This window comes from Gymnoscopelus microlampas, assembly GCF_963454915.1.
Source record: "Gymnoscopelus microlampas genome assembly, chromosome: 11".
NCBI lineage: Eukaryota > Metazoa > Chordata > Actinopteri > Myctophiformes > Myctophidae > Gymnoscopelus > Gymnoscopelus microlampas.
In genome coordinates this window covers 1,145,334-1,217,422 of record NC_139948.1, presented here as the reverse complement: position 1 = coordinate 1,217,422, position 72,089 = coordinate 1,145,334, and the positions used below count along the sequence as shown (strand labels likewise).

Below are 72,089 nucleotides of genomic sequence, written 5' to 3'. Positions count from 1 at the left end.
TAAGACATACAAAACGTTTACAAACTAGCTTCCAGAGATGAGCATCAAATGTCTGGTCACTTCTTGAGCTCAGCTGTACAAGGCTGTCGGCCCATTTTGCGAGAAATTGCTACCATGAATTCAGTGTAACTTGTCTCTTTTGCAAGTTAAGAGTGAGCCTTGCGGGGCCATGTGATCCATAGGGCAGGAACCTGATCCCCTGTTTCTGTAGTGTGAGGCCGCTTGATGTACAAGTACATCCCCCTGGACATGACGGTAGTATGCTGCAAGGACTTAGCCCCAATCCAGCCCTTGATGCTGAGTGCAAAGCAGGGAGGCATTGGCCCCCATTTTTTTAATAGTCTTTGGTATGACAATAGATGTGTCATTGGGGCTTTAAATACCTGCTCACCCAAAATTGTGTTTTTAGTTTGTTAAAGGTAGGGTAGGCTAAGTGATTTTCTTTGGTTAAAATAAGTCTTAAACAGCTCTCTATGGTTCCATTTGCACACACTCAGAGTTACAGACCCGTAAGGGTCCATTTGGTTCCATTTTGTACACTCAGAGTTACAGACCTGTAAGGGTCCATTTGGTTCCATTTGTACACTCTCATAGTTACAGATCTGTAAGGACTAGGAATCCCTAGTAATAATAAGGACTAGGACTCTCCGAAATCAGGATCGCATCGGACCCCAAAAATCAGGCATGGGTCGGACTCTAATGTCAATGTGTGTTTCTCTCCACCCTCCCTCCCTCCCTCCCTCCCTCCCTCCTCCAAGGACTTAACTGACTCAGACCCCGAGCCGTCCACGGCTGAGAGGCTGGGGGCCGCGTCCGGCTCGGCCTTCAAATGGGAAGCCAGTGTAGGTGAAACCCCCCCCCCGACCCTCTTCTTGCCCCTCCAGCCTGCTCTGTCCTTCTGCCCTCTCTTAATGCTTCACCGTGCAGCACGCTCCTCGCCACCACACCGCAGCACAGCTGCTGACTCTGACCTTTCCTCCCTGTTTGACCTGTGTGTGTGTGTGTGGTGTTCACGCTGCAGAACCTGTGGCTGATAAAGAACTCACTTGGTGGTCACCAACTCTGTCATGGCTCGCAAAGGCTGCTTGGGGGGGGGGGGGGGGGGTTTACGTATCTTAGCTGAATACATGCTATAGGCTCTATGCACAGCAGCCACATTGGACAGAAATTGGGCCCCTTCCTTGCTTCCTTCACAGGTGTTACCAACAACACTAATGAAGGCTCTGTTCCATTTAGTGTAGCACAGTGGTTCTCAAACTTTTTAATTTCAAGGACCCCCATAACTCTGAGAGTGTACAAATGGAACCAAATGGACCTACCGGGTCCATTTTGTTCCATTTGTACACTCTCAGAGTTACACCCTCTCAAGGAACCATGAGTATCCCTGGACCACACTTTGAGACCCACTAGTATTTCTAGTGAGCCAACATGCACAATATCAGCACCCTGCCTCTGTTTGACCAGAATGGAACAGAGCCTTCATTAGTATCATTGGTAACACCTGTGAAGGAAGTCAGAAGAGACCCAATTTTTCTCCAAAATGGCTGCTGTGCAATAAGCCTATTCATTTCCGTTTTCAGTTTCTGCTGGTGTAGCATTAACCCATTAAGACCGGGAGCACGTCCGTGTCATTTTAAGATTTCTTTGGCTATTAGAAAATAGCAGATATACAAGCTCATAGCGCGGCACAGAGTGCCACTAGATCTGCTATTTTTTTGAAAAATCGTGAGAATTCGTGCAAATCTTTGAATATACATCTTTTTTTAAAGCGAACATTTGTAACTCAAATCTTTGCTTCTGGGGGGGTTCTACAAATGTCTTCTAAATCTCTTAACGTTAAAAAAAAAAAAACGTATGCTGCTATAATATCAGTGGTGCTTAAAACCTTTTTTCATGTCAAGGACCACCCAAAATGATATGTATTTGAAAAAGATGAACACCACTATATGCCACGAATATATTTATTCCGAATTTTCTGAATGTAAAAAAACGTAATATAAAAAAACATTCAAATATCCGTTAGACAGTGTTCTAGAGTGTCATTTTAACTTCCCAGAAACAGGGTTGATGACCATGGAGCATGACTTGCACTGACTGGTGATGGAGTGAACAATGAAGTGTGAAGTGCACTAACGCTAGTTTGTCAAAATGGTGAATGGCGCCGTCAAGTGAATGTCAATGCAAAGCCCAACCACATGCAAATCACCAAGGCAAGGCCGATAGGACGCCGGTTGACCCTCTCCACAGCCACATATTTCTATGTTGCCACTACTGTTGTATTCTACTGGCTCACATGCCTGTGAGGAGCCCCCACCGGTAGGACGCAGCACCTCCGTCCTACTCCTCCTGCTCAACATTCTCCGCTGACAGTCTCCGCCTCCCAGCCTGGGGGGCGGAGGAATGCGGGGAATGTTGAGTGCTGGGGCACCACCTGTCAGCAGGGAGTGTTGGGCGGGAGGAGTAGGACGGAGGCTCTACAGTACGTCCTCCCGGCTGGGGTTCCTCACTGGCAGGTTAGTCAGTAGGATGCAACAGCAGTGACGACGACTACAATGGCTCGAAAAAGGGGTAAAAAGCTAAACAACAAAAACTACTTGAGTAAGCGGGCTAGCTAGCTACATAACGCCAAGTGGCATCACTTCCACACCCGTGATTTGCAAACGACTGGCTCTGCAATGACATGCACGTGGTCGATTACTGTGGGTACCGAGATGATCGCTGGATTTGTACCCATTTAGCCCTTTAAGACCGCGAAATGTTTGTCATTTTAAGTTTCTTTGGCTATTCAAAAATAGCAGATCTACAAGCTCATCGTGCGATGAACTTGTAGATCTGCTATTTTTGAAAAATCGTGATCATTTGAGCAAATCTTTGAATATATTTTTATGAATACATTTTTAACTCAAATCTGTGCTTCTGGGGGGTCCCTGGAACAACATATTTTCAGATGGGGGTCCGCAGCCAAATACCTATAATTTTGGGGGTCCTTGACATGAAAAAGTTTGAGAACCACTGATTAACTCATTGAGTGCCAGGATTGCCAGAATTATTTCAGAATTGATTCTGAAAAGTGCCAGAGTTTTTTTTCACAGAAAACAAAAAGTGCTTAGGAAGCGAGATACAGCCTTTTTCAGTTCTAAGTTAAACAAGGAGTGGATGGAGCTGCACATCTTCAGATGATGATATCTTGGGTTTTGAACATGTTTTTCCAAAAAAAAAAAGAAAAAAACATTTTTTTTGTTTTTTTATGCTAATTTTTCAAAAACACGTGAAACACGTTAATGGCACCCAGCGCCATAGCGCTAAAAACACGTGAAACACGTTAATGGCACTCAGTGAGTTAAAAAGAAAGTTAGGATTTAGAAGACATTGGTAGAATCCCCCAAAAGCAAAGATTTGAGTTACAAATGTTCGCTTTAGAAAAAAAAAAAAATATATATATATATATATATATATATATATTCAAAGATTTGCAAAACATTTCAGGATTTTTCAAATTAGCAGATATGCAAGCTATGAGCTGCTATTTTTGAATAGCCAAATAAATCTTAATATGACACAGATGTGACCAGGTCTGGTGTTTAGGGCATCATGTCGCCCATTGACAAAGACTAGAAAATAGCTTTTAAACTTTTTTTTTTTTTTTTGTGATTTTCGTTTTTTTTCATATTAACACAGTTCGAATGTTGAAGAAGGTTTATAGTCCAAAAGATAGGCGTTTTAGAATCATTAAGTGGTTTAAATTACATTACAAAAACAGGAGTGTTTCTGTGTGTTTCTGTCGGTCTTTTGGGGGCGGAGAGTGGTTTTAACTTGCAGGGACAACATTAGCATGTGAGTGGTTTTGGTTGGTTGTTGGCCCATTGTTCTCCGGTTACAAGCCTAATCCCCGCCCATCAGTATCACTCCTCTCTGTGGTGGTGTAACGTAACTTAAGTACATTTACTCAAGTATTGTACTTAAGTACAATTTTGAGGTATTTTTTACTTTACTGGAGTAATAGCCACTGGGTGAATATTCAACCTGAGGCTGAAACTAACTTCACCACGGTGGGAAGCGCCGAAACGGCCAGTATTGCGTTAGTCTTTTTCGGGACAGAATGTAGTTCTATTATCAATAATAACATTGTGGCGAACACAGCAGCTCTGAGGGCAGCCCCAGCTAAACAACAGGCCGCTCGACGTTCGTATTGAAGTATTTCACTGAAGATGTGGACAAAACAACGGTGGAATAACGAGCTATAGGCTAGGAGCTTAGCATTGTTAGCTCGCGGTCAAGCGTCATGGCTGAACGTACAGTTGGTGTTTGCATTTCTCCATTTACAACTCGTAGATCAACATAAACGTTCAGATTTAAAATATAAAGTGCTTATCTCATGGCCACGGGTGTTATAATTATGTACGGGCCCTCATAAGTACCCGTATCTTCCGTATTGTTTAATAAAAAGCATTTTGATCCAATTGATGGCCATTGTCTCCGTTGTTTTTCAACTACACGGCCGTATTGGTTGGGGGGTGTATTGCACTCCTGATACGTTATAACTCTATGAGAAAATGGCCGCCGATCAGATTAAAATGCTTTTTATTGAGCAATATGGAAGATACGGGTACTTAGACCCACCCGAAGTTAATGGTAACATCCGTGGCCATGAGATAAGCACTTTATATTTGAAATCTGAACGTTTATGTAGATGTACGGGTTGTAAATGAAGAGTGCAAACACCAGGTTGGAGTTAATCCAGGACCTAGCTGGTCGTGTCTTCATTATTAATAGGTAACCCTCGACTGTTAGTCGACTACCAGTGGGTCAAATTTAGTGGTGGAAGAAGCACTCGGTGGTAGCAATACCACAATATAAAAATACTCTGTTACAAGTAAAAGTGCTCAAAATGTTACTTGAGTTCAATCAAAGTAAAAGTACTAAAGTCTTGGTATCAAAATGTACTTAAAGTACCTAAAGTATAAGTACTAAAATGTTTGAAAATAGCTGATCTACAAGCTCACAACGCGTCGCAATGCGCATTGTGAGCTTGTAGATCAGCTATTTTCAAATAGACTATGTATAAAATAGGGCTAAAGTGGTTAATGTATGTTTTATAATGTAATAATTTATATCTGCAAAGTAACTAGTAACTCAAGTTTAAAATGATTGTAGTGGAGTAAAAGTACAATATTTTCCTCTGATCTGTAGTGGAGTAGAAGTTAAAGTATTGGAAATACTCCAGTAACGTAAAAAATACCTTTAAAAAAATGTAATTGTGTTGCATCAAATTTCTATATGGTGGACAGCTGACTGAAAGGTGTCAATGGGGGAGTGATTAGAGGAGTGGCTAGGTTGAATAAATGACCCATTGTTCACGCCCATTACCTGGAGCTGAGAGGTGCTAGAAGTGGAAATTCTTTAGGAGGGATTATCTCAGTTTGGACTATTATAGATAACAAGATTAAAATGGTCACATCTTCTTCAAATGTGTTCCAATTTCAATGAATGATACATCATATGAAAGCTTATATTCTGTACTTCAACAATCTGTAATAAAATGAAAAATGAAAAATGCCTACTTGATGCCTAAAGCACTGGACCCGCTCACAGATGCGTTCTCGGTCTTGATGTGTTTAAATCAGGGACCCATTTAGTTTGGTGACACTTGGTGGATACAATGAACCAGCTGGTAGGATGGAAAAAGAAGAGGTATTCTGGGGCCAAAGGGGAAGTGATTGACTCTTAGATGCCTGCACTAACTAACATGCTTTCTCTTCCTCACTGCGTAAAGCAGTGGTTCTTCAACCTTTTCGTGTTCAGGGCCCCACTTCTGACCACTTAACCCGGTAGCCGTGTTAAGTGTTCAGATTGGGTGCGCCATTTTCAGAGCATGTTTGTTTTAATCATCAATGAACCGATTGTGTTCCCACTTGGATCAATGAAACAAACAAAGTATGCTTTAAGTTCCTATTTTCTTTTTCTACATTCAGTTTCCTAAATATTAATGTTATATCGTCATTCGTCATTACAATCTCAGTGTTTTGCCACATTATTTGGGGGCCCACAAGCAATGCCCTCACGGAGAAACGCTGACGTAAAGAATCGTGTTTCCAAGCTGACCGCTTTATGGCAGCGATTGAAGATGTTGTACAGCTCCTGTCAAAGCTGCTTTACAGGATCATCTCCAAAAATGTGAATATCGTGGAAAATGTCATCTTGTCCATAATATAATAAAACAAATGTAAACCTTCATATATTCTAGAATCATTGCACGTGAAGTGAAATATTTCCAAAAATATTCAAATATTATGTAAAACCAATACAAAAATACAGAAAGACATTATGTTCATTTATGCACTAAATACTTAACTCCTTCTACACAAATGACGATATTCTATTTACATTTTTTGATATGATCCTGTAGTGCTGCTGCCGGCTGCCCCACTATCTTTTATTAGGTCAGTTCATGTCCTGTGAGATTGGCTCACTGAGTTATTTTTTCTTCCATTGTAGCCCGTCAAGAATGACCCACATTTCCACCACTTCCTGCTCAGCCAGTCTGAAAAGGTAGGACTCTTTGCCTTTCATTGTGTCACCAGGTCTTTGTCCCCCTGTACTTTGTCTTGTTGAGTTTCATCCCTGCTAGCCACGGGGAACTACGGATGGTTAAAACATGGATTTAGCCATAAGGGACACAGCATTTTTAGGATGGCATTGAAAATAGCCAAACGATGTGTGACATACATATGACATACATATGTACTATGTTACACAAGTAAGTGTAACATAGGGGAAAGTATAACGTCAACCCCTAAACCTAAACTTCTAAATCAGGGGTCTTCAACAGGGGGTCCGGGACCCCCAGGGGGTCCTCAGAGTTACTACAGGGGGTCCGCCAAAATCTTTGTGTGATATATATTTTTTTTCCCTCAACTCGAACCCTAGCATCCCTATTCTGAAGAGAACTTTAGCCAAAAATAGCAGATCTACAAGCTCCCAACGCCTCGCGCTGCGAGGCGTTGGGAGCTTGTAGATCGGCTATTTTTTGGTAAAGAGGTATAGGTGTAGAGGGAAAAAAGAGCAGACCAAGTACACAAAAAAGTTTCATCTGAAACTCAAGTGTATACAATATAGAGGGGGTCCCTGCTTCATCTCTCTCTCAGCTAGGGGGTCCTTGGCCTGAAAACGTCGAAGACCCCTGTTCTAAATACCTATTTCTAACCCTAAACCCAACCTGAATCTTTTCCTAATTCTAAACCTCGTCTCTAAAAATCTTACACACACACACACACACACACACACACACACACACACACACACACACACACACACGTGCTCGCGGCACGCCCATGTGAAACTTTGGCCTCTAAGGCGTAGCAATCCGTGGCGCAACTAACTTCAATGTTTGCTCTTGATGTTGAAATCTCCCTTTACATACTAGTGGTTAAAAAGTTAATTTTGTCAATAAAGAAGTGATAGAGTTGGAGAATACATTTAAAGTAAAGATAAGCAGACAACAGGCTCATAAGATCACTTTATGGGTGGACAAAATCACACCTTTATTACATCATTTTGCGTTTAAATGGCGTTTTAAAATCTATATATTTTTTAACTGTTCCATTGTTTATGGAGGCAAGTATTATTTTTTTAATAATTTAATAAAGCTGGTTCTGATCTGTTTATGCTCAAGTTGGGCAAGAGTCACAAGGTATTTATAAGTACAATATTTATGTTTTTTCTTATCTAATGAAACATTGGGAAGGTAAAGCAGAAATGTAAACATATCTAGTAGCAGGACAAGTTATTCTGCTTCTTATAATCAACATTATGCAAACTACAGCCCTGTGGGCTTTCATTTAATAGACTTCCACTCCATCAACAGAAATGTTTTTTTTTGTATTAAATTGAAACTTTAGAAGTGTGCAGCCAGATACCCTGTATACACTTATACTGTATGTTGGTTTGTTTACTGTTGAGTGAGAAAACAATGTTGCACATTAAGCTAGACCCCCCAAAATAATTGTGAACCACTGCCATAGTTAAAGCCTGATTTATACACCATAGAACAACAGTGTAGCTCGTTGTCAGGAAGTGACCTTCAGAACTGAAAAGGATCTACAAGCTGACAACGCGTCGCAAAGCTTGTTTGGTTTTTGTCGTATTCCTAAGCCAATAATCCAATATTTTACTAATTGAAGTTAATAGAAGACCAATCTTAACAGCAAAAGTAAGAGGGTGAGTAATTGGAAATTGGAAGTCTTTTTTGGGGTTGTTTAAGAGAGACCCACCCTGATCCATGTGACCCGAAAACATAAGTATTAATCGACCTGAGCCATTCATTTTTTTGTGGATGGAGTTGGTTGACCCACCCGCCAGAACCCACGATAATCGCGTCTGAAGCTTACCAAAACCCGCCCCCACCCATGGATCAAGCGGCTGATATCAATACCGGACAATATGTCATGTCTTCATCAACATGCTGTGTTTTGCGTACAGGATGTAACTAACTGAAGGCTTCTGTTCTCTGCAGCCCGCCTCATCAATGGAACCCATCAGCAAGCGCCTCAAGATCATCGAAGAGGTAAATGATCTCTTTCCTAATTCACACAGCCATCAGTTGCCTTTTTGTATGATACGTTTATTGAATTTCATAAAGGCAACCATAACGTGGAGATGTAACGCAAATCAAGGACAGTTGTACAAAGGACAGAGTAAGAGGAATACTGTTCTCTGTTCATTTGCATAAATAATTGAGAATCTTCAAATCCAAATGAGGACGGGCGAGGTCTCCAGTGGGTTAAACCAGGGGTCTTCAACGTTTTTCAGGCCAAGGACTCCTCCCATAGATAGCTCCATAGACTTATTTGACAGCACTGTCAATGCGTAGTGTTGAGTTGGACTCATGTGTATTTTCAAACAGTTAAGGGGGCGGCCATAGCTGAATGGTTAGTGAGCCCGCCTAGGGAGCCAGAGGCCCTGGTTGCCCCAGGTTCGATTCCAGGCCAGGTCAGCATACTGTATGTATCGATGAAATGAAATTTGTCCCTGAGCAAGACTCTTAACCCCTAATTGCTCACAGGTTCTCATTGGAAACAAGACCGCAAGGACTTTCATGAACGACCTGTTAAAAGGAATTATCCTTATCCTTATCCTTAACAACTTAACCCCTCAATACTTGAGAAAACTTGTACTTGATCTGCTCTTTTTCCCCCCCTACAATAAACTTTTTTGCCGAAAATAGCCGATCTACAAGCTCAGCGAGGCGTTATGAGCTTGTAGATCTGCTATTTTCGGCTTATGTTCCCCTCAGAATAGGGATGCAAGGGTTCAAGTGGTTAATGTAAAAAATAAAAATAAAGATCCTATTGCACAAAGATTTGGCACCGCCCTTGTAGTAACCGACTAGGAGTCCCTGACCCCCTGTTGAAGACCCCTGGGCAGTGGTGGAAAAAGTACTCAAATGTTTTACTTAAGTAAAAGTATCGTAGTAGCGTTGCCAGCTACATTGCTATTGGAACTGTTGTTCAAGCTACATTGCGTAAATGAGAAGGGTTGAATAGCACAGGGAACTGGTTAATGGCAAGTGAGTGTTTTCTTCCTTTTATTAAAACAAGTTGCCGCGCTTCACTGCGTCACTGGAGCTCTGGGATAAAGTTGAGTCCAAACATTATTATTATGTTTTTGTAGCGCGTCACGCCAGCCACACAGTGACGGGTGTCACAGTGACAAATGCAATAGGCTCAATGCACAGCGGCCATATTGGAAAGAAATTGGGCCTCTTCCTTACTTCATTCATAGTTGTTGCCAGCGCAAGCTATTTGAGTGCACGGGAGTTGGGAAAATCCTGAAAAAGACACGCTGTGATTGGCCAGTAGTCAGTGGCAGTTGGGGCAAACTCTCTCCCCAAAACATGATTTACGATTCTGTGCCTATCGGTACATAACTCGGGACAGCGCTGAGTCGGCTCAAGTGAACTTTGCAACGTTCGGCAAGGCAACTTGCTTGCTCGGCGGTACCTCTCATAGCTCAAGTTCGATTGAGAAGGCGCGCCTCCGTCATGGTCAAAAACTATACTTTATAAGCGGAAAAAAACAGTCTGTGGTTGTTGAAAAAATAGTGGCGGTAGCGGAATTTGATTCCAGGAGGTTGGGGTTGGCAGTCTAATGATTAGCGAGGCAAGCCACTGAGGCAGTTGCTGGAATGGGCTTTTCGGACTGTATTAGAACGTGACAACGCCCCCACCGAAGGGCCTTCCCAAGTCCAGTAGTATAGTTCCAAATATAGCGTTGCCAAGTACTGAAGGCTCTGTTCCATTCTGGTCAAACAGAGTCAGGGTTCTGATATTGTGCATGTTGACTCACTGGAACCACTCTGCTACACTAGTGGGTCTCAAAGTGTGGTCCAGGGACCCTCATGGACCTTGCGGGTCCATTTGTACTCTCTCAGAGTTATGGGGGTCCTTGAAATGAAAAAGTTTGAAAACCACTGTGCTACACTAACAGAGCCTTCACTGGTATCATTGGTAACACCTGTGATGGAAGTAAGGAAGAGGCCCCATTTCTAACCATTCTGTCAGAATTGTTTCCATTCATCTTTATAAATTCTATAGCTGTTTTTTTAAAAATAAATCATAACATTATTAAATATGGCCTGTCTTGGCCATTTGCCCAGTGCATTTTTTTTTGTTTAGTTTACAAAGCCAAATTTGGATGTATAAATTCCAACGTTCAAAGCCAAAAAGCACAGTTAAATTGTTAATCGCAATTATTTTTGCAACAATTACTTGTCGACTAAAATGTGACAATGTGATCCTCCTGACGACTTAATTGGTAGCTTCATGTCACTGGCTTCCATTGGAAAAGCCTGTTGCTTTCATGGCTGCTAGAGTGTGAACGCAGCATAACTGTGTCATTTTTAGATTTGAGCTAAAAAGCATAATTTTACACTTTGGGCTATTCAAAAATAGCAGATATACAAGCTCATAGCGCGGCACCGAGTGCCGCGCTACGAGCTTGTAGATCTGCTATTTTTGAAAATTCGTGAAACTGTGTGCAAATCTTTGAATATATATATTTTTAAAGCAAACATTTTTAACTCAAATCTTTGCTTCTGGGGGTCCCTGGAACAAAATATTTTGATGGGGGTCCGCGGCCAAATACATATAATTTTGGGGGTCCTTGACATGAAAAAGATTGAGCACCACTGATATAGAAACATACCTTTTTCAGAAAACTGTTGAGATTTAGGAGACATGTAGAATCGGCTTCAGGTCTCAATGGGTTAACCCATTTAGACCTGAGGCCGATTTGAAAAACGCCTTCTAGATCTAAAAATAGCAGATCTACAAGCTCATACCGCGGCACTCGGTGCCGCGCTATGAGCTTGTAGATCTGCTATTTTTGAATAGTCAAATAAATCCAAAGTGACACAGATGCGTTCCAGGTCTTAATGGGTTAAGCCAGTGGTTCTCAAACATGTTCATGTCAAGGACCCCCAAATGGATATGTATTTGTCCGCAGACCCCCCCATCTGAAAATATTTGGGGGCGGCAGTGGCTCAGGGGTGGAGTGGCCGGGTAGTGTGAGCTGGAAAACCGCAAGGTTCCCAGTTCGATCCCGGGCTGGGGCACTCCCCTAGAGTTAGTGTCGAAGTGTCCTTGAGCAAGACGCTGAACCCCTAATTGCTCCCGATGAGCAGGTTGGTGCCTTGCATGGTTTCCTCCGCCATCGGTGTATGAATGTGTGTGTGAATGGGTTAATGGCACAATCAATGTAAAGCGCTTCGGATAGAAGCGCTATATAAATGCACCATTTACCATTTATTTAGTGCCAAGGACCCACCATAGATTTGTGTTGTTAAAATGTTTCAAAAACATGTCCAAATATTTAACTATTTTTTCCTAAGATTTTTTGAAACTAGCAGATCTACAAGCTCACAACGCTTCGCAATGTGACGCATTGTGAACTTGTAGATCGGCTATTTTCAAATAGCCGATGTATACAGTAGGGTTAAAGTGGTTTGCTGGGTATCGCCCTGTGTGTGCGGCCTAATCGCTTCTTTTGGGCTTGTTTTCATTGACCTAGTTGCTTGTTTCTCTCGCACAATCTGGCAAAACTGGATGACAGTTGAAGTGATGGCTGAAAGACGGGCACAGATGTATTACCAGACAGTGAGCTGTAAGACTAATACATATGAAAGAGATTAGCTGGATTATGAACATTATACAACTCTTGATGTCACACTTACATTTTCACAATAATTTCTGTATTGTCAGGGTTGTTTCCCAACTTTTCAACATTCAAATGCTCTGAAAATGCTTTGAATAATAAGCAAGTTGAACGTTCTCTGTGTGTCTTTCAAACATGACTAGTCCAGTCACAATTATTACATAATCGGCTAATCACAATTATTTGACACTAGACCATACCCGGTCGGTGCAGCGCATCCGTGGGGGGATATGCGCACATGATCTGGCAACCCGGGAGGCAGTTCGTCCCATAGCTGGGCAGCCCCGTAACCATGGCGACAGTGTTTGACACAAAAACGCTAATAAGAAGCTGAGATTTGATGAAATTGAAAAACGGGCTTCACAGTTAAGTTCAGATGGTAATGGTCAATGGCTGTGTGCAAAATCAGAGCAATTGGTCCAGCCAGTGAGGAGAACCGGGTATCTTCACTCACGTACTCACCACCACTACAGAGGTTACTAGAATTATAGTATGATAATGTGACACGGGGCTCGTACATCGGCTATTTTCTTTTACAGTTTGAAATGATAGTCATTAAATATGTCAGTCATTTCTTCGTATTTCTCGGTTATTTGTCATATCTGCAATTTCCTCTACAGAAACATATTTTTTTGTAATGTTCCAATGTTCAAACACACTTAACTCATTAAGACCTGAAGCCGATTCTACATGTCTCCTAAATCTCAACAGTATTCTGAAAAACGTATGTTTCTATATCAGTGGTGCTCAATCTTTTTCATGTCAAGGACCCCCAAAATTACACTTATTTGGCCGCGGACCCACATCAAAATATTTTGTTCCAGGGACCCCCAGAAGCAAAGATTTGAGTTAAAAATGTTCGCTTAAAAAAAATATATACATATTCAAAGATTTGCACACATTTTCAAGATGCTGCGCTATGAGCTTGTATATCTGTTATTTTTGAATAGCCCAAAGTGTAAAATAATGCTTTTTTAGCTCAAATCTAAAAATGACAAAGTTCCAGGTCTTAATGGGTTAAATCGCTAAATCACAATTATTTGTGTGTCAATTAATCAAGTATAATGTCATGATTGTGACGACCCTAAATCTGAGCTGTTCTGTTTGGTTGTTCAGGACACAACGTCGACGTCTATCCAAGCAGCAGACAGTACGGCCATCAACGGTAGCATCACACCCACAGATAAAAGGTATGTTCATGTTCACATTCATGGCTCTGCTATAGTGAGTCGAAGTCTGGAGGGGTCTTTGAGCAAAGTCATAGATCCTTAACATTCTCCAAGCATAATCCATAGTCGGTAACGATACAATATTTGTTCCAGGCTGTTCTCCCCTTCGAATTGACTACTGAGTAAACAAAAAAGTGAGACAAAAAATAAAAAGACAATTATTCAATAGCTTAAAAGCTCGTATACAACATTATTGGAGTAAAAAATAGTAAAACAAAAATGAAATAAATACAAAACAATGCATTGTTGACTGTTTATTTTTCTTACAAAACATATAGTATTGTTTACAGTTTCCTGTCTTTTCAAGTAAGGCCAGTGGGCCCAGTTTCTATAGTGTTCATGTATGGTTCTGAGAGCTGGATAAAATCCTTCCGCTTACCCGAGCTATGCATATTAGTCTTTCCAAACGGATACAGTTCTTAAGCTCACTTTGCCAAATATTTAATGTTAGAGAGTGTTTTGACCTGAAGAAGTCCAAAACCCAGAATCTTAGGCTGGTTTGCTGTCCATATGAAGTCATTTTGTGTATATTCCAATGTCAGTGTTTGGCACTTAGAGGGACTTGAAAGGGTGTTTGTGAAAAAAAAAGTACCTTTGTCAAACAAATGTATTAGAAAGGTTTTTAAAACATGCATCATTCCAATCTTGTCAAAATGTTTTTCAATGTCCAATTTCCAAGCATTTAGTTTATCTATTGTTGAGTCACTCTACAGTGCTATATGTAACCAACATAATATAATATGCAGATATGTGTACTCTCCCCTCTAAATGTGTAATTAGTGTTGATATGTTTGGTGCTAGTGTGCACAGTTCCATATATATAGATACAGTTCCATATATCACTCACTAGAGCTAGTAGCTCAGTAGAGCATGTTTCACATGGTTCCTGTGTTCTTCAGCAACAGACTGAGTTTTGGGTTCATTCTTGTTCTCCAGGATAGGCTTCCTGGGGCTGGGGCTGATGGGAAGTGGCATTGTTTCGAATCTATTAAAGATGGGTCATGTGGTCACCGTGTGGAACCGCACCGCAGAAAAGGTACCTGGACAATGACATGACATCTGTAGCCAATGCTAGGGTCTTCATCACTAGATTATTTCAAACGTTTGCCTCGATTGCAATTAATTAATAATCATGAAAAAGAAAATTGCAGATCTACAAGATCGCACAAAACCTGCTACTAGATTAATCAATTTACATACATGTTATTGGTTGTAAATTTCAATATATTTTTGGTTAATCGCCCAGCCCTTGTCTCTTCAAATAATTCCATTATTAATATTGTTTACTGGTTCATATTTGTGTTAATTTGAAAGTACTGTATACCACAGTGACATAAGAATGAAAAACCAGAAAAGCATTGGTCCACGTGTCACGGGGACATTGTGTACTGCACATTGCACACCCTCATTTCTCATTAATAATATTATTTCATTGACTTCTGTGTCAATAATATGCTGATGCACGTGTTTTTTTTCCCCGCAAGATGCACCCGTTTCTTCAGTCAGTTGACTTGTAACCACTTGAACCCCAGCATCCATATTCTGGGGGGAACTTTTTCCAAAAATAGCAGATCAAGCTTGTAGATTTGATGTAGAGGAGAAAAAGTGGTCCAAGTACAGAGACGATTCACTAAGTCTAGCGGGTTTAACCCTTTAAGACCGGGAACGCATCTGTGTCATTTTAAGATTTCTTTGGCTATTAAGAAATAGCAGATATACAAGCTCATATCGTGGCACGAGTGCCGCGCTATGATCTTGTAGATCTGCTATTTTTGAAAAATCATGAAAATGTGTGTAAATCTTTGAATATATATATATTCTTAAAACATTTTTAACTAAAATCTTTGCTTCTGGGGATTCTACAAATGTCTTCTAAATCCTTAGTTTCTTGAAAAAAACATATGTTGCTATAATATCAGTGGTCCTCAAACTTTTTCATATTAAGGACCCCCAAAATGATATGTATTTGGGTCCGCGGGACCCCCATTTGAAAATCTTTTGTTTCAGGGACCCCCAGAAGCAAAGATTTGAGTTGAAAATGAATATTATATTCAAAAATTTGCAAACATTTTCATGATTTTTCAAAAAGTAGCAGATCTACAAGCTCATAGCGCAGCACCGAGTGCCACGCTATGAGCTTGTATATCTGCTATTTTTGAATAGCGAAAGAAATATAAAAATGACACACAGATGCGTTCCCCGTCTTAATGGGTTAATAATGCAGACATCTCACGCATGCATACATCATTTCCAAAAGCATGAAAACAAACTTACACCTTTTTATTTACATGATCTGTAAATAGTAAAAGTTAAACATTTCGACGTTGCCTTTTGTGTTCCAGTGTGACCTGTTCATCCAGGAAGGGGCCAGGTTAGGACGGACCCCCGCCGAGGTGGTCTCCATGTGTGACATCACCTTCTCCTGTGTCTCTGACCCCAAGGCTGCCAGGGATGTGAGTACAGGAGAACATACTAGCAGACAGTGGAGGAAAGCAAGGTATGCTTTTGTGCAACATGTTTGAAATGTTGGAATACCTACAGACAGACATGGCCTCACGCCCCCCATGGTGCTCCCCAAAGGGGGGCCTGTTACCCTAGGTTGGGAAACACTGTATGAGGGCATGCCTCCAGGTCATTGTTAATTTTGTCGACTAAAACTATGACCTTTTTCACTGACGAAAACCAAATAAAAACTGCTATGATGACTAAAACAAAAGATGCTGACAATTTTGTCAACAAATAAAAACTAGACTAAATGTTAGGGAGGGACAAGTGGAGAATAGATTAGAACAGTAGATCTAAGACAAGTCATTTCATGCATAGTAATACAATCATGCAAGTATAAATCGGGCATTGCGACGCCATCAAGGCCCGCCAAAATACAATTTTGACTATTTAAATCAACTGCACATTTAGTCAACTAAAACTAGACTAAAAAATTTAACTTTTCAGATGACTAAAATGTGACTAAAGCTAAATGGGATTTTATTCAAAGGACTATGACAAAAACTAAATAAACCTTTGCTGTCAAAATGAACCCTGGTGAAGATGGCTCTGTGTCATATAATATAGATTGTCCATGCAGCAAATATCAGCCATTCTGGTTGTGACAGAGACGATGTTTTCCACATGTGTGCAGTTGGTGATGGGGCCCAGTGGAGTGCTGCAAGGCATCAGACCAGGAAAATGCTACGTGGAGATGTCTACCGTAGACCCAGAGACCATCACAGAGCTGTCACAGGTACACACATGCACGTGTGCGCAAGCGCACACACACATACACTTGTGAGGGCATCAACATTTTTTCTGAATGCCATTTGTTTTATGTTGGGGCATTCTAACTGTAAGCCTAAAACCGACTGTAGATCGACAATGTTCCGGTGCACAACACCAGCGTGCGACTAAGCATAAATCAGGCATGACTATCTCTGATCACTAAACCTAACTTCTAAACGCCTAATCCTAACCCCAGCCTGAATCTTTTTTTATATTTGTTTATTTTTTTTTACCATGAAACAACATTTTCTCTTGTGAGGACCTGGAAAATGGTCCTCACAACGTCTATTTATCACATTCTACTATACTTGTGGGGACATTTGGTTAGTTTTACAAACACACACACACACACGCATTTGAACATCCGATGACACTTTCATCAGATGCTTCTTGAATCTAGCCATGGCCCTCTCACGTCTGTACACAAACATAAGGACACACATACACACATTACATTCCACATTTTTGGGGTAAACCTTGGAACATTTCTGCCCATAATGACATGGTTTCAAGCCAGCCAACATTTTACAATCTTCAAATTGTAATTACAGAGTGTGTAATTCTGCCCTGTAAATGTTGAGAACATGAAACCGTTATCTACTCTTCAGACATGAAGGGTATTCGACCAATACAAGCATGACGTGGTGCTCACGGAAATGTATAAAAACATTGGACTCATTTGGTTTCCAGTACGACGGAGGTGGCACTTGGAGTCTGAATTCAGGGAAAAGTAGCCTCCAGGGCTGTCACGATCATGACATTTTACATATAGATTAGCTGTCACGCAAATAATTGAGATTAACGATTTAATTGTGTTTTTGTCGTTGAACACATATGAATACATACAAAAAATACATTTCTGTTTGGCTTTTAGGCTTTGAAGTTGCACAGGGCAGATATGACAAATAACCAAAATATACAAAGAAATTACCAATCATTCATTAATCCTCCAATAAAGCTCTGTGCCTCTGTAGCTCTGTCTGTGCTGTGTGCAAAAAGCGTCCAGTTCTCCTCAGTGCCTGGAGCAATTGATCGGCATTTGCACACAGCCATTGACCATTACCATTTGCACGGAACACCGAAGCCTGTTTTTCCGCTTTCCCCAAATGTCAGCTGTTTGTTTTTCGTCATAGTCGACAAATTAACACTGATCCCAGTCTAGGAATTCGAAGAACCACTGCTTTCTGCTGATGATTCTGCTCTTGTGTGTGTGTGTGTGTGTGTGTCTAGGTGATCACGTCGCGGGGCGGTCGTTTCCTGGAGGCTCCGGTAGCAGGCAGCCAGCAGCTGTCCAACGACGGCATGCTGGTCATCCTGGCAGCCGGAGACCGCACCGTCTACGAGGACTGTAGCAGCTGTTTCCAGGCCATGGGCAAGACCTCCTTCTTCCTAGGTATGCTCCTCAGCATGCAGCCAAGTGCTGACCAGATTTTTGCAAGAGAAACAAGAGGCCAGTCTATGAAAGCAAGTCCAAAAGCAGCAACTAGGGCCGCATGATCTCTCACACACACACACACACACACACACACACACACACACACACACACACACACACACACACACACACACACACGGGGACCCCAGCAAAATGACTTAACCCATGAAGACCTGAGGCCGATTCTACAAATGGCTTCTAAATCTGTAGTTCTCACACTTTTTCGTGCCATGGACCCCCAAATGATATGTAGTTGGCAGCTGACCCCCCCATCTGACATTTTGTTGTGCCAGGGACCCCCAGAAGAGAAGATTTGTGTTAAAAAAATCTAAAAAGATTTTTTTTAAATGTTCAAAAATAGCAGATGTTCTTGTGACGTGCTGCAAGATTGTAGATCTGCTGTTTTTGATGGATGATGCTTTCCTAATTTTAATGGGTTAATATAGCATCAAAATCCGTTTTACGATTTAGGCATTTAGCAGACACTTGTAATCCAGAGCGATTTACAGTAAGCAAAGGTAAACACGAGGTAATACATCAAATGCATAGAGATTAGTGTAGTGCCTCAGTATCTAGTATCATAGGTAACCCAAGAACAAAGTCAGTCTAAACATTATATTATCAAAAAATAAATATGTACATTGAAACTATACAAACTATAGGATGTCAGATCAACAATTGAACCTGGCATCTGTCTAAATAACATGCGACCATGTGACCTAAATCACATTTTACATAAAACTGCATGGTCGTCGAGGCTTGGCCAAGTGCTACGGGCTAAAGTGGAGTCTGAAGAGTTTCTTAAGTTACACTATGAGAACCCTAATACATCAACTAATAGCCGATCGACAGCTATTTTCAAATAATCATATAACTGTGTGAGACATTTTACACAAATCTTGTATGGCGGTCCCGGGCATTAAATCTTTTCAGATGGGGGTCTGCGGAGAAACGCATATTAATTCGGGGATCCTTGACATGAAAATGTTTGAGAACCACTGGTTTAAACAACATCAGGAGGGAAGCCCAAAATAAGCAACGACACTTTGGAAACAAGCCCCAAAGAAACGCAATCCGCAACTACACTTTACAGTTGGTGCTCTACAAGCTCAAAACGCGTCGCTTCGAGCTTGCAGATCTTCTACTTTTGATGCTTTTGTGTGACCTGTGTCCCAACAGCGACGATATCAAACTGGGAGTCCATCCGCTTATCTGGAGTCGGGTCACAGGGGCAACTGTTCCAGCTCCAGATTTCCCGGCCAACATTGATTTAAGGGGCTTTCTTTCACACTGTTTCACTAATCTCACATTAGGACTTGGCCATACAACATATTTCAGTCGTGAGATTTTATTTTGCTTTAGTCCATGAGTTGGATTTAGAGCAGGGGTTTCAACAGTAACTGAGGGGTCCTCAGTTACTACAGGGAGGCCCCAAATCTTTTTAGCGACGGGGAACCTTTTTTTGTTGGCTTATATATTGTCTATTTTCTGCGAGGTTTTGTCTATGTGGAAAAAAGAGCAGACCAAGGGCAGCGCCAAAGGTTGACTTAGTATTGAGGGTTTAAGTGGTTAAATGTCTGAAAATACACATTAACATGAATCCAAAAGATTAAAGGTAGGGTAAGTGATATGTTTTTGTTAAAACAAAATGTTTGTTTTTTAAAAGGTTAAAGTTCTATATTGTGATAGTAATCATTGCCATATAGTGTTTGTACAGTAACGGGAGTCTCTGCGTCTCTCCAGCGCTTTAACACATTCCATGCCAGCGTTTAATGTCATAATGTACTCACCAGTGCCAGCGTTTTTTTGTTGTTTTTTTGTTTTTTTCACGTCGCCATAGACCTCGTTAAAATCCTTAAGATTGAGCTCTAAACTGTTTGTAAACACAGCGGACATCCGACTGCTTCGACCAGTGAAAATCCCATGCAAAACGGAGCCGCCATCTTGTAGTTAAAACGGTTTATGTTAAACAGTGATCAGCGACGAGAAAAACTACAAAGAGAAAATGGCGTTTCAGTGTCCGCTTTAGAATGGCCGATGGGATCGGCAAAACCGGATCCCGGATAATTCCGTTTCCGGTGGTGCTACCGGAAACGGAAGTGGATCGAAAATTGAAAAAAGTGCAATATGAACGTTTAAAAAAATAAAAATAAAATTAGGTCTGCGCGATTGGCACTCAATGTGTTAATAAACAGAAAATACATTTTCAGGTAGGTGACATTTCATCAGGAGAGGGTAACCATTTATCAGCTTCATTTTTATAGTGTTCCAGTTCTATTTTTTTCCCCAGCTCATTTATTTGTCATACAGTAACTTCCAATTTCACTTTTTTAAATCTGTATCCTGTCTGAGTTCTCTATCCTGATTGGATAAAATCCTCCTGTTACTGAACAAACACTCTATAGCAATGAGTACTATCAGAATATAGAGCTATTCAACACTTATTTTAACCAAAGGAAATCACTTACCCTACCTTTTAGGCTTTAATAGAAAAGCTAATGTGTAAACAAAACAAATTTACAGTGCTGTCAAACAAGTCTATGAAACTATCTATGAAAAAAGTTTAATCTGAAACACAATTTTATACAATATGTAGTGGGGGGTCCCTGCTTCATCTCTCTCGGCTAAGGGGTCCTTGGTCTGAAAAACGTTGGAAGACCCCTGATTTACAGGTTATTGTTTTGTTGTTTGTTGAAGGTGAAGCCGGGAACGCAGCGAGGATGATGCTCATACTCAACATGGTGCAGGGAAGCTTCATGGCAACCATCGCCGAGGGGCTGACCCTGGCCCAGGCCACCGGCCAATCACAGCAGACCTTACTGGACATCCTCTGTCAGGGTCAGATGGCCAGCACCTTTGTGGACCAGAAATGCCAAAGTAAGTCACACACATATACCACAGAATACATCCAGCTGACAGCGCAGTGTTGATTTCGTCGACTAAAACTATGACAAAAAATGTCTGTCGACTACCTTTTTTCACTTGCGAAAACTAAATAAAAACTAAGCTATGATGACTAAAACTATAACTAAATATACTGACAATTTCGTCAAATAAAAACTAGACTAAAATGTTAGGGAGGTACTAGTGGAGAAGAGATCCAGTATCACAAAGACCGAAAATAGCTGATCTACAAGCTCACAACGCGTCGCACTGTGACGTGTTGTGAGCTTGTAGATCTGCTATTTTCGGGCATGCAGCTAAGTGTAAAATCAGCCATTTCGATGGCATCACGGCCCGGCAAAAATACATTTTAGTCGACTAAATCAACTGTAGATTTAGTCGACTAAAATCTTATGATATTTAGTCAACTAAAACTAGACTAAAAGTGAATAAAAAATTGCTGTCAAAATGAACACTGAATGACCCAATAGTCTGCAATACTTGCTCTGTTATGGAAGAAGTAGATTATTGCACTGCCTCTGTGTTGGCCTCTTGCAATTATTACATAATCACCTGGTTGAAATTACAGATGGCATTTAAACAGACGCTCTTTATCCAGAGTTACTTAGAAGTTAATGATTGAAATGGCAGAATAAGCTGACAACACGTCGCGCTGCCACGTGTTGTGAGCTCGGAAAAGAGGTTTGGTGCCGAGGGGAAAAAGAGCAGATCAAGTACAGTGCCAAAGGTCACGTTTACTAAGTACTGACAGTTTGAAAAGTCTGAAAATACTCTTGACAGTGCTGTCAAACAAGTCTTATGAAACTATCTATGCAAAGGTTTAATCTGCAACACAATGTTATACAATATGTAGTGTGTGTGTGTGGGGGGGGGGGGGTCGTTGACCTGGAAAACGTTGAAGGCCCCTGCTCTAAAGTATTAAGTTCCACAGCACACTCAGTCTTGACATGTAACAAAGTGGTCTCAGTGTTGACCAGGCCACCTCTCTGTGTCAGATATCTTACAGGGGAACTTTAAACCAGACTACTATTTGAAACACATCCAGAAGGACCTGAGGCTGGCCATCTCCATGGGCGACGGAGCCAACCACCCCACCCCCATGGCAGCAGCAGCCAATGAGGTGAGACAACACTGTCTACACTTGTCATATCATAGCGAGTGCCGCCCTATGAGCTTGTAGATCTGCTATTTTTGAAAAAATATTGTGAAATTGTATGCGAATCTTTGAATATATATAGATTTTTTATTCAAATCTTTGCTTCTGTATAACATATTTTGAAAGGGTGGTCCGTGGACAAATGCATATCATTTTGGGGGTCCTTGACATGAAAAACGTTTTAGAACCACTGATTATAGCAACATATGTTTTTTTTTCACAAAACATGTTAGGATTTAGGTTTAGCCAGAAGCATAGATTTGAGTTACAAATGTTCGTTTAAAAAATAGATATAGATATTTTTAAAAAAAGAATAGAGTATCTACAAGCTTCTTGCCGCGCTATGAGTTTATACATCTGTTATTTTTGAATAGCCAAAGAAATCTAAAATGACACAGATGCGTTCCCCGATTGAATGATTTGATCATCGCAATGAATCACTGTGACAGGCCTACTTTCTGCCATGCGTTGCTGTGGTAAAGACACTCCTCTTCCCAGTGCTGAGCATCGCACTCTGCATGTATTCTTTTGGCAGAGTGCTCGTCTGAGCGCTTCAAGCTGAAAATAGTTTTGGGGAGGACGCTCGGTAGGTAGGGCAATGGTTTCCAAACTGGGGGCCGCCAAATGATTTTGGGGGGTCCCTAGATGATTATCTAACGTGCAACATTGTTTTCTCACTCAACTGTAAACAAACCAACATACAGTATACGTGTATACAGGGTATCTGCAGATTTCTAAAGTGACAATTTAAGGACCTTTTTAATTTAAAAAAAGACACTAATAAATCCATTACTACGCCTAAAGGTAATCAATAGGGCTGGGACTCCATTAAAAACAATTATCTAATTAATTAGAGGCTTTGTAATTAATTACTCGAAATGTATCGCATATCAATATTTGACCTGAGAAGCAATTTCTTTTCAGTTAAAACAAATAACTGGTATATGAGCGAATCATCATTGGTATCTGAGTGAATCAATGGGTGCATCAATCAAGTTTAAGCAACTAAATATAGTTTTTTTTTTTATAAAGGTGGTACTAAACAGACCAACAGATCAGTGCACGTGTTACCATAAAGTGCAGCAATTTTAGGAATATATTCAGAGATTCAGGTCCACTCTTCTGTCGGAGAGTTTTTTTAATCTAAATTTCCCATCCACTGGGCCAAGCAAAGCAGTCTGATTGACTTCTTCTCCCATTGCGTGCACTGGGGTTTGTTGTCTGTTAGTTGGTGCACTTGTATGATCGGTAGGGGTAAAGTACACGTCCACCACCGTGGAGTCTAGGGGTTCGAATCCACCGTGGTGTATCCGGCTCGGTGGTGCGTCTATGCGAACACAATTGGCCCGTGTTCGGGGGAGGGAAGCCGGGAGGGGAGCCTGGAGGGGAGGGTGATATTTGTCACTGCACGTGTGCCTACAGGCTGGGGTTGAGTGGAAGGAGTAGGGTGGAGGCGCTGTCCTTCCGGTGGGGGCTCCTCACTGGCATGTGAGCTAGTAGGATACAACAGCAGTGGCAAGCAATAGATAGATAAATAGATAATAGATAGATATATAACATGAGAACGAGTGATCAAGATTGCATGGTAGCCATATCTTAGTCATCTCTGTCTCTGTGTCATTTTAAGATTTCTTTGGCTATTTTTGAAAAATCGTGATAATTTGTGCAAATCTTTGAATGTATATTTTTTTAAAGCAAACATTTTTAACTCCCTGGAAGTATTTTGAGATGGGGGGGGGGGGGGGGGGGGTCCACGGCCAAATACATTTTGAGAACTACTGATATTATAGCAACATACGTTTTTCTTTCAAAAAAGATTTACAAGACATTTGTAGAATCCCCAGAAGCAAAGATTTGGGTTGCAAATGTTTGCTTTAAAAATCAAATTCAAAGACCCACATTTTTTTTTTAGAACAGCAGATCTACAAGCTAATAGCGCGGCACTCGCTATTAGCTTGTAGATCTGCTATTTCTGAATAGCCCAAAGAATCTTTGAATAGCCCAAAGATTAGCCTATAGATCTGCTATTTTTGAGCAGCCCAGTCTGCAGCAGGGAAATTGGGAGCTGAGTCTGCAGTTCTAACTGCAATGGGGGGAGTCTGTTCCACAGTTTAGGGAGCCAGGAGGGAGAAGAGTCTGGGACGTGTGGAGCGTTGTGTGTGTGTGTGTGTGTGTGTGTGTGTGTGTGTGTGTGTGTGTGTGTGTGTGTTGACCATTTGTGCATTGTTTTGTCTCCCTGCAGGTGTACAAGAGGGCCAAGGCGTTGGACCAGTCGGACAACGACATGTCTGCAGTCTACAGAGCCTACATTCACTAGAGCCAGATCTGCACCTCTCCTCTGGACCAGCTACACTTTAACTCTCTCCTTTTTACTTTGCTTTTTACTTCCTCCCTCTGTCTAATGATTTTTTTTTGTTTCTCCTTTTGCCTGGCGCCAGTTCTGCCCGATTTATGCTCTTGTTTTTGTTGCGCGTCCGGTTGTCGCGCGCGCCGAAAATAGCCGATCTGCGAGCCTCGGCCGCACGGTATGAAGTTCCCTGCCCATAACCACTTCAACCCTGTATGGTTGAACGGAGTCGCGCACGGCTCTATACTAGCGTCTTTTCGCTCTACATGAAATATCTTAACCCATTAAGACCTGAGGCCGATTAAAACATGTTTTCTAAATCCTAACAGTTTTTTGAAAAAAATATAAAAAATATTTTTTTCACGATTTTTCAAAAATAGCAGATCTACAAGCTCGTAGCGCGGCACTCGGTGCCGCGCTACGAGCTTGTATATCTGCTATTTTTGAATAGCCAAAGAAATCTAAAGTGACACAGATGCGTTCCAGGTCCTAATGGGTTAAAATAGCCGCTGGTCAAGCTCACAACGAGCTTGACCATCGGCTATTTTATGCGAACGTTTTCCCAGAGTACGAATGTTAGGGTTTTGAAGTGGTTAACGCGCAACACGATAAAGACTGGCGTTCCAAGTCACTCGACCGTGGTTCTTGGTGATCCCGTCGTCGCCGAACCTCGGGGTCTTTCCACTCGCCTAACGGAGCTGGCACAGGCGCGGCCAGAGGAAAGGATTCCGTGCGGGGCGTTGGGCGATGGCTCTCGGAACCTCCCCAAGGTGTCTTTCTCTCGCGTTGTTGTTCTTCTTCACAATATGGACTTGTAGGAATGGGATGATGATCGTTATTATCGTTTATCGTGATTAAAAAAAAACGCTGACAACAATGGTATTGCTTAGATTTAAATTGGCATTTTAAGAGTTTTAAGCATATTTTTGATTACCGCGATAATATCGTTAATCACAATTATTTCGGCCTCAATTAATCGTGACATGAAATTTCAATATTGTCTCATCCCTACTAGAATGCTGCTCCTGGGTTCTGGGTAATGCGCTCGCAATAGTTAAGCAGACTGCATAACTGCTTAATGTGATTTTAGTTTTTCGTAAAAGTCGGCAATTGACACCTTATTTGGTCAGCTCTTGGCCCTTTAGAACTTGTCTCCACATCGTCACACAAGGGTTAAAGGCATATAACAATCATTTCCCTCTATGCCAGCAGTTTATCAGCCAACTGTAGTAGTGTGGTGGTGTTTACCTGCAGAAAGGACCGCTGCACGCTGGCTGAGCTTACAGATCGGCTATTCTCGGCTCGCGAAATGTATGTATAAATCAGGTTTGTTTTGTTAACCCATTAAGACCGGGAACGCATCCGTGTGTCATTTTTAGATTTCTTTGGGCTATTGAAAAATAGCAGATATACAAGCTCATAGCGTGGCACCGAGTGCCGCGCTATGAGCTTGTATATCTGCTATTTTTGGAAAAGTCGTTGATTGATATGTGAAAAACAGCGACAAGAGATTGACAAGTCGTTGCAGACAATGGGGGGGAGGGGGGTCCGCGGACAAATATGCTACATATCATTTTGGGGGTCCTAGACATAAAATGTTTGAGAACCACTGATATATAGCAACATAAAATATATATAATAAAACAATGTTCACGATCTCTCTAAAAAGAAAATAGCCAAAGAAAACCCGAAAATGACACACGGATGCGTTCCCGGTCTTAAAGGGTTAAGAGGCAGCCTTGAGCATTGCACTGACGTTGATTTAAATATAATAATGCTATATGAATGCTCCGCGTAGAGGTTGCACTGCTGTGTCTCCTGGTTCTGTCTGTTGCCAGGCGAGACGCCCCTCTTCTTGTGAATTTTGACGGTAAATTAAGTTAAAGGTGCAGTAAGGTGATTATTTCTTGGTTAAAATAAGTGTTGAATAGTTCTATATTCTGATAATTGTTTGTTCAGTAACGGGGGGTCTCCCTGTCTCTTCGGGTCTTGGTAAACAGAAAATGCATGTTTAGGTTGGCAATCGTAGGATCAGGAGAGAGAACTCATGCAGGATAAATAAGTGAAATTGGAGGTGATGACACAAAGAAGTGAGCCGACACAATTGGATCTGAAACGCTATAAAATTGAAGCTCATAAATGGGTACTCTCTCCTGAAATTGGCAACCAACCTCAAAATGTATTTTCTGTTTAATAAAGAGCTGTAGAGACATGGAGACCCCTAGTACTGAACAAACACTCTATAGCAATGATTACAATCACAATATAGAGCACCACTTAAACCCTCTACTTAGTAAAATGGACCCGAGTTGCTACTGTACTTGGTACGCTCTTTTTTTGTGTCCGTCTACACCAAATCTCTCAGAAATAGCCGACGTACAGGTTGTAGATCGGCTCTTTTAGGCGAACGTTCCCCTCCCAGAATATGGGATGCTGGGGTCCAAGTGGTTTAACATTTTATCGACAAAAAAAACTTTGTATAACTTACGCTACCTTGAGCGAGCATCTGCCAACGCCTTGCCATGGTGAAGTTGCGTTGGAGTCACAGCGGATAGATGGCACGGACGTTTGGCTTTGGTAGGAGCACAGGTTAACGAGATGTATCACTCCTGTGCATATTATTGTTATTATTATTAGGTTGTTAATTCTGTGTGGAGGTTGTTTTATTATGTCCTGAATTCCATGAATACAAAAAATAATCTGTGGATTTTTTTCTTTTTTTCCTTTATATATTAACCTGAAGACAAAGGTTAGCAAAGCACCAAGGACAGGTCACTGCATTGCCTTAATGTTGTAACTCTTGAGTGTTTGCGGAATAGATGTATTTATTTATTTCTGTCTAATTTCTAGACCTTTATTTCTTTATTCAGTTTTTTTCCCCTTTTTTTTGCCGTTCGTTCATGGATTGTTTTTGTGTTTTAACGAGATGATTTCTGTTGCTGTCGAGCGGTTTTCTTGAATTAGGTTAAATATATCAACCGATAATGTTGAGGCCTTAAAAATGTAGTCATTTATTTGTCATCGAGACTTGAGCTTGCCACGGTCACGGTCAAGAACACTTTTGTTTGGTTTTGTTTTAAATGCTGGAAGAGTTCTCATTTTTCCATTATTAAACGTTTTTGAACAAGACACATAACCCCTTTTCTCAATTGTATTTTAACCATGTCAGTGCTTGTACTAAAATTATAAATTCCATTGGAAAGTGTTAATGGTTGCAGAATCAGCGACGCTGACAAAAAAAACTATTGGAGAAAGTTGAAACATTTTCCAAAACCTGCAGCCTAAAAAAAGGCGTGTGCATCTTTTAAACGTGAGCTTTTCAAAGGTTTGCCACTTTGCCACAAGAAGCATCATGTTGGATACCTAAAGCCTTGCTGGAAATAGCAGATCTACAAGCTTGCGAATGCGACGCGTTGTGAGCTTGTAGATCTGCTATTTTCAGCTATTTTCAACGAAGTACAAATTAAGCAGATCTTCAAGTTAAGGACACGTTTGCTTGAAGATCCGTTTTCTAGGCAAGCGACACCGTGTTGTGATTTCAGTATAAATTCAACTTTAATTCCTGGATAAGAATGGTAATGAATAGTCCAGTTCTGTTTATTGATTTGAAATCTATTTTATTTTCCCATGTTCACTGGTAATTGTACCACTTAATTTTATACATTTTCGTATTGCCAAAAAGAATGCAATCTTTGTTTCTTTAGTTGAAGATCCTATCACCGTACAGTGTATAGACATGTTTTTAGGAGATAGACATGTAAATATCCTTGCAAGTGTATGGGTTGTACACAAACGGACACACATACTTACATAAGGGGGGGGGGGGATAACGTTTTGTTTTTGACTTTACAGACTGTCATTGTCTCTTAATACTGTAGAAGATTAAGTTGTAGTGTAAATGGTTTATTACTATGTGGCTTATATAATCTGGCTTATAATCACGTTGACCTGACAATGACTTGGATCCAGTTGAAGTGGAAAGTGGTTATGATGGAATAGCTTTTGTTTTGGGGGGGGGGATATTTATGATTTTGTGTACATGTGGAAAGATGTTTTCTTTTTTTTGTGCTCTTTATTAAAATCTTCAAATCGACGTTGCACTCGCACGTTTTCATTTGAATGCACGCTGATTGATTTAAAGCCACACTGCGATATTTGTAAGTCACCTGACAAATATATCGTGGCTGTAGGATGGTAACCTTGTATGTCCAAAACCGTTCATTATCAGGAAACGGGAAAAACAACTGTGTTCCAATGGATTTTAATTTTTTTGAAAATAGAATATTTTAATTCTAGATTTTGATTCTACATTTTGCTGGGGACCCCCCTGGGACCCCCTCAATGACATGGGGGGTCCCCGCACCCTACTTTGAGAACCACTAATCTAAAGGGCTATAGGCCGTGATGGCTAGGGGTGTGTGTGTGTGTGTTAGATTAGTACTGTATGTCAGTAAGTATAAGTATTGACAATACTCACACACTTAAGTAAAAGTATCAATACCACAATGTAGAAAAAAATCACACCCTGTGTGAAGAGAGTGGTGCCTTTGATGAGCCCCGTATTGATGTTGTCATCAATGTTTGTTTATTGGACATACATACATACGGACGGACACACACACGGACAAAGTCAGATATAGGAGTGGTTGGCACCACTCAAAAACTGACAAGTAAAAGTCCTGTATTCAACATGCTTGCTTAGTACAATAAAAAAGTACAAAAGCATTGCGACATCAGAATAGTCTTAATGTACCAAAGTAAAAGTTCTTAAAGGTAGGTTAAGTGATTTTATTTGGTTTAATTAAGTGTTAAATATCTTACTCATTGCTGAGTGTTTGTTCAGTAACAGGAGTCTCTGTGTCTCTCCAGCTCTTTATTAGTCAGAAGTCAGAACATTTATTTTCAGGTCAGGATAGAAATTGTATTTAATCAGGATAGAGAACTCAGACAGGATGCAGATTAAACAAATTAGACACTATGAGCAGACAACATTGGAACTATCAAAATGAAGATGATACATGGGTACTCGGTTTGTTAAAGAGCTGGAGAGACAGGGAGACCCCTGTTACTGAACAAAGCAAAGCAAAAGCAAAGTTTGTTGTTTACCCAGGGTGTCGGACTAAGCACGAAGCTTGTTTCCAGCCGGACCCTGCATGGAAGCCTTGCTCAAGGGCTATTCAGCGGTGATTCATGATTGATGTGATGAATTGGGGAATCGAACTAGGGACCTTCCGGTATCAAGGCCGCCCCTCTAACCACTAGGCCACCGCTGCCACTATACTATAGCAATGATTACTGTCTGAATATAGAGCTTTAATTATCACTTTTCAGAATTTGGCAAACTTGTTTTGAAAATAGCAGACACTGGCTAACCAACAGACATTTTTGAGTTTTGGAAATTACATAATTTAAAAATACATAAATATATCGTCACTGTCATTATTTTATAAATATTATACTATTATATTGTATTATCATTACTTCTATTATAATATCAACCATTCAGATTAGTGTTAAGTTTGACTAACGGACGGAAGCCGGGAAGCTTCTTACCTCTAGCCTCAGGTTTCTATTTACTCTTCAGTGTTCAGATCCGGTCTAGAGCCCGCCTAACTGTATCCGGTCATTTCCACGCACACAACCATGCGTTCGCGCGCGCGCGCACAAATACACGCATACCCACGCAAGCGCGCACACACACACACACAGTCCTTTCTGGACCGGATGTAAACTAGTCTACTTCCCCCGTTTCCCCTAACCTCGGTACGGGTACATCCACACATGAGCGTATGCTGACGGCAAACGCTACGCTAGCCCCGTACACACCCATGTTAAGTTAGAAACCGGAAGTTCCGGTCCGGTTTTTCCTATAACATGGGTGTGTACGGGGCTAGCGTAGCGTTTGCCGTCAGCATACGCTCATGTGTGGATGCACCCTACCAGCCTCACTCATCTGCGAAGAGAAGAGCGTCTCCCCCCAAAAAGTGGGCGGGGCTCAGCACCGAGCCAAACACCCAATGAGGAACGTCGGATCCTCCCACACATGGATTAAGTGGGCGGGGACAACAGGCTTTAACAATAATAATTGTGAGCGTGTGACAGACACACACCAGGGTTGCCAGGTCCGCTTATTATAAGCGACCTTGGGCTTGTTTTTCTGGTAAATTGCTTGTAAATATTTGGTAGTTGCAGTTTTTGGGCCTTGTTTCTAAAGTGTAGTTGCTTGTTTGGGCTTTTGTTTCCTAATGTTGTTTAAACACCGGCTTCGAATCCAGTTTCAAGTCAAGGACCCCCCCCAAATGAATATGTATTTGTCCACCCCCATCTGAAAATATTTGATGCCAGGGACCCCCATACAAGATTATTGTTACATTATTTCATGACACGAATGAACACGAATGATGTTTCTTAAAAATTACAATAAAAACAAAGTGTGTCTACAAATAAATATGTGTGTTGAAAAAATGATTCAAAAAAGATTCCACTTTTTGGGCGGGGGGGGGGGGGGGGGGGGATAGTAGATCTACAAGCTCACGACGTGTCGCGAGCTTAGATCGGCTATTTTCAAATGGCCAACGCACCGGTATAATAAATGTTTAAAGGGCGAAGAAGGAGGGCTCGCTTTCTTCTGGGCTTGTTTTCATAGACCTGGTTGCTTGTTTCTCTCTCAAAACCTGGCAACACTGATGACAGACATTCACACACACACACACACACACACAGACACAGACAGAGGGACAGATTGCTGCAGAAACAACACAAATACTAATATTTGGGATCTGATCGCCATTGGGTGTATATAGATCAGTGATCGGACATCAGGGATGATGCTGAACGCTGGACGGTCCATGTTATCCGAGCTGCCCAAGATGTCAGCGGCCAGCCAAGTGGAGAGAGCCGTGCTGGTAATGATGATCAGCCTTAAAACACTGCACCATTCATACAAAACACACTCTCCGTAATAGATGCTACGATAGACGGGCTTGTAGGTCTAATAAAAAGAACAGATCCATCCACACAAGTTGATAGCTTGTAGATCTGCTAGTGCACTTCTTGGTCCTGTATTGTTTTTGTTTTTAATTGAGCTGCAACCACCTCCATTTGATCATATCATCATAAATGTGTGTTTATGTCTGGGTTATGATCTCACACTGTGTGCACTCTGTGTGTGTGTGTGTGTGTGTGTGTGTGTGTGTGTGTGTGTGTGTGTGTGTGTGTGTGTGTGTGTGCGTGCGTGTGTGTGTGTGTGTGTGTGTGTGCGTGCGTGTGTGTGTGTGTGTTTATTGGTCTGATGTGGTCTGTTATTTAGTCTTGAATGCCTTTACTGTCTACTGTATAGAGATATTATCTATCTATCTTATCTATGGTATCTATCTATCTATCTTATCTATCTATCTATCTATCTATGGAATCTATCTATCTGTCTGTCTGTCTGTCTGTCTATCTATCTATCTATCTATCTATCTATCTATCTATCTATCTATCTATCTATCTATCTATCTATCTATCTATCTATCTATCTATCTATCTATCTATGGCAGGTGTCTTCAACGTTTTCAGGCCAAGGACCCCCTAGCTGAGAGAGAGATGAAGCAGGGACCCCCTCTATATTGTATAAAATTGTGTTTCAGATAAATATTTGCTGCTTTTTCCCTCTACACCTATAACTCTAAGCCAAAAACAGCAGATCTACAAGCTCACAACGCCTCGCGCTGCGAGGCGTTGTGAGCTTGTAGATCGGCTATTTTTGGCTAAAGTTCTCATCAGAAAAGGGATGCTAGGGTCCAAGTGGTTAATGTAAAAAATATATATATATATCACAAAGATTTGGCGGACCCCCTGTAGTAACTCTGAGGACCCGCTAGGGGTCCCGGACCCCCTGTTGAAGACCCCTGATCTATGGTATCTATTTATCTTATCTATGGTATCTATCTTATCTATCTCTAGTGTGAGATTTGCTAAACTGTGAATAATCTCGGATCAAAACAGACATTATTTACTTTATACTGTGACATGACAGATTACAAAACTGAAATAGCATTCAGCTGGAAACCGCTTGGGAAACCCCTCCAAGACTTCAGGACAGGAGTCAGGACTCCAACACATCTTGCTGGCTGCTGTGTTTGCACATTAGTACTTCATCACCCAGCAGATATGGGAGTTTTTATGTTGTCATTGGTCATGTCCAGAGGTCACCCTGCAGTCACCACCATACCAGCTTGTGGTGGATTCTTTTTTATCAAAATTAGATTTTTTTGCCACTGACATACAAAATAGTCTAAAGCGGTCAATAATATTACCAGAAACCTACAGGCAGAGGATGGAGAAGCTATTATAGGCTATTTGTAAGACCACACACATGACTACGGTATGTAAATAACAGCAATTACATGCACTGGCTGAAAACAATTCACAGCTAATAATGCGCTCTCTCTCTCTCTCTCTCTCTCTCTCTCTCTCTCTCTCTCTCTCTCTCTCTCTCTCTCTCTCTCTCTCTCTCTCTCTCTCCATAGTCGACAATGAGCAGTTGGTTCATACACATTCATTCACAAATATTAGGTTGTGAATATTTAGTATTTACATTACAATTAAATATATATATATCGATTTTTTTTTTTCCCTTCATAATTTATTTTTCAAAATCAAAAATGTGCCACGGAAGGACATGGACAATACTTTGTAAACTTGACCTTTGGCTCGGTACTTGGTCTGCTTTTTCCCCCCTGTAACCCAAACCTCTTAGCAGAAAATAGCCGATCTACAAGCTCACAACGTGTCGTGTTCCGCCCCAGAATAGGGATGCGAGGGTTCAAGTGATTAATGTAAAATGAAACAAATAAAGTCCCTATCACACAGATTTGGTGCCCCCCCCCTGAGATACTGTCTATCTCTGAGGACCCCCTAGAGGGCCCGGACCCCCTGTTGAAGACCCCTGCTTTTATTGCCAGACTGGACATAATCAAGGCTTATCTTTGTTTTGGGTCGGTCACAGTGCTCAGATATTCTGCCACTGTGAGTCCAATGGCGTTCCAGTTTACTCTGGTTTGGGGTTGATTCTCTTCAGAGCTTTTTTTTGGTTCACTTTTTAACCATTAAGACCCGAAGCTGCTTCTATTTAAAAAAAAAAATCCTAACAGTTTTTTGAAAAAAAATCGAAAGTTTTTTTTCACGATTTTTGAATAGCCAAAGAAATCTAAAGAGACAAAGATACGTTCCAGGTCTTAATGGGTTAATTTGATTTAGTCCAGGGGGTTTTCTGCCTTGTGGCTCTGCTTGTGTTTCTGTACGGAGTCCCAGAACCAACTGGCTGAGGGGACATCTTTAGAGTTTCTCTGTTAGGGAGCGTGTCTGGGTTAATTTCTTTCCATTAAGACCTGAAGCCGATTCTACATGTCTCCTAAATCCCAACAGTTTTCTGAAAAACGTTTGTTTCTATGTGGTTCTCAAACTTTTTCATGTCAAGGACCCCCAAAATTATATGTATTTGGCCGCGGACCCCCATCAAAATATTTTGTCCCAGGGACCCCCCAGAAGCAAAGATTTGAGTTAAAAATATTCGCTTTAAAAATATATATATTCAAAGATTTGCACATTTTCACGATTTTTCAAAAATAGCAGATCTACAAGCTCATAGCGCGGCACTCGGTGCCGCGCTATGAGTTTGTATATCTGCTATTTTTGAATAGCCAAAGTGTAAAATAAAGCTTTTTAGCTCAAATCTAAAAATGACACAGTTCCAGGTCTTAATGGGTTAAGAATTGATAATGTGTCAATCGAAGTCTGCTCTGCATGCGTTATTTGGCATTTTCCATTGGACGTGGGAGAATGGATTTGCAGAGTTCTGCAATCTGCAGGCAGCCTCAATTTGGTGTTCATCCCATTTTCCAAGTTCTTGTTTGGCAAGTAGACCCCAGACTTCACAACCACAGGGGGGGGGGGGGGAATTCTATAACGGAATAATATATTATATTTTTAAGAGTGACTGCTCCAGAGTGTGTTCCCTAATGTTGACGTTGCACTCCGAATATAATCTCTCTCAAAGTAAATCTCATTCCAAACGCCAGCACGGAGATCATTTTCCAAGCTGGGAACCGATCAAAAATTGACTGAGGAGGACATTGATGCATGAAAACACAGACTGAGCCACACAGTTGTACCGATATAGCATGCCGGAAATAACTGAACTTGTCACGTCGGTTGGTAGCTTGTAGATCAGTTTTCAATAAGTTATCTACTACAAGCAACTTAAAGATTTACAGTATAAACAAAAGCCAGAGAAGATGTCAAAATAACCCCAAAGTGAAATACCCCTTGCGCTTTTGCGATTTCACGCGTGATCTCACAGACACACACGCGTACGTGACTGGCCAAGCCAAGACTCAAAAGACAGTTTAGTGAAAGCCACACGTAGGCATTTATTTAGGAATTATTGCACAGCATTTGGTAGTGGTAGAATAATGCATGGCCAAGGTACGTATTAAAACAACACAAGTTCTTCCCGGTCCGGGGTCCATGCACATTTCCATGGGTCCCCCTGGAACAACATATTTTGATGGGGTCGGCGGCCAAAAACATAATCTTTTCAACTTTTTCATGTCAAGGACCACCAAAAATGTAATTAATTTGGCCGCAGACGCCCCCCATCTCAAAATATGTTGTTCCAGGACCCCCCCCCCCCCCTCCCCCCACCACCACGCAAAGATTTGAATTATAAATGTTCGCTTCAAGAAAATAATATATATATTCAAAGATTTGCACACATGTTCGCAATTTTTCAAAAATAGCAGATCTACAAGCGCATAGCTATGAGCTTGTAGATCTGCTATTTTTGAATAGCCCAAAGAAATCTAAAAGTGACACAGATACTTTCTCGGTACCTATATATATATATATATATATATATATATATAAAAACCCATATATATATATATATATAAAAAAACATTTTGGGCTATTCAAAAATAGCAGATATACAAGCTCATAGCGCGGCACCGAGTGCCGCGCTACGAGCTTGTAGATCTGCTATTTTTTGAAAAAACGTGAAAATGTGTGCAAATCTTTGAATATACAGTATATATTTTTAAAGCGAACCGTTTTTAACTCAAATCTTTGCTTCTGGGGGGTCCCTGGAACAAAATATGTTGATGGGGGTCCGCGGCCAAATACATATCATTTTGAGGGTCCTTGACATGAAAAAGATTGAGCACCACTGATATAGAAACATACGTCTTTCAGAATACTGTTGAGATTTAGGAGACGTGTAGAATCGGCTTCAGGTCACAATGGGATAAGTAAGATTGTGAATGCAGTTCTTCCACCGCTGTGTGTCGTTACAGGAGGAGGAGTTCAACTGGTTGCTGAAGGAAGAGGTCCATGCAGTCTTAAAGCAGCTCCAGGATATCCTCAAGGTAAAATATTGTGGTTGTCGGCCAGAAACCTCTTATCTACGTGTTTTAACTTGTTGCGTTTTTTCCGTAAATAAATGCCCTACTTGATCATACTACAGCGACACACTAAGCATCGTTTTGAGCTTGTAGATCTGCTACTTTTCCAATTTTTTCTCAACAGTTTTGGACATGTGCGGTTTCCACCCGACAGAGACAGTATCTGTCCTCACATTTAAAGGTGCTCTAAGTCAAGGGTTCCGTGACCCCCCCAAAATAATCATATTTGAACTTGGCTGGGACCCCTGAACTGGGGGGAAACCCCCCCCCCCCCAATTGTAGGAGTTGAGGTGTTAATTTAGTTTCACTCGGTTCTACATTTCACAATATTGTGAAAATAGCTGATCTACTGTACAAGCTCACAACGCCTCGCAACGAGCTTGTAGATCGGCTATGTTCACAATCTTTGCCTCTTCGGTAATATTTGACAATTTGGCCAATGTTTGACCATGTTTATAGTACAGTTTGTTGGTTACTTTTGACGTAGTCCCGACCCCAAGTTTGGGAACCACTGCTGTAAGTCAGACGTTCTCAAAACGTTTTCATGTCAAGGTCCCCCAAATATTTTTTTCCTCTTTGGACCGCAATCTGAAAATATTTTGTGCCAGGGACCCCCATACTTAGTCACATTTCTACGAGATGTTTTGAAAACAGCAGATCTACAAGCTCACAAGACAACGTGTCGAGATGTGGCGCGTTGTAAGCTTGTTGATCGGCTATTTTCAATTTAGCCAATGTATAGGTTTAAAGTGGTTAAACTGATTATGATGCTATATCAAAACTAATTTGGCGGGGGACCCCCTGGAACACCCTCAAGGACTTCTGGGGGTCCGCAGATTTTGAATTTACAGCTCTAAATGTTTCAGTTAATTTTCATATTATGGCTTATTATGGCTACATAAGGGACTGCTGTGGCCAAAGCGTATTATATGTGTATTAAACCGCTGGAGAGACAGGGAGACCCACTGTTACTGAACAAACACGGTCTATATCAATGATTACTATCATAATATAGAGCTGTTTAACACTGATTTTAACATGAAATACATGCAAATAATGGACTATAATGATAGTGTGTAAATATCAGAAGCTGTCGCTTATCTGTTGCCCTACCTTTACAAAACAACAGGGAACTGGCTGACAGCAATAATTAGTTTTGCTCAATTAGGGTTGCCAACATCCAGAACTGGGGAAACGGGACACATGCACGCGCGCGTCGTTTTTTTCGGGTTTCCCGCGGATAAAGTTACTTTTTTTGTTACTTTATTTCGGTTTTAGGGTTAGGGTTAGGGTTGGGTTAGGGTTATGTGATTTAATTATTTTGGGGGAGCCGCGCCCACCAGAGAAAATCTCACACACACACACACACACGCACGGGTGCGAGCACTGTGCCTGCCCTGTCAACTGAGCGGTCCTAGCGCCCTTCGCATACAGCACACAAACATGCAGCCAGACACACTGTATTGTGCGCAAACAGAAATATATTTTTTATTTTTCCCTTTACACCGGAGTCCGGGACAAACAAAGTCCCGTACGGGACACGCCCCTTTTGGCTCAAATACGGGGCGTCCCGGCTAATACGGGACTGTTGGCAACCCTATGCTCAATACAGGCAGGAACTGTGTGGAAACGCTTAAACAAAAACATGATTGATTGACAGCTCTCTTCGTCATTAGAGTCTGAAAATAAAGTTGAAGCCAGCTCAACTGTTTTTTGTAGCTTTTGTGTCGGGTGTCAGTTTGTATCTTCATGTCGCTGGCTTCCATTGAAAATTCCATGTAGCCTATAGACTCTATTCACAGCAGCCATTATGAAGACATTCACAGGTGTTACCAATGATACTAATGAAGGCTCTGTTCCATTTAGTGTAGCACAGTGGTTTCCACGACCCCCACAACTCTGAGAGTGTACAAATGGACCCTTACGGGTCCATTTGGTTCCATTTGTACACTCTCAGAGTTACACACCTGTAAGGGGTCATTTGGAAGCCCATGACCCCAACTGTAGACCCACTGGTGTAACAGAGTGTGTTTCTAGTGAGCCAACATGCACAATATCAGCACCCTGACTCTGTTTGACCAGAATGGAACAGAGCCTTCATTAGTATCATTGGTAACACCTGTGAATGTCTTCATAATATGGCTGCTGTGAACAGAGCCTATTGCTCTGTTGCTGCTAATGTGAACACAGCATTAGCATTATCAGTCCATTTGGTTCCATTGGTGTCCTTTTCAAAGTCAAATTAAAGCACAATGTATTGCAAACATAAACGCAAACCAAGCAGATTCTCGTATATCTTTGGAGCTGGACTCCTTACGGTTGCGAGTGCATTGCACTTGTCATAAGCTGTGCTGTGTGTAAGATCTTAACGTCTAAAACGAGGTATCACACATATTGTATAACATTGTGTTGCAGAATAAACTTCTCCATAGATTGCATAGATAGCGTATAGGCTCGTTTGGCAGCGCTGTCATCGGTGTTGTGTAAATTATGTTAGTTTATTTATTTACACATTATCTTTTCTATTAATATGTTGGATTCATGTTGATGTGTATTTTCAGGCATTTAAACCCTCAATAGTTAGTCAACTTGACCTGATTTGGCTCTGTACTTGTTTTTTTTCAGTGAACATTCCCCCCTATGAAACAATACTTGAAGGAGAGGACATTTCACAGAACAGTGAACAGTGTGTGTGCGGTGTTCGTGCTGAGGCACGATGCAGTCACCGTGCACAGGAAATGTGATTAGCACACACTTCCACCCACCCCGCCCGCATAATAACATCAATGCATCTTTAGAAACAATGCATATTGTTGTCACTGTAGGGGGAAAACCTTGTACTGTATGCTGCATGTCCAAAACTGTTACTTTTCAGGAAATGGGGGGGGGGGGAGGGGTGGACCCTGTTTACCTTAAAGTGGCACTATGTAACTTTTTTTTTATGAATAATAATTAAATGTGTCCAATCTGTATGGTCGAGTATGTAACTTATACAATTGAGGTGGTTGTATTTTGTCTCCCTGCTCTTCTATTGAGACATTTAGATAGTGAAAGGTCATGCATGTCTCACCTAGACACTGGATGCTGACACGAATTTTGACCTGATGGTCAAGATTCTATTTATCCCCTGTACAGGCAGGCTCTATTAGCTCATTGGTAAAACTGTCAGCACTTGCGCAAATAATTTATAATAATGTATCCCTATTTTGGTCATTATAGGGAAAAATGTAATTAAATGAAAAACGGGTTATAAGTATCAGATCTACAAACTCACAACACATCGTGATGTGTTGTGAGTTTGTAGATCTATTTTGAACTCTTTCTTTTGCATGACACTGTTGAGTGATGAAGCATAACATAGGTTTTAAGTGATTAATCGATTTGTAGACATAAACAAAATTTGAAATATATATAAAGAAACACGCTTCTCGGTTATTCAATTAATCGAAAAAGCAATCGATAAAGTAATCCCAGAGTAGCGACACCAGTAGGGTTCATGTGGTTCAGCAGTATTCTAGCAGAAGTCAGGCAGTGATGGAGGATTTGAGAGACACTTGCTGGTACATCCCAGACATTACAACCACTACACACATTTTTACTGAGGACTTAAATGCTAGATGCCTAAATTATTGTAAAAATAATTGCAAATCCGGGCAAAAATCTCGTATCTCCATAATAGAATCTTGATAGAGATCTGATTTAAGTTGATTTTGAAGTGGGGTAGGACCAGAAAAGCATAGGCCTCATTCTTACTTCTTTTTTAACAATTACTCCTTTATTGTCCGTTATTGTCATTATGATTATTATGATTGTGCATTATTTTGTTTTCTTTTTGTTTGTTATGTTTTTAATGCATTATTATTGTGCACTATTTTTGTGTTTTATTTAGTTTTTTAATGTTCGAAATAAACATTAATTCAAATATTCATTCATTCAAATTTCAACTTTTTACCTTTTTTGCCTGACCCAGAGGGTCGACCTACATGAGGCTTTGTCTGTCCCTCTTTCGTCCCTCTTTTGTCCCTCTTTTTGCCAGACCCAGGGGGTCGGCCTACATAAGGCTTTGTCTGTCCCTCTTTTCCTCTTTTCTGTCCCTCTTTTCCTCTGCACACACGTCATGCGAAGTCCGGCCATTCAGGTTTCAAACACTAGGGGTCTGGCAGAACCAGGTCTCCTGGTTCTAGTTCACTCCTATATCTGACTTTGTCTGTGTGTCCGGGTGTATGTATGTCCAATAAACAAACATTGATGACAACATCAATACGGGGCTCATCAAAGGCACCACTCTCTTCACACAGGGTGTGATTTTTTAAATTAATGCCCTACTTCATCATACAAGTGTTGCACAAAAGTAGTGAAAATAGCAGTATGTTCAAAAAGGTTTTGAACACACAAGGTTTCCACCCTACAGAGACGACTTGCTTATTTAATGAGTTCCTTTGTGCCGGTGTTCACAGGAGGCGTCTAGACGCTTCTCCATGCCGGCACCAGGGATGGAGAGTCAACTGAAGCAGGAGAACTTCATCCTGGGCAGCTCCACGTAAGACACCACCATTATTTTATTGGTTTTAGAGTTTAGACCAGAGCTTTGGTTCTCAAAGTGGGGTCCGGGGACCCCCAGGGGTCCTTGGGGGGAGGGGGTTCCAGGGTAGTAGTTAACATAGCATCACAATCATTATACGAAATAGCAGATCTACAAGCTCACAGCGCGTCTAGAAAATTTATTTTAGAAAATATTTGAAAAATATTGAAAATGTTGAATAGTTTGGATTTTTATTTTTACATTTTCTCTTCTGGGGGTCCCTGGCACAAAACCTTTTCAAATTGAGGTCCGTGGCCAAATAAATAATTATCAATTTGGGGGTCCTTGACATGCAAATCTTTGAGGACCACTGAAGGAACAATAATACCTGTGTAATCTACGGCTAGGCTATAGGTTCCCAGACTCTAACATGCCAACGGTAGCCTTCCCTCTTACCCTTTTACAAAATGGCTAAAATAAAAATGTAGTAATAGTGGCCTATAAGCTCACAACGTGTTGCAACATGACATAGCCTCTCTTGTGACTGATTATTCAGGGAATATGATCTCATATAATTAGGGATGGGTATCGTTAGGATTTTTACGATTCCGGTTCCGGTTCCGGTTCTGCTTATCGGTTACGGTTCTTAACGGTTCCATATGTCGGTTCCAAAATGGTAAAAAAAAATAAGAGGTCAAATGTCTATTTAATAGGGATGCACCGAATGGAAAATACTTGCCCAAAAACGAATATAGGAATACCAAATGGCCTTAAAGTATTATTTTTTTTTAAATATATATGCATTTTTTAAAACATTTTGTTGTACCATTGCTGTCATGGCTATGCCTCTCTTGTAGAGCTACATGATTATGGCAAAACCCTCATATCATAACTAGAATGGGTCCATATTGAGATCAGTTATTTAAAACGTATTTATTTATTGTGTAGAATTATTTATTTAATATTGTGTAGTAATAAAATACAATGTCTCAAAACATTGAATAGCCTAACAAAAAGGCAATATACTGTATTGTCTGCAGTTGCATTATTGCACACAGCCAAAATGCATTAATAATATTAGGCCATTCCTTCCTTTTGGAGAAGTCACTTTAAGTTTCATTTCAGACAGACAGACAGACAGACAGACAGACAGACAGACAGAGACACACACACACACACACACACACACACACACACACACACACACACACACACACACAATCAAGGAGAAGCGTTTACAGCTGGTGTTATTGTTTTGCTCTGCGCAGGTTGAGGCTCTTAACTAGCGCTGGTTGTTCTGTTAATGTTACACCCTCTGACATGGATTCTAGTTTTCAAGGTGACAACAGCAACGTTTGGTTACAAAGTTTGCAGGGCAGGCCAATTCCTTCCTCACTACTTCAGTTGAGAGACGGACATGGTGGTGTCACTGAGGGGGAGAGGGGAGCGGGGAGTGGAGGGGGGGGGGGGGGGGGGGGCGTGTGCGGGGAGGAATGTGGCTCAGGGAGAAGCAGCAGCTCCGCAACTGATGTATACTTCTCCATACAGCGGTGTTTTACCGGATTTGTGATTTTGTGCTGCCTTTGTTTTAACGGCTTTTAGCGCGTCTAGGAACCGATATGCAGAACCGAAATTACGTATTGTTTATGGGTACCCGGTACCGACAATTTCTTTATCGGTTACTGCTTGGAACCGAATTTCGGTACCCAACCCTACATATAATACAGTATGTATGCATACAGAATGTAACCACCTGGATTTGATTGATTGATCAGAGGAGAAGTGTCAGAGGATTCTACTATCTCAAGGAGTTAAACTATGTTCACTTGTGTTTTGTACTTCTTTTAGTTAAAGAAAAGCGTGTCTATTGGCAATAAAAATAACTGTTAAACCAGGCCTAAGGAGGTTAATAAAAGACCCATTATAGGAGCATTTTTGTTGAGCTTTCTCCCATTTATCAAAAACATGTATAGAAACACAACCTCTTCAATTTAGGCAATCAACCCTTTTCTCCTATGTGTATGTAGTCTCCTTGGAAGAGTTGACACTCTGTCTCAAAGTCACAGCCCTGGAGCAGTTCCCTGTAGTGATCTCTGACATCTTGGTATAGAGGGAGGGACGCCTGGTGCGGATCCATACCGGGGAAAACCACAGCCTTCTCATTGAGCAGTGGCTGCAGCCTCAGGCCATCCTCTCCACAGTCGTACAGCACCAGCAGTAGGTTAGCGGTGTAGGGTAAGAACTGGCTGGTGCGGAACGCGCGCTGGGCTTGCGCAGCGTAGTTGTCGGATGCCAGGCGCTCGCTGTCGTTGAAGAAGCCCAGAAGGGTCAGCAGGGGCAGAAGTGTCTCCGCATGGCCGACCCGGATTGTCACAGCTTCGGACACCGCGTTCCCCAACCCGTTCTCACTGGCCGCTTTGTCCAGTCGACCAAAAACATCATGGAAAAGAATGCAACTTGACTTGCTGTTGATGGGGTAGCCATAGCCTCTTTTCCAGAAGTGCTTCAGGTCAAGGGCATACTCCAAAACCTGTGCATCAGCCGCGTCGAAGAGCTGACACCAGGGGGAGTTCTCATTCTTAATGGAAAACTCATAGGCACAAAGGTGAAATGCCGCTTGAGCCATATCGTCAGTGATGAGACTGTGCGGGACATGGAGACGGTCTGCCATCCTCTCCGTGACCCGCTTCATCTCTGGTCCCGAATTGAACTTGTCGACTTCTTCAGTGGCCGACGGGTTGTCGTCAACATCTTTCAGAAACCTAGCGCACCGGTCAAAGAATCTCATCAGGGCATCGTTCACCTCATAGTCAAACTCTTGGTCATCAATATCCCACAGTTCTGTCAGACCTCTCTGGAAGGACAAGGTGCTGTTGATACACCTGTGCGTTGAGCTGGTGATGAACCTCGTGTGTCCGCCTCGAAGCTTCTCCTCTGAAATCAACCAAGGGAACAACTTGGACATCCTGACAGCCAGATGTTTGAGATCGTTCACACCTTTCTCCACCAGGCGGCCGTCCATGTCTTCAGTGTACCACATTCTCCAGTGGTTTTTGACTTCACGCAGCCAGCTCTCTCTGCCAGAGGCGTTGTGTAAAACCAGGTCGTAGACTCGCTGCATCTTCTCGACGTTTTCGGACGTCGGATACCTTGTGCCATGTCTTATTATGGCGGTCAGATGAAGTGCGCGGCATTCTGCCGATGGGAACTGAGATTTGTTCACAGCAAGGATGTCCTCAATGAGATATGGATTAACTTCCTCATACCTCCCTTTCGTGCTGAAATATTTGGCAATCGTTGGTATACTTGACACACTGCTTGACGTGAAATAATCTGTAAAACAACATGAAATCGCACAGATGAAGAAATGAGCAATTGTGAATTTAAAATATAAGGTAAACCTCATTCCCAAATTGGTATATTCCAAACTCCCAACCCTGTGGCACACAATTATGTCCTGATCGACGAAATGCTCACAAACGTCTTTCAACAGTGAAAAATACCAAGCCTCGGCTAGTTATCTGCGCGTAAGCCAAGACCCACGGCAGTGGTGTCCACAAGCTCACAAGTGAGTATCTGGGTTGTAAAGGGTAAATACCCAGGTTGGCACAGCGAAGATCGAGCCTTGCAGATGGAGCCCCTGCGTATCGCCTTTGGATCTGAATCTATCTCACTGAGGTTTTCTTGCCTTTTTATGTCATTGGCTACGGTGCTTGTGTCATCCAGATGATGTCACTATGGGACAGCTTAGCCCATCGTAGGAGGTGAGCTTCCCTGCCTCCAGGAAACACACAAGAAACAATGCATAGCCAAGGCTGGCTATATGCACAGCAGCCATATTGGAAAGAAATTGGGCCTCTTCCTTACTTCCTTCACAGGTGTTACCAATGATACTAATGAAGGTTCTGTTCCATTTATTGTAGCACAGTGGTTCTCAAACTTTTACATTTCAAGGACCCCCATAACTCTGAGACTGTACAAATGGAACCACATGGACCCTTAATGGTCCATTTGGACCCCCCTCAAGGAACCATGAGGGTCCATGGCCAACACTTTGAGACCCACTGGTGTAGCAGAGCAGTGAGTCAACACCCTGACTCTGTTTGACCAGAATGGAACAGAGCCTTCATTAGTATCATGATAACCGCTGTGAAGGAAGTAAGGACGAGGACCAATTTATTTCCAATATAGCTGCTGTGCATAGAGCCTATTGTCATCAGTGTTAGGACATCCCCCCATCCACAGCCTGTTCACACCAGTGCTGCGTCCTCGACCTGGCCAGCGATACCGGAATATCAAGAGCCATAACAAGAGACTGTGGCAGTCTTCTTTTTCTAGAAACTGTCAGGCTGCTGAACCTAAGCCTGTGCTTAATTGATTTTCACTATACTGATGCACGTATAATGTGTTTTTTTAATTGATTGTTATATCCATATATGTCCTAATCTTGCCCAAACATGGAGTCTATATGTCAGACTTAGATATGTGACGTGGACACATATCTGTGACGTGGTCTAACCATAACGACTAAGACTCACAAATATTTGGGTGTGTCACTATGGCGACCCGTCCAGCAATAGGGTCTATGCACAGCAGCCATATTGAAAAGAAATTGGGCCTCTTCCTACTTCCTTCACAGGTGTTACCAATGATACTAATTAAGGCTCTGTTCCATTCTGGTCAGGGTGCTGATATCTGCATGTTGGCTCACTAGAAACACTCCATTTTGGTTCCCAAATGGCCCCTTATGGTGGTTGTGTAAATGGAACCAAATGGACCCTTACGGGTCCATTTGGTTCCATTTGCACACTCTCAGAGTTATGGGGGTCCTTGAAAATAAGACAACCACTATGCCACACTAAATGGAACAGAGCCTTAATTAGTGTCATTGGTAACACCTGTGAAGGAAGTAAGGAAGGGGCCCAATTCATTCCCAATATGGCTGCTGTGCATAGAGCCTATTGTATGATGGGAAAGCCATTTTTTCTCCTTTCTTTTATAATTGGGGAGAACCCCAATTATGCCAAATGATTCCTCCCCAGACACATCTGTATGTTGTCGCTGCTGTTGTATCGTACTGACTCGCCTGCTAGTGAGGACGTAGAGCCTTCATCCTTCTCCTCCCGCCCAACACTCCCTGCTGACAAGTGGAGTGCCCTTCGGAGTACATGCAGTGACAGATATTACCCTCCCCTCCCGGCTTCCCTCCCCTGAACAAGGGAAAATTGTGTTCGTAGACACTCGATAATGCCGGCTGCATCACGGTGTATTCGAACCTACAACCTCCGCGGTGGTCGGCATGCACTTTACCACTGTACAACCCGAGCACCATGAATGGCCCGTTTACAGTGGAGGGAAACGGGGGCAGGGAGAGTCATATTTGCACATACTCCTACGGGATGGGGTGGAGCTTGTCGGCGGAGGGGTAGGGACTGAGGCGCTGTGTGGCTGAAGAGACAGGCGAGCCAGTGGAGTACAACAACAGTGACAACGCCGAAATTTGCACGAGTAATTAACCCTTTTAGACCAGGAACGCATCTGAGTGTCGTGATAAGATTTCTTTGGACTATTCAAAAATAGCAGATATGCAAGCTCATAGCGCGGTATCGAGTGCCGCACTATGAGCTTGTAGATCTGCTATTTTCTTTGTAAAAAAAAGTGAAAAAATGCATATACATTTTTTTTTATCTCAAATCTTTGCTTCTGGGGGTCCCTGGAACAAAATATTTTCACGTGGGGGTCTGCGGACAAATACATTTGGGGGGTCCTTGACATGAAAAGGTTTAAGAACCACTGATAAGTAGCAACATAAGTAAAAAATAGAAATAGAAATAAAAACTTTTAGGATTTAGAAGACATTTGTAGAATCCCCAGAAGCAATAAGATTTGAGTTACAAATGTTCGCTTAAAATTGTTTTTTTATTCAAAGATTTGCAAAAATGATCACGATTAAAAAAAAAATAGCAGATCTACAAGCTCATAGCACGGCACTCGGTGCCGCGCTATGAGCTTTTAGATCGAACATAATTAGCTGCTCTAAATGGATTAAAACCAGACTGGATCTAACAAGACCAGGAGACCTGGTTCTGCCAGACCCAGAATAAATTCCCTTTTATGCCCATGTATGGACGAAAGGGGGACAGACTTTTATGGCTGGGGCCTAAGGTCAAAGGGGGCATGCCCATGTATGGAGAAAACAGGTACAAAACATGTCCATGTATGGACGGAAGGGGGACAGACTTTTATGGCTGGGGCCTAAGGGCAAAGGGGTCATGCCCATGTATGGAGAAAACAGGTACAAAACATGTCCATGTATGGACGGAAGGGGGACAGACTTTTATGGCTGGGGCCTAAGGGCAAAGGGGGCATGCCCATGTATGCAGAAAACAGGTACAAAGCCTCATGTAGGCCGACCCCTTGGGTCTGGCAATAACAGCGTGGCTTCATGTGGATCTCAGACCTCATGTGGCCAGTCTGTGATGTCATGGCTTATTGTGGGGCCTTCGCAGGGCTTCGCTTGACATTTGTGCAAAGCTTCGTGAGACGTCTATGTCGAGCTAGGATGCCGCCCAACGGGCACCGTCCTAGTATTTCAGATTTAACCCGCTAAAACCGGGAAAGAATGTGTGTAATTTTAGATTCTAGCATTGGCTATTCAAAAATAGCCGATCTACAAGCTTGTTCATCTCCTTTTTGTTTTTAAATGTTTAGAAAAATCTTTAAAAATGTTGAATAATGTTGAATTTATTTTAATACAGACTTCTCTTCTTGGGGTCCCTGGCTCAAAACATTTTCAGATGGGGGGGAGGTCCGTGGCCAAATACATATCAATGTGGGGGGTCCTTAGCACGAGAAACTACTGATTTAGAAAGCATTTGTAGAATCGGCCTCAGGTCTTAAATCCAGGTTCCCCCCCAAAACAATCCAGGGTACTTCCTTGGCCTACTGGCAGTGTGCATATGACATATGGCAGGGGTCTTCAACAGGGGGTCCGGGACCTCAGAGTTACTACAGGGGGTCTGCCAAATCTTTGTGTGATAAGATTTTTTCTATTTTTTTCTAATTTTTTTCTAATGTTTTTCTATTTCTTTTCTATTTTTTTCAAATTTTTTCTATTTTTTTTATTTTTTTACCTAACATTAAGCACTTGAACCCTAACATCCCTTTTCTGAGGAGAACTTTAGCCAAAAAATAGCCGATCTACAAGCTCACAACGCCTCGCAGCGCAAGGCGTTGTGAGCTTGTAGATCGGCTATTTTTTGGCAAAGAGGTGTTTGGTGTAGAGGGAAAAAAGAGCAGACCAAGTAAACAAAAAAAGTTGAATCTGAAACACAATTTTATACAATATAGAGTAGGGGGTCCCTGCTTCATCTCTCTCTCAGCTAGGGGGTCCCTGGCCTGAAAAGGTTGAAGACCCCTGACATATGGCACTGATCTGTCCAGCAGGTCACAAGATTAGGCCCGGAGACACAAACGCACGCACGCTCACACTCACACACAGACTCAGTCATATCCAAATCTTGGCATGGATTCAGCCCAAGTGACTCCCCAGTTTGGGGTCAAAATGTGCAGGATGCCGCCATGCAGGGACAAAACAATTAGTCTGTTTAACTGTGGACATTCCTGTATGGTCTTATGACTGTGGTTCACACTGCTTCACTATGGTTGGTCTGGCTAACTGGCACTGAATGTCTGCAGCTTTTCTACTTTTACTTTATCTTCTTTTCAGCAGTGCTTTGCATGAAGTTCCAAAAATGTGTCTTAAGACAATATATCCGGAACAAAATTCTACATTTTGTCCATCTTTTTGACTACGAAGGGTAATTCAGAAACTTCCATAACCTGAAACAGTGTGACAAGAGTTTTGGTCAGTTAGGTCACCTGAAGACACACCAGCGTGTCCACACTGGAGAAAAACCTTTCTACTGTAAACAGTGTGATAAGAGTTTCAGTGTGTTAGGTAGCCTACGGAGACACCAGCGTATTCACACTGGAGAAAAACCTTTCTATTGTAAACAGTGTGATAAGAGTTTCAGTGTGTTAGGTAGCCTACGGGAACACCAGCGTATTCACACTGGAGAAAAACCTTTCTATTGTAAACAGTGTGACAAGAGTTTTGGTCAGTTAGGTGACCTGAAGAGACACCAGCGTATTCACACTGGAGAAAAACCTTTCTATTGTAAACAGTGTGACAAGAGTTTTGGTCAGTTAGATGACCTGAAGAGACACCAGCGTATTCACACTGGAGAAAAACCTTTCTACTGTAGACAGTGTAACAAGAGTTTCAGTCGGTTAGATCACCTGAAAAGACACAAGTATGTCCACACAGTGGACTTGGGTGTTGGAAGTGCATTATTGCTCCACCATTTTTACGGTTAACCATTAACCGTTAGTATTAACCGGTTACCAATTTCTTAACGATTACCGGTTAACGGTTGGCCATCACTAGGTGCTGAAGATGCATATTTTTCAAGCACACTGTAACAACCAAATAAATGGTTGGTTCTCAACTTATTTAGTTTCAACTTTCAAGAGTGCATTATTTCCTTGTGTGACCCTCAACACAGGATTTAAAGGTTTCATGACATGCTGGTTTTACGAAACGTTAAGTCTTTATCATGGTCCTTCAAACGTGTATTAAAAGGTTTTAACTGAAAGATCCCCTCCAGTGAGCCATGGCAGGTTTTTTCTCTCAGTGTTCTGAAGCCTGTTCAGCTGCAATGAAAATAAAACCTGTTTGCCTGCGGTTGTCGCTGTTGAGGGATTTTGCCTGTCAATCATCACCTCTACTCTGCGGGGAGGGGGTGGGATTAATGGACTTTGACATCAAAGTCCACGGCCCAATCACAGCACTTTTCTGAGCCTAATTATTCCGAAAACCCCAAACCACAGAAAATCCACTCAATGTTCAGCTTTTTGGGGTGTAACTGAGGTCAGAAAACCAAAAAAAAAAAAAAAAAAAAGGAATCCCAGGGCTAAATTATGAGTACCACAACCAATAATAATTACAATCATAATGGTGGTAAGAGCAGCAACAACACTAGTATCTGCACTGTCACTGGAGTAGTGGGTGTTTCACTGCACAATGTAAGTCAATGAGGAGCATATTTAGAATGATCAATTTCTAATCAATGGAGCAATTATTTTTGATATCTCGCCCAGCTTTGAAGTTACATCATGGCAAGGTAACAACACAACCCAAACCTCTACCAAAGGTGTCCTATTGCCTTAACATAATTGTAAAACACAAAACAAAGATGAAGGTGCCAGGTTTATTTTGTCTGATTATTTCACATTAGTCTAAACTGATGTTTGTGTCATGAGTGCATCCACACCGAACGCAAATACTACGCGGCGATAACACAAGTTAATTATTTTTCTTGAATAAAAGCATCAACATGTATGAATGAGGCATCGGAAAATAATAGTTTGATGTGAAATCTTTTTTTTTTTATAGTTTATTCGTCACGCTTCTGGTGTGTAAAGACTTTAACACATTACGAACACATCTGTCATTTTAGATTTCTTTGGCTATTAAAAAATAGCAGATATACAAGCTCATAGCGCGGCACCGAGTGCCACGCTATGAACTTGTAGATCTGCAATTTAAAAAAAAAACAATCGTGAAAATGTGTGCAAATCTTTGAATCATTATATGTACTAGTCCATACCTGTGGGGGGATATGCGCACATGATCTGGCAACCCGGGAGCCGGCGAACACAAAAACGCTAATAAACAGCTGACATTTGGGGAAAGCGGAAAACGGGCTTCGCTGTTCTGTGCACATGGTAATGGTCAATGGCTGTGTGCAAATTCAGATCAATTTCTCCAGCCACTGAGGAGAACCGGGCAGAAGAGATTTGGGTTCACCACCCTCACAGAGCTTTGTAGAATTATAGGAGGATATATGCATTTTTGTAACTCAAATCTTTGCTTCTGGGGGGTCCCTGGAACAACATATTTTGAGATGGGGTACGCGGTCAAATACATAATCATTTCGGGGGTCCTTGACATGAAAAAGTTTGAGAACCACTGATTATAGCAACATCTGTTTAAAAAAACAAAAAAAATGTTAGGATTTAGAAGACATTTTGTAGAATCCACCAGAGGCAAAGATTTGAGTTAAAAATGTTTGCTTAAAAAACATATATATATTCAAAAGTTTGCACAAATGTTCATGATTTTTCAAAACATAGCAGATCTACAAGCTCGTAGCTTGTAGCTACGAGTAGCTACAAGTATATCTGCTATTTTTGAATAGCCAAAAGCATAAAATAATGGTTATAGCTAAAAATCTAGAAATGACACAGATGCGTTCCCGGTCTTAATGGGTTAAGGGAAAATCACGTCTTTTTGGCAAGCAGCGCCGTCTTGCGCAAGTTTACTTTCCAGCTTTCCTCCTGGATACTCTGGTTCCATCCAGCCAGGGACAGTGACTGTCTCAAAATGAAGCCTACAGTATGACATTACCACACCTTTGTAACTTGACTTCTCTGTCGGTGCAATTACCAAGACAGCTACATTTACACTGGCGAGTGAAACTCTAACCGTAGTGAAATAATATAGCCTTATGGAGGCAACATTGTAGATAAAGAAAGTCCTGTGTACTTGTTCAGCTCCTTTTTCCCCCCTCTAAACCAAATCCCTTCGGCGAAAATTGCAGCCTGTAGATTTTCAGGGACAAAATGTTGACAATGTTGAATGTGTTAAATAATTACATATTGTGATCTTTGCTATAGAGCAGTGGTTCTCAAACCTTTTCATGTCAAATTTCACCCCCAAATTGATATGTATTTGGCCACGGACCCCCATCTGAAAATGTTTTGTGCAAGGGACCCCCAGAAGAGCATATTGTGTTAAAAAGTCTTAATTCTTTCAAGATAAAAAATATAATGTTCAAAAATAGTAGGAAAAAATATTGTGCCGCGCTGCAAGCTTGTAGATCTGCTATTTTTGAGTAGCCAACCTATACATGGATCAAGTGGTTAAGATGATTGTGATGCTATATTAACTACTTTAGCTGGGAACCCCCTGGAACCCCCTCAAGGGCCCCTGGGGGTCCCCGGACCCCACTTTGAGAACCACTGCTATAGAGCACTGTTTCTCAATTTCGGGTCTGGGGACCACCATAGGTCCAAATGGACCCTTACAGGTCTGTAAATCTGAGAGCGTACAAACGGAACAAAATGGACCCCTTGCGGTTCTGTAAAATAAACTAAATAAACACTGAGGATTTGACAGTGTAGATTGGTGGTCCCAGAGATAAAAGTTGAATCCATGGTCTAATGCATATCGAACTGGGGGTCCTAAAAATCAAACAAGGTTGAGAATCATTGTTATAGACTCTACAAAACTATAATATAGTGTTTGTTCACCATGCATCGGTTTTTGGTAAACAACCGATGCATCTGTGTGGTAAACATTAAACACATGCATGATGTGGAACTGTGTGTTTTTTTTTTACAGCATGGACCAAGTGAAGGGGGTCCTTACACTGCAGGGAGAGGCCCTGACGCAAGCTGTGAGTGACACACACACACACACACACACACACACACACACACACACACACACACACACACACACACACACACACACACACAGATGTCCTCATCCTATATAAAAATTGCGTGGGTGGGAGAAGGTGGATGTCACAACTGTAAGAAACAGACTTGCGAGGCGCTCTGTTGCTCCGATCCGCTAGCCTGGCTCCAGCCCCTGAATCGCTAGCCTGGGATAGTCCAGTATGAACCAATTGTCATAGAGTCCCACTTTGGCCACGCCCCCATCTCAGAAAACTGGTGCACTGAGAGGGGCCTTCAGACTGAATAATGGAGTGAAAGGAAATGAAGTGTCAGGCTACGGATCCGCACCAAACTTGGCACAAACACTGTTCAGGGGTTTGCCATGAGAATAGCCACACCAGGGGCCACGTCAGGGGGACCCCGACGGCCTTAGCCACACCATTGCTCCAATCCTCACCAAACATGGCACAAATGCTGTTCAGGGGCCTGCCATGACAATAGTCACACCCAAAAACCTAAGTCGCACACATATGGGGCACTACAACAGGGTTACAGCAGTGTCTAACATTTCAAATGGCCATAACTCACTGACCATTTCTCTGATCGGCGCAATTGAAAATCTAGTTTATCAAACTTGCACTGACCGAAAAAATGTCCGCATGGTCATCACAACACAACTGCATTTATCAATCTGTCGTCAATTAGATGTGAACTTAGTTCAAAATGTGCAGTGGGTTGCAAATACTGCAGCTGAAATAATGCAACCTGTAGATACGAATAAATATTTTCTTCTTCAATAGGATATCAACCTGAAAGTTGCCAAAAGTAGTCAAGCACTTCACTTTCAGTTCCGGGAGGACAAGCAATGGAAACTACAGCAGGTACACTATAATAATGATATATTTTATTAACAGGAATGCTGTTTACATGTCTTACTATTACACCATACTTACTAATGATTAATTAGTATTATTATAAGGTATGATGTTTACATTGCACCCTTACTTTGAACTTTTAACTTGTATCTCCAGTATCTCCATATCGTATGTTTTTTCATACTTTAATGCCCTATTTCTTCCGCATAGAAGTTGTGAAAATAGCCCATGTACAACACATTGCATCACAATGTGTTGTGACCTATTATGGATCGGCTATTTTTGCAACTTTTGAAGATTTTTGCCTATGACATGATTTTATGCTTTTGAGGTTTAAAGTGTGTCTGCATTATTCAGGAAAATAAAAGAAGACACACATCACATGTTTTCTGATGGCTTATTTTGTACACTATATAATTTTATTGTGGTGTCTAAAGAGCACAAAATATGAATCTGACTCTATGTCATCCAGAGGCTGTCAATAATTGACAGCCTCTGGATGACAGCCCATACAGCCCAGTCAGAATCTTGCTTTTTAGACACCTCAATAAGATTATATAGGCTACTGTAGTGTGCACATAGAAAAACACATATCAGAAAACAATGTGTGTTATCTGATATGCCATCTTTTATTTTTACTTAACAATTCTTTCATAAAGGTCAGTCATTCAGAAATAGTGTTTATTCATACGCTTGTCCACCCGGCGCTCTTTGACTGCGTGTGTGTGTGTGTGTGTGTGCGTGTGCGTGTGCGTGTGCGTGTGCGTGTGCGTGTGCGTGTGAGAGTGTGTGTGTGTGTGTGTGTGTGTGTGTGTGTGTGTGTGGTGTCAGGGGCGCAGCCATGGGTGGGCCTGGATGGGCCGTGGCCCACCCACATAGAAAGCTGGCCCACCCAATCGATTTAGCAAAAAACAACATTTTTTTTAAATTACATTTGTTTTTTATATATATATATTTTTTTTATAAAAAATCGGTAAGATCAGGCAAAAATAAGAATTAAATAACATAACCCTAACCTAACCCTAAAACCGAAATAAAGTAACATAAAAACACCCAAAAACGGCCAATATCCGCCCAATAACCGCAAATCTCTGCGTGTGCATGCATGCGTGCCCACCCGCTCCTGCCTAGGCCCAGCCTATACTAGCGTTCTGGCTGCGCCACTGTGTGTGTGTGTGTGTGTGTGTGTGTGTGTGAGACAACCCTTTCCCCTGGCCTATATAAACACATTGTGTCTTGAAACAGAAAGACACATTAACAGGTGCAAATAAAACCATTCGGACTGTCACATGAGCGTTAGAATAAATACATACAATACAGCCTTACACAAACATGACCATTATTTGTGTTGGACAATATTAACTCAACAAAACAGGATCAAACCTGTCAAGAACTCACTAGGTTGCTTTGTGGGATAATTCCCCCCCCCCCCCTCAGTGAATGTAGTGGATAGATACGGAACTACAGCACATGTTTCAAATGTGTTCACGTCATGTTTCCGCTCTTAACATGCATGCAGTATACTATACCATTCTTTAAAATATGATATGATATATATGATGATATATCGGCTAATGTAGCTTCTTCTGGAAAGTTTTGGAAACGCTTTTGAAAATATTGGCCTACATTGACATGAGCAAAATAGGGATGCCAGGTTGAAAGTGGTTAAATACAGTAGCATTTAACTTTTTATTTATTCAACTTTCCTTTTGGTATTACTTGAATTATATAGTTTTGTTTTTTAACCCATTGAGACCTGGAACTGTCTCATTTTTAGATTTGAGCTAAAAAGCATTATTTTACACTTTGGGCTATTCAAAAATAGCAGATCTACAAGCTCGTAGCGCGGCACTCGTGCCGCGCTATGAGCTTGTATATCTGCTATTTTTGAAAAATCATGAAAATGTTTGCAAATCTTTGAATATATATATATATTTTTAAAGCGAACATTTTTAACTCAAATCTTTTGAGCACCACTGATATAGAAACAAACTTTTTTCAGAAAACTGTTGAGATTTAGGAGACATGTAGAATCGGCTTCAGGTCTCAATGGGTTAATATTGTGAGACCTTCTTTGTTAACTGCATAAGGAACTGTACCAACAGTCAGTTAAAAGTCTGGTTTTGTTGATGTAGTGTATGAATGGTGCAATGGTGTATGGTGCAAACTTGAAAATGAGATGGGTGTGCAGGCTTAGTGGCTTTATTACATCATCCGGCAAAATACAGAAAAATACAGGGTCATTTGTGTAGTTTGATGGCTTTATGTATTTATTCTAATGGCCTTATATGGTGACAGCCCAGAGTGGTAGTTTTTTATCAGGTGTGTACATATGTGTTTCAAGAAAAATGTTTGTTTATTGAGGAAAGGTTTGCACACAGCCCTGAGCAAAGGCAAACAGGCCACACAGAAACAGCACGGTAAAACACTTGGGCTCAAAGGAAAACACAAGAAGTCCTGGGGACTTGTTGAAATAGCTGGAACAATAAAGTGTCATTAATGCTGTTCTGAGCTATCTTTTTAACTCGAAAATAAGAGTATAGTTCCATACTCCACATGGATCCAATGTAGTTATTATTTAGTCACAAGCTCATGTTAATACTTTACAATTAGTTCAATATTTATAAAACCCACACACACACTTAAAGGGCAAGACCTATTTGGTAGAGGTTTGGGTTGTGTAGTTACCTTGCCATGATGTAATTCCAAAGGTGGACTGGAAATTTAAAAAAATGCTCCATTGTTTAGAACTTGATAATTCAAAATATGGTCCTCATTGACTTACATTGTACGGTAAAACAGCTCTCAAAATCACTCTTTTAACACGTAAACAAACACAAACAAAGCAGATTCAGACAATATAGAGCATCACCAAACCCAGTACTGTTTGTTTTTTTAATAAAAATGTCAACTTCCTGTTGATTTTACTATTTTAAGATCCGGATCCGGATCCGCGGATCCAGTCCGAGTTTTCTTCTTAATAAAAATAGCAAAATCAGCAGGAAGTTGACATTTTTATTAAAAAAACAAACAGTACTGGGTTTGGTGATGCTCTATATTGTCTGAATCAACTTACTTTGTGTTCATTTATGTGCTAAAAGAGTGACTTTGAGAGCTGTTTGACCATACAATGTAAGTCAATGAGGAGCATTACGGGTGTGTAACTCTGAGAGTGGACAAATGGAACCAAATGGACCCGTAAGGGTCCATTTGGTTCCATTTGTACACTCTCAGAGTTATGGGGGTCATGGAAATTGAAACATTTGAGAACCATTGTGCTACACATGGAACAGAGTATCATTGGTAACACCTGTGAATGTCTTCACAATATGGCTGCTGTGCATAGAGCGTTACAGGCAGTGCAGTAAAGTGTGTGCTGCCATTGCAAGACTGTCAATTATTGACTGCCTGTCTACCAGCTGACAGCCCAGACGGTATTGTTGCCGGATTTTCCCACACAGGGGGGGGTCCCATGATGCAACATCACAGTCAGTTTGACCACTTGAAACCCTTGAGTATATACATCGGCTATTTGAAAATAGCAGATCTACAAGCTCACAATGCGTTGTGAAGCTATTTTCCAAGAAATCTTTAAAGAAATGTGTAATATTTGACAATATGTTTGAAACATTTTTAATCTTTAATCATCTATGGGAGTCCCTGGCAGAACATATTTTCAGATGGCGGTCTGTGGTCAAATACATATTAATTTGGGGGGCCCTTGACATGAAAATGTTTGAGAACCACTGATAGGCTCTATTCACAGCAGCCATATTATCATTTCCTTCACAGGTGTTACCAACGATACTAATGAAGGCTCTGTTCCATTTAGTGTAGCACAGTGGTTTCCGCGACCCCCATAACTCTGAGCGTGTACAAATGGAACCAAATGGACCCTTACGGGTCCATTTGGTTCCATTTGTACACTCTCATAGTTACACACCCGTAAGGGGTCATTTGGAAGCCCTTGAGGGTCCCTGGACCCCAACTGTACCCACGGGTGTAACAGAGTGTTTTCAGTGAGCCAATGCACAATATCAGCACCCTGACTCTGTTTGACCAGAATGGAACAGAGCCTTCATTAGTATCATTGGCAACACCTGTGAATGTCTTCACAATATGGCTGCTGTGCATAGAGCCTATTCCAGGAAGGCCAGTGAGAAACGTACTCTGTACTTTTTAGATACCTCAGATACATAAGATTCACACACATACTGTATGCATGTCCAGCTGTTTCTCTTTGACTTCAATGCATTCCATCAGACGCCCTTGCTCCATTCTGCCTGCCAGTGTGTCTGTGGCACATGCCATGGTGTGTAGAATGTGCCCTTTTCCTTCTTTACGTCAGTGGTTCTCAAAGTGAGGCACGGGGACCCCCATGGGGTCCTTGACTGGGTTCCAGGGGGTCCCCGGCAAAAGGAGTCGATATGCTGTAGCATCAAAAATCAGTTTAACCACTTTAACCCACATACATCGGCTCACAACACGTCACAATGCAACAACGCATGGTGAGCTTGTAGATCTGCTATTTTCAAACACATTTTTTAAACCAAATGTGAACAATTCTGAATATTTTCTAAATATTTTAACAACACAAATCCTATATGGGGGTCACTGGCACAAAATATTTTCAGATGGAGGTGTATGAATACATTTGAAAAGGTTTGAGAAGCCCTTCTTGACATGGTCTGCTCACCCATTAAGACCTGGAACGCAACTGTGTCACTTTAGATTTCTTTGGCTATTCAAAAATAGCAGATATACAAGCTCATAGCGCGGCACCGAGTGCCGTGCTATGAGCTTGTAGATCTGCTATTTTTATTTTATTTTAGGATTTAGAAAATGTTTAAGAATCGCCTCAGGTGTTAATGGGCTAAATGACTGTAATGCAATGTAATGTAATGCCTTGCCCGTGTCTCCTGTATGCCTTGCTTCAGATCCAGGACGCCAGGAACCATGTGAACCAGGCTCTGCAGCTGCTCAGCAGTCGAGACGAGAGCTACCACTTCAAGACTGGAGCTGAGGTCAACAAGGTAACATCAAGTTTAATGGAGTTATAGTTTGATATCTGAATATAGATTTTTGTTGTTGTTTTTAACCTTTTTTAACTACTTCTTCTTTGAGTACCTAGAAAAGCGCTATATAAATAGTATTATTATTGTTATTATATATACTGTATGTGTATGAGAGCTACCACTTCAAGACTGGAGCTGAGGTCCACAAGGTGTGTCCATCACTACCTTCACAATAGAGCACCGAAGTCTGACGTAATTTACACATCCTAGGTTTGTTTACCTGGTTCGCGGTTTTCCACCCCCATTCTGAATCCCCATAGACGTATTTAATATCGCGTCAAATAAGAACTGTGTTCCAAAAATAAACAAATTACCCCGGCGGTTTTACTTTTATGGATATGAAGCATCAACTGACGGTGAGAAAACGCCAATGTTACTTCCGCCGAATTAGTTACATTTTCGCCAGAAACAGACTGTATCAAATATAAGATATTAACTATCATAAACGATACAGAACCTCCTCCCTGACAATATCGCCGAGACAGTTTGTTTGTTTTTGGACCACAATTCTTATATGAGACGATTCTAAGATGACCCAATGTTATTCTCCATAGCGAAATTACTTTACGAACCTGTGGATGAACGAGTGGCGTCAGGACTTCTGTACTCTATACAGCCCACCATGGCTGCACTATTCATTGAAAATTATCTTATATCATGATCTTATGCTCATAATAATAATTATTATTATTATGTAAACGCAAAACTTAAATTCAAACACCGTTATTTGGTCAGCTGTTGCACCTTAAACTCATCTCATCATCCAAGTTTGATATTTTAATATAAAATGTAATATTACCATAGTTTAATAATTTCATATAAAATGTAATATAACCGTAGATTAATATTTTAATATAGAGTTGAATATAACCAGAGTTTAACATTTAAATTGAAAGGTTAATATACTTTACATACTAATTGAGCACCAACAATGGCATCTAAAAGAATATATAAATGATATAAATAAAAACATATTGTCAATATAATACAATCACTATTAAGCTAAAATAATGTCAATGTCAATAAAGTTATTTGAAGCAGACGGCACAACAGATTAGAGACGTTAGATATACCTGCATTATTTATTGTTATGTTGGACTTTACCTCTCTCCGTCAGGAGAGGGAGACAAAGGACATGACAAACCTATGGCTTGGACCAGTAACTGAGGTTGTGTTGTTTGTGCTGCAGCTAATGGATGCAGTGATGCTACAGCTGACCAGAGCACGCAACCGTCTGACCACCCCGGCTACCATGACCCTGCCTGAACTGGCTACCAGTGGACTCATGGTAACACACACACACACACACACACACACACACACACACACACACACACACACACACACACACACAGTAGCCTACACACACACGTATACAGTGGTGTAAAGTAACTAAGTACATTTACTCAAGTACTGTACTTAAGTAAAATGTTGAGGTACTTTTACTTTACTGGAGTATTTCCTATTTTCAATACTTTTACTTCTACTCCACTACATCTCAGAGACAAACTTTTACTCCACTACAATTATTTGAGAACTTTAGTTATTTTTCAGATATAAATTATGATATTATGAAACACACATTAACTACTTCAGCCCTATTTTATACCTAGGCTATTTGAAAATAGCCGATCTACAAGCTACTTTTGTACTTTCACTTAAGTCATTTTTGTATTCCGGACTTTTACTTGTAACAGAGTACTTCTACATTGCAGTATTGATACTTTTACTTCAGTAAAACACTTGAGTACTTTTTCCACCACTGCACGTATATGAATTGGACGTATGAGCAGACTTCAAAGTAAGACACTCACTGACTAATATATTACACAGATATTTTTGATGAATAACAAATAGTAGTGGCTGTAGACAAAGTTGTCTCTAACTTCTCTTTTTTTTCTCGTTTTTGTCTCTAGAAAATGTTCAGTCCTCCCATGCCTGGGGATGTGATGGTGAATTTCTACATTAACCTGAGTAAACTGTGTCTGACTGTCTACCAGCTTCATGTGCTGCAGCCCAACTCCACCAAGGTAAGACCTGCACCACTGTAGAACCATGAAGTACACATACAAGACCTGCACCACTGTAGAACCAGGAACCACACATACTGTACAAGACCTGTATCCCTGTAGAACCATGAAGTACTCATACAAGACCTGCACCACTGTAGAACCAGGAACCACACATACAAGACCTGTATCCCTGTAGAACCAGGAAGCACGCATACAAGACCTGTATCCCTGTAGAACCAGGAACCACACATACAAGACCTGTATCCCTGTAGAACCAGAAACCACACATACTGTACAAGACCTGCATATTTCCTGTTAACTCATTCAGTGCCACAATCCGTCAAATCCGTCACGTGGCCTGACACCGCGTGCGCCACAATCCGTCAAATCCGTCATAAAAAATAAATAAAAAAATCAAAATATATGTTTGTTTTTTTTTGAAAAACATGTTCAGAACCCAAGATATGATGATTTGAAGATTTGCTGCTCCATCCACTCCTTGTTTAACCTATAACTTAAAAAGGCTGTATCTCGCTTCCTAAGCACTTTTTTTTTTTACAATGAATTTTGGCTGTGGCACTCAGAGACAAAATTCCAAAAATGAGCATGGCATTGAATGAGTTAATGATAAAAATGTGGTGCATTGGGAGGTAAAGTGGAGATACTTTATTGTGAAGGGACGACCGGAAGAAGAGAGGTGTTGTTGCTGCGAAATATGCCACAGAAAGCTCTATGAGGAGACTGTACAAGATCTCCACAAATGCTTAAATCAGCTTTCCCGAAGCTGTCCCAACCGCAGACCCAACTGCTCTGCACCAAACACTCACAGGCACCCCAATCTATAGGCTACTCACAGTAGCCTATATTTCATATGGTCCTAAGTAGCTTGCACCGGGGCCTGCTGTTAATATGCTACGCCACTGGACCTGCATCACTGTAGAACCATGAGCCACACGTACTGTACAAGACCTCCATCACCGCAGAACCAAAACCATTTCATACAAATTGTATTTAATTTTTTTTTTTTTCAATCTATACTGTAAATCCTCTGTGTTCATTTAACTCTGATAGTGTACAACAATATGTACACTCTCAGAGTTACAGACCCATAAGGGTCCATTTGGTTCCATTTATACACTAATATATAACCAGTAAGACTCCCTAATCGGGAGATAAGCGACCGTAGCTGCAGTGGCAGGGGGTCCTCCACTGGGGGCGCCACCACTTTTGCATCCGTTCTGGAGCACCAGGAGTGGTCCCCGGGAATGCCCCGTGAGCAGCCCCGTTGGGGTGGTAATTTGTCCACATGTGCTCATTTTTTACACTTGGGGGTCCCCGAGGCAGCTGGGGGTCCCTGGAGCTCCGGGGGTCCTTGGAGGGTGTAGTTTGGCAGGTAAGGAGTGTGTGTGCAAAATCTGGCATGGATCGGGGGGCAAGCCCCCGAGTTACGGCATTTTACGTGAGCTGCAGTGGCAGGGGGTCCTCCACTGGGGGCGCCACCACTTTTGCATCCGTTCTGGAGCACCAGGAGTGGGTGGTCCCCGGGAATGCCCCGTGAGCAGCCCCGTTGGGGTGGTCATTTGGTAATTTGTCCACATGTGCTCATTTTTTACACTTGGGGGTCCCTGGAGCTCCGGGGGTCCTTGGAGGGTGTACTTTGGCAGGTAAGGAGTGTGTGTGCAAAATCTGGCATGGATCGGGGCAACGGGTGCGGAGATATGAGCAGGGCAAAAGTGTGACGTGTGTGTGTGACGGAGTGACGGACGGACGGACAGACACCTGGAGCAGGTTTCTATAGTAAATGCGACCTACGGTCGCAATAACTAATATTAGAGGAAACAATTGGCATAATGACAAAAAGCCTTTGTTTCCCAGAGCTACGGCAGCATTGTTGTTTATCGCTGGCGCACCGTTCAGATGGAGTGTCCACTACAGGCCAACATTTCACACAGCAGCACCACCGAGGACAAAAACTAGATGAATGAAATAGTGATCGGAAATAGAAGGCTGTCCTACAGTGTGCCATTTACGGATGAATGCCTGTTGACCTCCCTAATATGGTACATCGATGGCCATGGCCATCGATGTACCATCGTCCGTCCGTCCGTCCGTCCGTCCGTGGTCCCCCCTCCATGTGCCGATTTCCCCCGTCGGATGAAATGGGTATTATTAGTATTAGTATTAAGGCGTTTCAAGGGCACACGGAAGAGAGATGTGGAAACCAACACTAGTCAGATATATCCAAAGATATTGTTTGACCCAGCCTAAACTACAAAGTATATTCTATGAACATACACATTTCACTTAAAACAAAACGTTTTTTGTTAAAAGGGTTATGGTTAAGGTAGAGTGTTTGTTCAGTACAAGTGTCAAGGTTCATACCTTGACACACGGGCTGCCGTAGGACGCAAAAAGGACACTAGTGCGCATGTTCATAACTCTATGGTGTCCCCAAAAACGTCTCAATAATTCTACTTCCGGCAGGCTTCCGGGTGCTTCAGAACGCCAGTGAGCACTTTCATTGAAATGATAGCTGGGGGCGGGGCAATCCGCCCTCTAGTTATATTATACCTCTATGGAGAGCACCCATTTATCGGCTTCAGTGTTATAGTGTTCCAATTCCAATCTTGTCTGCTTATTGTCTCCGCCAGGCCGAAGGCATGGCGAGAGAGTATGTTTTACCCTCCGTCCGTCCGTCCGTCCGTGTGTGTGTGTGTCCGTCCTTCTGTCTGTTAACAGCTAATCTCCGCCACCGTTGCCCCGGTCGCTGTGAAACTGCACACACACACTCCCTCGATGCCACAGCAGAACCTCTGCCCCAAATATTTCACTTGGGCCTGTTATAGTGCCACCAGGAGGCCCATTTGTGCAAAACATATTTTTGGATATTACTCCTACAGATTTTATCCAAATATCACGCAAATCGGTACACAGTATCTCTATAGTCATGTGATCAACACGGATCTGTCCGATATTTCATATTCCATCCTGATTGGCTGAGGTTGGCTTCCAAAGTTGGCAGGATTGGTCCGTTTTAAACAAAATGTCTCAAATCATGAACGCAGCGTGTGATTTCCGTGAAAATTTGCACGCACATTCCCACTAGGCCAAGGAAGACATGCCCCCCTTTTCACATTGGCCTGTTATAGCGCCACCAGCAGGTCTAATTTAGCAAAACACATTTTTGCAACAAAATGCCTCAAATCATGAATGCACGCTCATTCCCACTAGGCCGAGGAAGTAATGCCACCCTTTTCACATTGGCCTATTATAGCGCCATCAGGAGGCTACAATAACGACGTGACCTGGCGGAGACCTGTGCTCCGAGGAGCACTTTTTCTAGTTTATCTCTGTAATCACTTCCAATGGCATTTGTTAATGCTGTATCCTTGTGTGAGTTATGTCTCCTGATTGGATAAAATTGGTATCCGAGCCCGAAAATGCATGTTATATTTAATAAAGAGCTGGAGAGACCATGGAGACTCCTGTTACTGAACAAACACTCTATAGCAATGAGTAATATCACAAGAAGGAGTTATTTAACACTCATTTTAACGAAAAGAAAATCACTTAATCACTTTCATTTATACTCTGTCCTATGATGCTGTCCAGGCGCGCCGATTTATGTGCACGGCCGTGGGGGCTCAACTCGAACCGCAATAGCCCCGCCCCCCCGCCGCAACCCAAAAAAAAGGTATTTCTCTCTGTCTGGGCTATTGTTCCAGGTGTTAACGGCGTGTTGACACCTAGCTGCGCCCCGCTATAGTAATGGTACTGTAAGTTTGAGCCTGACATCTGAGATTCATGAGGGGGCTGACCAATTGAGCGTGGGGGCTTTGGTCCCGACGCCCCCATGCTATCGATACCTGTGAAGCTGTCGCAGGCCAATTTTTTATAGTGCAATGTACTGTAGTAAAGTGTGTGTTTTTGTTGTATGCCAGTTTCTCAATATCTGGTCCAGGTGTAACTAGAGTAGAGTGTACAAATGGAACCAAATGGACCCTTACGGGTCTGTAACTCTGAGAGTGCACAAAGGGTGTACATTTGCACACCCTCAGAGTTAAATGAACACTGAGGATTTCATGGTGTAGTTTGGGGGTCTGGGGATAAAAGAAAGGTATCAAATCCTTCAGGGGTCCTTGAAATGAACATGGTGGAGTTTCGGTATTGTAAACCATATTGTTTTGTTGTTTTTCTCCCCAACAGAACTTCAAACCGTCTGGAAGTTCAGTCTTACACAACCCTGGAGCCATGTTGTAAGTAATGTTCAATCATTATACCGTACATAGCTCTGATCCAGAGCCTTAGGAAGTTAGTGTTCTCTAACGCTCTGCCATGAACAGTGTATTTCCCATTGACTGTAAAATGCAATGTCTAAACCGTAGTAAAAAACGAGTATAATTTCGCTGCTCACCGAAACTAAGGCGTTTGTATGATGTTGAAAGCCCATTCTCTGCAGTGGGAAGCCTCTCAGAACGCCACTTTTTGTGTAAAATCCACTTTTTGGCCGGAAAATAAAATATGTCCACTAGACGGAGAATCTTTATTTCACTCAACTGCGCCACCGACAGATCTGGTCAATAGAAATATGCTGTTGACCAGAACGACATCATACACGCCTTTGGTACATTGGTTCTCAAGGTGGGGTCCGGGGACCCCCAGCGGTCCTTGGGGGGGTACTAGGGGATCCCCAGCTAAATGTGTCAATATAGTGTCACAATCATTTTAACCACTTTATACTTTGGCTATAAAGAATTTCAGATATACAAGCTCATAACGCGTCACTTCGTGCCACGCTATGAGCTTGTAGATCTACTATATATTTATTTTAATCTTGAACAAGAAAAACTCTAATCTTTGCTTCTGGAGGTCCCTGGCAAAAAATATTTTTGATATGGGGGTCCGCAGCCAAATACATATCATTTCAAGTTTGAGAACCACCGTTGTAAAACACGTTTTCTACGACAGCAATATTTTGAGTTAGTATTTGTGTAAGTAGGAGTACAGCTGACCTGAGTGCAGTGTTGATTTTGAAAGCAAATTTTGATTTAGTTTTAGTCATAGTCTTTTAAATGTAGTTAAATAAAATTCCATTTAGTTAAATAAAATTCCATTTAGTTAAATAAAATTCCATTTAGTTAAATACAATTCCATTTAGTTTTAGTCATATTTGTCATCTAAAATGTTTAGTTTTAGTCAACTAAATATCATAAGATTATAGTCGACTAAATCTACAGTTGATTTAGTCGACTAAAATGTATTTTGGCGGTGCCTTGATGGCGTCGTAATGGCTGATTTTACAATTGGTTGCATGCTGAAAAAAGCCGATGTAGATCGGCTATTTTCAGCATAACATTTTAGTCTAGTTTTGATTTGTTGACAAAATTGACAATATATTTATAATTATATATTTATAATTTTAGTCGAAGAAATCAACACTGCCTGAGAGTTGTGTTTTTCCCCGCAGTGAGCTGAACAACAATCGGTTCGAGGTGAGTCACGTGCACAAGGTAGAGTGCGTGGTGCCCTGGCTCAACGATACACTGGTCTTCTTCACCATCTCTCTGCAGCTCTGCCAGCAGCTCAAAGACAAGGTGGGTAATGTTCACTGCTGGAAAGGAACTAAGCACATTTCTTCTTTCTTTTTCTTTGACCTTTATTTTAGAGCAGGGAGACAATACAACCACCCCAATTGTTAAGTTATATTGTATTAACATACATTTAGATTGGACTAAATTACATTTTATTCCTTTAAAAAAAAAGCTACATAGTGCCGCTTTAAGTACAATCTCCTACCTGAGCTCCTACAACATTTAAAACAACAATTCTTAACTCATTTTCTGCCAATAATGCATATATGCGTTCTTTAGAATCCATCACTTGCCTGCCAATAACGCATATGCGTTTTTAGAAAAAAACTAATATTAGAGGAAACAATTGGCATAATGACAAAAAGCCTTTGTCTCCCAAAGCTACGGCAGCATTGTTGTTTATCGCTGGCGCACCGTTCAGATGGAGTGTCCACTACAGGCCAACATTTCACAAAGCAGCATTTAAAAAAAAATTGACCCAAAGACCAAGGAGATATGATTTTTCGAAGATCTAGACTCCTATCCACTTCCTTGTTAACTTAAAACTTAAAAATTCTGTATCTCGGCTCCTGAGTACTTTTTTAATTTCAATGAAAAATCTCTGGCAGACAACTGCAAAAAATCTGAAATAACTCAGGCAGGTTAAGCGTTAATACCGAGGTGGTGATTGGTCATTCGTGCTGTTACCTGAGCTCAGACATTTTCTTTGGAATTTATATTATTATTATTATTATTATCTTTTACATTGAAAAGTATGCACATATGCTATTAATGCAGGCAATGTCAGAACCTGTCAGTACCATTATATCAACATCGATTGCTAACAACACATTGAGTGCCAAACACGAGAATATACGTGTTTTCAAATGTTTTTGAATTTTTTCCACAAGGGCCGCTCTGACGCAACTTAGGAATGATCCTAGGTCCCTGTAAAATGGAATGGACGGATGTGACATGAGCCCAAAAAACGTCCCTTCCGTCCGCTCCAATGATAAACATCCACCATAGAGACATGTTATGAGCTACTTTCTGTCAATAAATTCTGTGCAGGTGATTATTTTTCCAAGTGAAGGACCATTGAGTGCTTCCAAACTCCAACGCTCCATGCTGCTCAATGTTTTGCCACTCAGTCTAGATGAGGGGTGGGCGTGTCCCGGTGGAAAAGTGACACATACTATCTATTGATAGATAGATAATCAGTGTTATCTCAAGTACGGAACAAGAAGTGCGGAATGCAGAAGTGAACTAAGGTGACTTCAGCAAGTCTGGGCAGATATGCTGTAGGCCTAGTTACACAAAGCTCTCGTTCTTAAAAACGACTTGTCAAAAAAAATATTATCTTGGTATGGAAATATTAACACTATTAGACTCATTGACAACACACATTGATTGATTGAAATTTTTATTAGGCAAACGAATGTAAAACAACACAGTTACATTTATAATGCTTTTGTCTAAAGGTCCGGCCAAAAAAGTCCTTGCAGGCTTGTTTCCGTTGGGGTCCTTGAATTAATTTCATAGACATATATAGTAACAACCAAACAGTTCAAAAATCAACATAAGAATACAGAGGGAAAAATATATACCATTATGTACAAAAAAGGCATGAGAAAATAAAAAATGATATACAAAAAAAGCATTAGAAAATAAAATAAAAAGTATGTACCAAAAAAAAGGGGAGGGGGGGGGGGGGGGGTCGTCTGTCTACAGGGAAACTGGTACTAGCTCCTCTTTAGGCCTCCAGAAAGATGAGGTTTTTAGGGCTGTTTTGAATGAGCCCAGCTCAACCCACACATCCCTGGTTCTGGTGACTGACAAGCCAAATGTGTTTTCAAGTTGAATCTAATGGTTAAAATGTTTGAGTTTGAAGTTCAATGGAATTATATGAGGGTGCGTGTCTGATAAAATGAATATGAAGTATCTAAATATTGAATGAAGCAACTTAAAAACTGTCTCGGGTGCTCACAAAAGCCTGAGTAGACGTTAAAATGACCCCAGAAGAACAGATGGATTTAATTAGCCTTCTCTCCTTTGGTTCTTTCCTCCCAGATATCCGTCTTCTCCAGCTTCTGGAACTACAGACCTTTCTGATCCTGCAGCCATCGTCCACAGCGGCTGCTGTTCTGTCATTGAGTTCAAAGTGTTCACGGTGTTGTATGATTTGCAAATGATCCTTCAGTGTTTTATCGTTCACACATGTTGGTACAGTAGGAGAGAAGGGGACCAGTCATCGTATTAGCTCAGCTGTGTTATTCCTCAAACACTGCCGAGGTTGTTATGACCTAAACAAACTTGAACTCCATTGTAAATGGTTGTAAATGGAGGAAATGATGAGACTGCTTTATTTTTGGATGCTTAATGTCGTTGATGTTGTTTTTGTTTGTTTTTTTATTTGGGGGGTGGAGGGGGGTTGGCATAAGGCACTGGTTCTCAACGTTGGGGACCACCGGGGGTCTAAATGGACCCTTACTGGTCTGTAACCGATTTGAACTGATTTTATAGTGTAGTTTGGGGTCCCAGAGATTTAAATAAATAAATGAAAAATAAATATCAAACTGGGGGTCCTTGAAATGTATAAACATTCTCTCAGAGTTACAGACCCGTAAGGGTCCAAGTGGGTTAGATCTCATCAGTTAGAACTAGTTTTTTGCCCTCAAACTACAGGCCTGAGTGGAATGATCAAACTATGTGAAACTGAAAGAGTTTAATGTCTAGCAATTGTGAACGGAGGGTCTTGTGATCTTGTGACAAAAAAAAACGTTTTTCTGTCTTGTTTTCAGGTTCTGTAAGTGATTTTTGTTTAGTTGAAGCTCCATATTCAGATAGTAATCATTGCTATAGAGTTGTTCAGTAACAGGGGTCTCCCCATGGCCCCAGCTATTTGGTCAACTTTTTTGGTAAAGAATGTTCTGGTGGGATTACAATTTCATCCAATCAGGATCAAATATAATTTATGAACTTGTATAACATTGTTTTGTCTGCTCATGTATTGGTTTCAATGTCACTTGCTTAAAAGAGATGGGGAGACATGGAGACCCCTGTTACTGAACGAACACATAGCAATGATTACTATCACAATATAGGGCTATTTAACACTAATTTGAACCCACGCTTTAATTGATACTTTTTGTTAAAACCCACTGGTTGGAGGATATTTAAAGGTCATGTGTGTGTAGTTACTGTATGTGTCAGTGATATGCTATGAGTTGTTGTACATCATATCATTCCAAACTATGTTTTGTATTTATTTATTGAATTTATCTGTATTTTGCACTCATGTCTTGATGATTTCTTGTGAACCAAATATTCATTCCATACATTATTTTAGTAAGTGTTAAAACTATATATGATGCAAATAAGATGTGGAAATTATAGTCTATAAATAAAGTATACTGCTATAAACACTAACCTCTTCAGTGAGTGATTTGAGAATGTGCACATTTGCAAAGTTAGTAAATAAACTCATTATGCACTGCCTCACACTGCAGCCCGCCCTATACCTCTCATGACATTAGAGTTTGTTAAGCTTTACCTGGGTAAACATGAACTGTTTTAGTGCATGTACCAGGGTTCCTACGCAGTAATTTCCAGGTCTGGATAAGTATGGAAAAAGAAAAGAGAGCATGGGAAAACATGTAACATGTATGCTTCCAGACTATAGCCCCTATTCAGTTTCTAAAATATAACATTTAGAATTTCTCAATGTTACAAGCTATGTTTTTCCTGCCGTTGCAGAATTGCATATACATAGCATCACAATTAATCTAAACCTTGTTTGAACATTCATGCAGTCATGTATATGCAGCCAGTCACACATCCAACATTGAGGAACCGGAATCGGTTCCATCCCATTTGGAACCTTTTTTCCGGAACCGGTTTCATCACAATGTCAGAGCTGGTATGTGGACTTCACGTCTGCTATATTATTAAAATACTAGTGGTTCTCAAGGACCACCATAACTCTGAGAATGTACACATCTCAGAGTTACAGACCTGTAAGGGTCCATTTGGTTCCATTTGTACCCTCTCAGAGTTACAGACCTGTTAGAGTCCATTTGGTTTCATTTGTACCGTCTTTCAATCGTGAAAGGGAACCCCCCCCCCCCCCCCACACAGTCACAGTCCCTCTCAGTAACCTAACGAACCCCGGGCCAATCCATGCCTGACATGAGAGGGTACGTAAGGCCAGAGAGCTCTATGCTTTTTCCCCTTCAAACTTGTTTTAGGTCACCAAAGGATACTCATGAATATCTCTGTGCTGTGCATGCATCTTAGCTTTGCCTGATGATGAGCCTCCAATAAAGCCTCTGGACAAACCAAGCGCTGGTGGAGCATGGTCTGCATACAGTCCATGTCCATCAGAGCTTGGTGTGTAGGCCTACTCCCTTGCATACGTACCAGTATGTAGTATGCTGCAGTACCCCTTCTGAACCAGGAGACGGCTATGTGAAGCCTGCTGGTATAGGCTCTACTAACTCTTAAGATAGCAGAGGTAACAGGCGCACAGCCTTCAGCTCTTCAGTCCATCCTCACCACATTGCTGTGGACTTAAAGACCTCTCAGTGGTCATTGTGTCAGTGTGCCAAAGCTCTCTGCTACTGCGCTTTGATCCAGAACCTCAGCCTCAGTTCAACTTAAGAGAGACTTCACACCATAAGATGAATGCAATGATATTTATTGATAAATACAGATGACATGAATGCAGTAATATGCATGTATGAATAGTAATACAATTATATTAGATACTGTAAGTTAGAATTAACACTTTGGCGTGGGCCCCATTGCAGGAGAAGAATCAGATCAGATCCGTCCTGATCAGATCCTGCCTGCTGAAGGCAGGGGGCTCTTCAGGAGCCCGCCCCCTGTAGATAGGGCCAACCTGATGATGCCTGCTGTTTGAGCCACAGATATAGAAACCTAGATACCTCATTAGCCTCTGCAGTTCATTGGAGCGACGTGCTTGGTATGGTGGCCGCCATATTTCCGGGGGGGACGGGCACTGGCCAATCACAGCGCCTTGACTACTGGCCAATCACAGTGCGTCTTTTCCAGGACTTGTCAGAATCTAGTTGTCCCGCCCCCACCTGCCTCTCATTGGCCTACTGGACGCCCCCTTCTGTGACATACGCGGAAATTTCCATAGATATAGAAACCTAGATTCCTCATTGGCCTCTGCAGTTCATTGGAGCGACTGGTATCGCAATACCTTTGTGCTTCCGCCCTCAGTCGCGTGCGTCACAGAAGGGGACCTTCAGTAGGCCTAACCAAACGTCCCCTTCTGTGACGTTCAGTAGGCCTCTGATTGGCCTACCGAACGTCCCCTTCAGTGACGCACGCGACTGAGGGCGGAAGCTGGTGCGCGCCCGAGATACGAACGCTTCAGAGCCGAAGGAGGCGTCTACCTTTATATGTCTATGGAAATTTCCAGCTGCCCCCCAGAAGCGGAAGTGCGTCCGCCATACACACGCTTTAGAGCCAGAGGAGGCGTCTACCTTTATATGTCTATGGTTTGAGCGGTGTCAGGAGGTGGTGGGTGACCTGAACAGAGAGCATGAGAATGAGTGAGACAAGGAAGGAGGAGGAGTCGTTTTAAAGGGACAGTCAATCAGCTCAGCTGATCTGATTGGAGCAGGACTAATGAGGTTATGGTGAGGAATTACATTTTGCTCAGTCTCTCTGTTGAACTGTCGTTCATAAAAAACTCCTATTTCAAGAGACTTCACACCATAAGATGAATGCAATGATATTTACTGATAAATACAGATGACACGAATGCAGTAATATGCATGTATGAATAGTAATACAATTATATTAGATACTGTAAGTTAGAATTAACATTTTGGCGTGGGCCCCATCGCAGGAGAAGAATCAGATCAGATCCGTCCTGATCAGATCCTGCCTGCTGAAGGCAGGGGGCTCTTCAGGAGCCCGCCCCAAAAAAAGAGATGAAATGGAATACATACCTGGCAGGACGTGTACAAACGCAGATGGAAGGAAGGTGTTATTTGCGTGAAGAGGCTGGGACACTGGGCCCTCGGCACGGAGGCTTCTATAATAGAAATGAGACAGCTCCTGCTGCTATAGGAGCCCTCACGACTGAAGGCTCACAAGAGGTAAATTAACTTCCCCTGCTGCTATAGGGGCCCTCACGTCTGAATGCTCGCAGGAGGTAAATGAACTGCTCCTGCTGCTATAGGAGCCCTCACGACTGAAGGCTCGCAAGAGGTAAATTAACTGCTCCTACTGCTATAGGAGCCCTCACGACTGAAGGCTCGCATGAGGTGAATGTCCCGACTACAATGTGACCCATGATATGACGTGTGAAATGATCTGATGTGCTTGAGCATCTGATGAAGGACTAGCCGGCGTAGAACAGCATTTACCGGCAGCATCAATTAAAGGGAGCTTTGCAGTGTTCATTTCAAAATGAATTATGGTGCATGAAAACCAACTCTAGGCTACAGAGAAAGCTTTGGGAAAGGCAAGAG

General features: G+C 41.6%; 3 protein-coding genes across 4 annotated transcripts in view; 2 read left to right on the top strand and 1 right to left on the bottom strand.

Moving 5' to 3' along the window:
• The window catches only part of glyr1 (glyoxylate reductase 1 homolog (Arabidopsis)), a 34,043-nt gene extending 9,165 nt beyond the window's left edge, over positions 1-24,878 (top strand). Inside the window, exons 6-16 of one of the 2 annotated variants that reach the window (XM_084072694.1) lie at positions 759-842; positions 6,496-6,549; positions 8,513-8,563; positions 13,326-13,399; positions 14,375-14,474; positions 15,781-15,891; positions 16,578-16,679; positions 17,945-18,107; positions 20,847-21,026; positions 22,049-22,173; positions 24,452-24,878. In XM_084072694.1, coding sequence (XP_083928820.1) covers positions 759-842; positions 6,496-6,549; positions 8,513-8,563; positions 13,326-13,399; positions 14,375-14,474; positions 15,781-15,891; positions 16,578-16,679; positions 17,945-18,107; positions 20,847-21,026; positions 22,049-22,173; positions 24,452-24,526 — 1,119 coding nt within the window. In that variant the 3' untranslated portion in view covers positions 24,527-24,878. The remainder of the gene's footprint in view (positions 1-758; positions 843-6,495; positions 6,550-8,512; positions 8,564-13,325; positions 13,400-14,374; positions 14,475-15,780; positions 15,892-16,577; positions 16,680-17,944; positions 18,108-20,846; positions 21,027-22,048; positions 22,174-24,451) is intronic. The other variant, XM_084072695.1, reaches the window with a different exon arrangement.
• A 6,402-nt stretch (positions 24,879-31,280) lies between these two features.
• On the top strand, positions 31,281-67,960 carry rogdi (rogdi atypical leucine zipper). The gene is made up of 11 exons (XM_084072696.1): positions 31,281-31,461; positions 35,893-35,964; positions 40,458-40,540; positions 51,990-52,044; positions 52,849-52,929; positions 57,861-57,956; positions 59,188-59,286; positions 59,915-60,028; positions 64,217-64,266; positions 65,478-65,604; positions 67,651-67,960. The coding sequence occupies exons 1-11, from the start codon at positions 31,381-31,383 to the stop codon at positions 67,690-67,692; spliced, it is 900 nt and encodes a 299-aa protein (XP_083928822.1). The 5' UTR covers positions 31,281-31,380; the 3' UTR covers positions 67,693-67,960.
• Positions 42,522-45,782, bottom strand: LOC311055047 (multiple inositol polyphosphate phosphatase 1-like; the record flags this gene model as incomplete). The annotated part of the gene is made up of 2 exons (XM_084071121.1): positions 42,522-43,855; positions 45,710-45,782. The coding sequence occupies 2 exons, from the start codon at positions 45,780-45,782 to the stop codon at positions 42,522-42,524; spliced, it is 1,407 nt and encodes a 468-aa protein (XP_083927247.1).
• Positions 67,961-72,089: the final 4,129 nt, after the last annotated feature.

Coding starts and splice junctions, on each gene's coding strand:
- rogdi (XM_084072696.1), top strand. CDS start 31,381: ATGATGCTGAACGCTGGACGGTCCATGTTATCCGAGCTGCCCAAGATG. Junction 31,462..35,892: donor AAGTGGAGAGAGCCGTGCTG/GTAATGATGATC, acceptor GTGTCGTTACAG/GAGGAGGAGTTCAACTGGTT. Junction 59,287..59,914: donor TGGCTACCAGTGGACTCATG/GTAACACACACA, acceptor TTTTGTCTCTAG/AAAATGTTCAGTCCTCCCAT.